The 68,495-nt window shown below is 47.1% G+C and overlaps 5 protein-coding genes across 9 annotated transcripts; 4 read left to right on the top strand and 1 right to left on the bottom strand.

Annotated features, from left to right (window-relative positions):
• The first annotated feature begins 8,900 nt into the window (after nt 1–8,900).
• LOC147238145 (uncharacterized) lies at nt 8,901–16,881 on the top strand. The gene is made up of 5 exons (XM_086159758.1): nt 8,901–8,994; nt 9,787–9,909; nt 10,951–11,161; nt 11,724–12,388; nt 13,893–16,881. Exons 2-5 carry the CDS (start codon nt 9,787–9,789, stop codon nt 14,541–14,543), a joined length of 1,650 nt encoding a protein of 549 aa, XP_086015884.1. The 5' UTR covers nt 8,901–8,994; the 3' UTR covers nt 14,544–16,881.
• A 1,364-nt stretch (nt 16,882–18,245) lies between these two features.
• On the top strand, nt 18,246–23,592 carry mavs (mitochondrial antiviral signaling protein). 3 transcript variants are annotated; one of them, XM_086159770.1, is made up of 5 exons: nt 18,246–18,267; nt 19,559–19,681; nt 20,929–21,109; nt 22,039–22,799; nt 22,950–23,592. In XM_086159770.1, the coding sequence occupies exons 2-5, from the start codon at nt 19,559–19,561 to the stop codon at nt 23,436–23,438; spliced, it is 1,554 nt and encodes a 517-aa protein (XP_086015896.1). In that variant the 5' UTR covers nt 18,246–18,267; the 3' UTR covers nt 23,439–23,592. The 3 variants fall into 3 exon arrangements, with proteins under 3 accessions (XP_086015896.1, XP_086015905.1, XP_086015914.1); XM_086159779.1 differs by lacking the exon at nt 18,246–18,267 and adding an exon at nt 19,125–19,142; XM_086159788.1 differs by lacking the exon at nt 18,246–18,267 and adding an exon at nt 19,403–19,441.
• Nucleotides 23,593–27,960: 4,368 nt separating this feature from the next.
• pank2 (pantothenate kinase 2) lies at nt 27,961–37,771 on the top strand. Its single transcript, XM_086159747.1, has 7 exons — nt 27,961–28,314; nt 28,919–29,271; nt 30,284–30,537; nt 34,161–34,337; nt 34,859–34,982; nt 36,323–36,448; nt 36,531–37,771. Exons 1-7 carry the CDS (start codon nt 28,101–28,103, stop codon nt 36,579–36,581), a joined length of 1,299 nt encoding a protein of 432 aa, XP_086015873.1. The 5' UTR covers nt 27,961–28,100; the 3' UTR covers nt 36,582–37,771.
• Nucleotides 37,772–39,179: 1,408 nt separating this feature from the next.
• Nucleotides 39,180–64,092, top strand: loxl3b (lysyl oxidase-like 3b). 3 transcript variants are annotated; one of them, XM_086159727.1, is made up of 15 exons: nt 39,180–39,363; nt 44,259–44,642; nt 45,337–45,500; nt 46,097–46,314; nt 48,082–48,147; nt 52,503–52,710; nt 53,517–53,697; nt 57,649–57,803; nt 59,354–59,509; nt 60,832–60,991; nt 61,597–61,840; nt 62,325–62,440; nt 62,753–62,889; nt 63,150–63,261; nt 63,347–64,092. In XM_086159727.1, exons 2-15 carry the CDS (start codon nt 44,264–44,266, stop codon nt 63,418–63,420), a joined length of 2,370 nt encoding a protein of 789 aa, XP_086015853.1. In that variant the 5' UTR covers nt 39,180–39,363; nt 44,259–44,263; the 3' UTR covers nt 63,421–64,092. The 3 variants fall into 3 exon arrangements, with proteins under 3 accessions (XP_086015853.1, XP_086015843.1, XP_086015861.1); XM_086159717.1 differs by lacking the exon at nt 59,354–59,509 and adding an exon at nt 58,482–58,652 and having other exon boundaries at nt 39,181–39,363; XM_086159735.1 differs by lacking the exons at nt 48,082–48,147; nt 59,354–59,509 and adding an exon at nt 58,482–58,652 and having other exon boundaries at nt 39,182–39,363.
• Nucleotides 64,093–65,236: 1,144 nt separating this feature from the next.
• mrps26 (mitochondrial ribosomal protein S26) lies at nt 65,237–67,741 on the bottom strand. The gene is made up of 4 exons (XM_086159704.1): nt 67,267–67,741; nt 66,415–66,561; nt 66,207–66,330; nt 65,237–65,794 (listed from the first exon to the last, which is right to left on the bottom strand). Exons 1-4 carry the CDS (start codon nt 67,485–67,487, stop codon nt 65,663–65,665), a joined length of 624 nt encoding a protein of 207 aa, XP_086015830.1. The 5' UTR covers nt 67,488–67,741; the 3' UTR covers nt 65,237–65,662.
• Nucleotides 67,742–68,495: the final 754 nt, after the last annotated feature.

The following is a 68,495-nucleotide window of genomic DNA, read 5'->3' as shown; positions in this document are numbered from 1 at the left end:
ACGACTTCTTTCCGCATACATTCAATCATCTGAGATTCCCGAGGAAGTCCGGTCCGCTCCTTCCATTCCCGAACACAGACTCTTACTTGGACCTTCAGTCTAGTCTGCTGTCAGTCACGACACCCAGGAATCTATAGTTCTCAACCATCTCTACCAGCTCACCCCTGATCACCATGTCAAAGCTGAGCTTGGTCACATCATTCACTCACTCATTCATTCATTTATTCATTGATTCATATTCTAATGCAGCCTCAGGGGGCCACGGGCCAGTGTCTCCCCGAGCCGGTCCCAAGCCGGGGTAAATGCAGAGGGTTGCGTCAGGAAGGGCCTGGGTTAACAACGACCGCCATTGGTACCGATGACCTAGAGGGAACCAATGGCACCTGGGCTACTGTAGGTCAAAGAAGGAGAGGAGGAAGACGTGTTCGGAAGCAGAGAGAGAAGAGGGAAGGTAAGAGTCTGGGACTGAGAGGAGGGACTTTGAATATTGGGACTATGACAGGAAAAGGTGGAGGGTTGGTGGACATGATGCAGAGAAGGAAGGTGGATATACTGTGTGTCCAGGAGACCAGGTGGAAAGGTAGTAAGGCTAGAAGCTTAGGAGCAGACTTTAAGTTGTACTATTATGGTACTGACAAGAAGAGAAATGGAGTAGGAGTTATCTTGAAGGAGGAGTTTGTCAGGAACGTTCTGGAGGTGAAAAGAATGTCAGATAGACTTATGAGTCTGAAACTGGGAATTGAAGGTGTGATGCTCAATGTTGTTGGTGGCTATGCCCCACAGGTGGGATGTGAGTTTTGTGAGAAGGAGAAGTTCTGGAAGTTAGATTACATTACATTACATTACATTTGGCAGATGCTTTTATCCAAAGCGACTTACAATAGAGGACATAGGGACTGCAAATAACACTTGCAAATACAAGATACACAGGACATATACAGAACAGTAAGCTTGGGTTAGTGAGTTGTTTTTTTTTTTTGTTTGTTAGTTTGTTTTTTTTGACAAGTTAGATGACGTGATGCAGAATATTCCCAGACAGTGGCCAGACAGTGTAGGATGGTGGTTTGTAGGATGACTCTGGTGACAAGGAAGATGAAGAGGACAAAGGCAGAGCAGAGGACAAAGTGGTGGAAGCTGAAAAGGGAAGAGTGTTGCATGGTTTTCAGGGAGGAGTTGAGAAAGGGTCTGGGTGGTCAGGGTGAGCTTCCAAATGATTGGACAACAGCAGCTAGTGTTATCAGGGAGACAGGTAGAAGAGTACTTGGTGTGTCATCTGGAAGGAAAGTAGATAAGGAGACTTGGTGGTGGAATGAGAAAGTGCAGGAGTGTATACAGAGAAAGGAGCAAAAGAAAAAGTGGGATACTGAGAGAACTAAAGAGAACAGAGGGGAGTACAGGCAGATACAATGTAAGGTAAAGCTAGAGGTAGCAAAGGCAAAACAAAGAGCGTGCGATGACTTGTATGCTTGGTTGGATCTTGGAAAGATGGAAAGGATGGAAAGGATGTACAACAGGTCCGGGTGATTAAGGACAGAGAGGGAAATGTATTGACAGATGCTAGAAGAGTGATGGGAAGATGGAAAGAGTACTTTGAAGAGCTGATGAATGTGGAAAATGAAAGCGAGGCAAGGGTAGAAGAGATGACTATTGTACACCACAAAGTTGCACAAATTAGTAAAAGTGAAGTGAGGAAGGCATTGAAGAGGATGAAGAGTGGAAAAGCAGTTGGTCCTGATGATATACCTGTGGAGGTGTGGAAGTTTCTTAGGAGAGACAGCGGTAGATTTTCTGACTAGATTTTTCAACGGGATCTTAGAGAGTGAGAAGATGCCTGAAGAATGGAGACAAAGTGTGATGGTGCCTATTTTTAAGAATAAAGGGGATGTGCAGAATCATTGCAACCATAGAGGGATGAGAAAGGGTTGTGGAAATTAGACTGAGGAGATGTCCGAATTTGTGAAGAGCAGCAAGGCTTCATGCCCAGAAAGAGTACTACTGATGCCGTATTTGCTTTTAGAATGCTAATAGAGAAGTACAGGGAAGGCCAGAGGGAGCTGCATTGTGTTTTTGTTGACCTAGAAAAAGCATATGACAGGGTGCCAAGAGAGGAGCTCTGGTATTGTATGAGGAAGTCTGGAGTGGCAGAGAAGTATGTTAGACTGGTGCAGGACATGTATGCTCGCTGTGAGACACTGGTACGGTGTGCTGTAGGGGTAACAGAGAAGTTCAAGGTGGAGGTGGGACTCCATCAGGGATCAGCCCTGAACCCCTTCTTGTTTGCAATGGTGATGGACAGGCTGACAGATGAGGTTAGACAGGAATCTCCGTGGACCATGATGTTTGCGGATGACATTGTGATCTGTAGTGAGAGCAGGGAACAGGTTGAGGAAAATCTAGAGAGGTGGAGGTATGCTCTGGAAAGGAGAGGAATGAAAGTTGATTCATTGCGGCGACACCTGAAGGGAAAAGCCCAAAGGAGAGGAAGATTCATTCATTATCTACTGCCTATCCCACCGTCAGCGTTGCAGTGATGCAGGAGCTTCTCCCAGCTGTCATGAGTCGGGGTACACCCTGGACCACTTGTCAGACCATTCCAGGTCCACATACAGAGACCTGTTCCTTCACACGTCTGGAGAACCTGAGGTGGAGAACATGTGAATCAAACCGGGGTCCTTCGCGCTGCTAGGTGGATTCTTACCACTGTTCCACCATGCTGCCTGTCTATGAATATATGGACACACACACACACACACACACACAAACACACACACACACAAAGTGATCCTACAGCTGGAAGAGTTGGCGCCTAGAGGTCGGAAGTGGTTTATCCATACTTGCCCAGGAAACTCCTGACCTGCTGGGTATCCCATCAGAAGTGCATCTGTTGCCTGGCAACTAAAACATTTTCAAAAGCTGTGGAGGACATGTGTGGAGGGGAAGCACAAGGAAGGGAATAATAAAGACGAAAATAAGTACCATCATTTCCCGCTAAGCCACTGCTTTTTTCAAATGCTTTGAACGCTGCGGCTTAAGCAACGATGTGGCTAATTTAAGGATTTTTACGTTCACATTGGACCAATGACATGACACATAGACACGGCAGAACACACACCTGACAACAAAAGACAGACTAAGGAACGGCGTGATGGAGGAGTTTTGGGGCGCAGAAGAAGATGACCTTAGTGGGTTTAGTGCGCAGGATAAAGATGCTGTTGTTACTGTAGTTTTTATTTTTTTCAACCAGATGTGTTAAACAGGCACTTTAAGGAAATTGAGCATTTATGATACATATTTACACTGCATAGTATCTCCTGTTACAAATGGACCCTTCCTTTTTTGTTCTTTTCAAATATATCCACGTGTGCTGAGCAGTCTGAAAGTGAGGGTCCAGGGGTGAAAGCACACCCGAGTCGGTCTTCTTCAGCCTGAACTCCCGCAGGTCTCAGATAGGCGGTTCTGTCCTGTTCTGGTCCGTCCCGTTTCATCCTGCCTCTACCGTTGCTTTTGAAGGTTGAAAAGACACCGGCAACCGACTCTGCCGCCCTGCAGGGTCTGATATATATAGGACGTACAATATAAGCAGCCCCCACAGCCCCCCCGCTGTGTCTCTTCAGCCCCCCCCCTCGGTGAGCCCCCCCCTCGATGAGCCCCCCCCTCGGTGAGCCCCCCCCCTCGATGAGCCCCCCCCTCGGTGAGCCACCCCCCCCCCCCCCCCCCCGCTGCCACTGAGTGAAAAGTCGACCATTCGCCGCCGCCGCCGTCTCCCTGAGATGCTTCACGTCCTTATGCAATGTTGCGCCGTGATGCTCTTCTGCTTGACCAGACCACCGGAACGCTGTTCATTGTGGCCCGGAAAGAAGAGGCCTCTGGGGCAGAGGAGGACCATAGCATCCAGAGCACAGACAGGGTTCCCTCCTCAGTCTCCTGCAGTTAAATATAGCCTTCCTCATGAGGAGGCTTTTCCACATGCTGGTCGAGGGCAACCACCCACCGTGTGAAACCATCAAGCCGATGTTAATGCACTCCTGTAATGGCCATGGAGTCCAAGTTCATAGCCGTGGTTGCAAACAGGAAGAACTCCTCTCTCAGACACATTATTCAGAGTCTCGGGAGCTTATTTGATATTCCAGTTGTTGGGTTTATTGAAAGCCGGTGGTGAAACATTCGAATAAACTTTATGTCCTCTCCTCTTCTTCTCTTCTCCCATCTCCTCATCTCTCTCCTGTCTTCCTAAATATATGAAATTAAAAGTATTTATGCAAGTAAACATTCCTAGTAGGGATGTTTCAATATCATCAATAATCCTGATGATCAGTATGAGTGGTCGTGCTGAAAGTAATCATCTGAGTTGTAGTAGATGAAATAAAAGATTTGAACTGCCAAAGCAATAAAAGGCCCAAACAACAAAATGTCTTCATGGAAAAGCTTCCTCTTCTTCTCCTTTGGTCTTTCCCCTTCAAGGTCGCCACAGCGAATAAATCATCTCCATCTAACCCTATTCTCTGTATCCTCCTCTCTCACACCAACTACCTTCATATCTTCTCTCACTACGTCCATAAATCTTCTCTTTGGTCTTCCTCCAGACCTATTGCCTGGCAGCTCCAATTCCAGCATCCGTCTACCAATATATTCTCTATCGCTCCTCTGTCCATGACCCAACCATCTCAGTCTGGCTTCTCTGACCTTCTCTCCAAAACATCTAACATGTGCTGTTCCTCTGATAGACTCCTTCCTGATCCTCTCCATCCTGGTCACTCCCAAAGAGAACCTCAACATCTTCATCTCTGCAACCTCTAGTTCTGCCTGCTGTCTTTTGGTCATTGGAACAGTTTCTAGTCCAAACATCATCTCTGGTCTCACCACTGTCTTGTACGCCTTTCCTTTTATTCTGGCTGATGTTCTTCTATCTCTTGGTACCCCTGACACTTTTCTCCACCCATTCCAGCCTGGTTGAACCCGTCTCTTCACCTCTTTTCCACACTCTCCTACGCTCTGGACTGTTGACCCCAAGTACCTGAAATCCTTCAGCTTCTTGATCTCCACTCCCTGTAGCCTCACCCATTCCACCCGAGTTCCTCTCATTCACACGCAAATATTCTGTCTTGCTGCGACTAACTTTCCTTCCTGTCCTTTCCAGAGCATACCTCCACCTCTCTAGATGTTCCTGTCATCATCCCGAGACTCAAATTCCCTCCTCTCAGTCCCAGGCTCTTTCTTTTCCCCCTCTCTCTGCTTCCAAACACGCCCTCCTCTTCTTGTTCTTCAAGAAAAAGCAACCGCGAATTAACACCAAGGAGTAAAAAGAGGAAAGAATTTCAGCCTTTTTTGAATAAATAAATGAATGGACTCACTCCATATTCTCCACAGCCCCATTCAAAAAAAAATTTTTTTACCATTACATGCGCCGCATTACATTGTTTCTTATTCCTTATTTTTAGGTCAAGGAGCTCTGAAAGAGTCCCGTCCTGTCCTATTATTTAGATGCACACACTGTTTTTTTTCTCCTCACTCAACCGTGATGCGTTGTTTGCAGAGGCCTTGGGCTCTTTTTATTCTGTGGCTTCATTTGGGGCTTGTTTGTATCTGTTTCTCCGCTATAAGGATTCAAGAGGTCTGCCGCAGGATTCAGTCAAAGAGGAGGCACAAACCGAGCTCTGCGCCGAGCCTCGGGCCGAATCGTCATCTGTAAAGACTCCATCTTTAACAATGTATGTTTTCTTTTTTTTTTTCACATCTCTGAGGGGCTTCAAACAGGTGTTAAGGTTTCAGTTGATTAGAGACGATCATTATCTCACAACGTCAATCCTTCCACACAAAAATACTGAAAATGTCAGATCTATGAGGAAAACAAACAAACAAAAAGATGTTCAAGGCATTACCTATCAATCTGTGAACCCCATCCCAAATATATCACTCGTGATTTTTTTAAGTTGAATTACCTAAGGCGTGACTTTAAAAATTCAGGTAGAGAACAAATTAGACAGCAAATGACACTATCTGTTGTTTCGTCACTGTATTTTTTGCATTTCTTGACATGCCATGTTTATAATTTATCGTATAAGAAGTCAATTCCAGTTGTACTTTTTTCTTTTTAGGTTACCTTCTGTTAAGAATAAAATAAAACACAAACAGCACCATTTTGTCTACTTTGCTTATGTTTCCTCCTAAGCTTTGACACTCTGCTTTACTGATGCTACCTCTTGTTATCTAGCTACCCATCTGTCTATAAAACAAACAAAAACAAAACAACAGCATCAAAATCATTTTATTGAACCCCGATCCCAAATGAGAAATGGGTGTCTTGTGCAATTAATATCATACATATTTGGGATGTATGAGCAGAGAAAGCACATAATCATGAAATACCTTTATCTTCCTGCAGCTTCCTCTTTAATTCCTGTTTGACAGGGCAACAGTGTAGTGATCCTGCACGCCGCCTTAATCCGACTTCTAATCCTAGTATCATTCATATCACTGGCACTCTGCTCATGATGTTCACTTACAGTGAATGACCAAATGTGTACCTTTATGCCCTCACTAAGGAAAGTTTGGGGCAAAGAAATCAGAACAATATAGATTATTTGATAGAAACGCAAGTCTTTCTCCATATATGAATGTTAGAATTTTGAAATAGATGGTGACAATAAATTTCATAACAACAACAAGAATATGAATAGAATGATGATGCTATAATATTACTACTTTGCCTTTATGAATTTATCCATTGATCGATACAATCTGCATTTTTTGTGTACCATCTTATTCAAGGGAAACCTGTGTAAAGTCCCTGGTTTGACTCCAGAAAGGGAGGCTTTACTGTGAGGACTTTTGAATCTTCTCTCAAAGATATCATCCATCCATCCATCCATCCATCCATCCATCCATCCATCCATCCATCTATCCCCTGCCACTCATCCTGCGGTGAGAGCTGCTGGAGCAGGCTGCCCCAGCTGGACACCCTGGATTGGTGGTCGCCAGTCATCAACCTCAGCAATGAATACACGTCTGAGTGGGAAACTGGTGCCCTCTTGTGGTTTGAGATGAACAGTCACAAAGACCAGCTTCTGGAACCACGACTAACCCGAACGTACCTAAAGCAGTAGCTCGTTGGCACGTTTTCATGTTTTAATTCCCCTTTAGTCCACGATTATATCATGATGTGTTCAGGGGAGGCAAAGGGGAGGAACTTGACAGCATCTCTTGGGTCACTCCAGTGGGCCATCGAAAGGTCAAGTGTTTATCTAAGTGTGTTATATGCCTGGTGCAAAAACTCCTACCGTTTCACGATCGGGGGACAGAATGTGGTGACACCGTGAATGAGAATTGTTTGTGCGTTCAATTCGACTCTTTGGTTTTCTTACCAACCAACTGACTAGTTCTCAGCTGTGACATTGGGTCCAGCACTTTCCACTGGCTCTCTGGGATCCACCAAGTTTATTACAGCTCGCCTTATGCTCGGATGAGAACTGTGCAGGCCTGCGGACCTTGTGTTTGGACCCTCATCCGAACCCAAGGTGCGAGGTGAGCCTGAGCTGGACTACTTTAACCCTCTGTGGGATCAACTGAGCGGGTGCATGAACCTGAGCAGGCAAGCCAAAAAGAAATGACCCACCCTTACGGTTGACGTAGCTGCAGCACAGGTGTGGGTCTACAGCCCGGCAAGAGAGGAAGGCCTTTGCCATGAACGGGCAAACCACTAGATCGGAGCCTGAACCTTGCAAGAAAAGCTCTCAGATGTTGTGTGCATGGCCAGTTTGGTAAAGAGCACTCGTGGTGGTCCTGCTCTGGGACAGGTTGGCACTGTACCCGTCATTGGCAACAGCAAAGGGCTCAAACCTCAGGAATTGATCTCATTAACAGGGTCTGCAGGGGATGATTCCCTATATTTTACGGTGGCTCATTGCACAGTTTATCAAGTGAATGACCTGTGACACATATGGTAGTCAGTTAAAGAGCCGTAACAGTTGCTTTATTCATTTTATTCCTGTAATTACGAGATCCTGATCTCGAAATCATGAGATAGGGTGTCTATTTTTTGAACAAGTGAATGCAATGTTCCGCCATAGTTTCACTCTGTTCTGGTAAGAGGTTTGAATTGTTTTCAGATTATCAATAAGCATCCAGAATCATGGCTCACACTCTTCCTCCCATAGACACTCTGTATCAAAGACGCATCACACAACGTTCAATCAAAATCTCTTCAGACCACACACACCCTGCACACCACCTGTTTACACTCATGCCCTCTGGGAGGCGCTACAGGTCGCTCAGAACCAAATCTGTCAGATTTAAAAACAGCTTTTTTCCAACAGCTATACGGACTCTGAACAAATCACTGTCTTGATGTGTGATGTGTCCCGTCTGCTTGGCTCGATCTTCTGTCTGTAGTGTATCGTTGACGATGGAACTGACACAGGAGAGATGTGAGCATTATGTGCTGTACCGGAAACAAATTCCACCAACACTATTGCGTGGCCTAAATAAATGATTCTGAGTCTGATAAATTCACTTTTTATGTTGTTGTAGGTAAAGTGTCGGTGCTGAAAGAGTATTTTCTAAGGCTGGGGAGCGGCTGTCTAAGAGGAGGAATCACCTTGGAGCAAAGACACTGCACAAACTTTGGTTCCTCAATAAAAATTCATAAACGAATCACTTCTCTGTCTTTTACTTCTTATGATTTAACAGTCAACACAGTGTATATATAAGATTAAGAAATAGTAACTTTGACTTATGAATCTATTATTCTACATTTTACGCACCGGCCCAGTTCTGCATGTACTTAAGAATCGCGTGTGCGGAGGCACGAGCCGGCAGCCCGATCCCAACGTGCTGATTGGCCGAGCTGTTTGATTGACGTCCACGTCGCCCAGTGGGAGTGGACTTCCGGCTGAGGAGGCGGAGCCGCGCAGGGCTGCGGGCTCGGACGAGGAAGAAGGTCTGCGTCCCGGACGAGTGAGGCTGCTGAGGAACCGACGACCTGCACACTTAGTCAAGGTGAACCCGGGGGAGAAAACACCCAAAACTCGCCTTAAAAGACGATGGAGGGGCGGCCGGTGGCGCCACTGAAGGGAGGGTCCGCGACATGCCGGACTGCGTCGTGTCGATCAGTGTGAACTATGTTGACGCTCCTTTAAAATGGCTCTTCCCACGTCGCCCGCGGATCCGCGCGATCGGCTTTTACGTATTTGTGTACATTATTTAACTCTTAAAACGTAATGGAAACCCTTTCTGAGTTCAAGGAAAAAGAAAAATCATCAGTCTCCCAGTAGGTTTTTTCATTCAATGTGACTTTTTGGCATTGTATTCAGTACTCTCGCGTGTCCTCTTAAAGTGTCACATTCGTTCTCTTACACTTCATTTCAAAATAATAATTATGAATTATCATTTGATATAAAAAAAGCAAACCAAAGCAAAGTCTCTTGCGCCGATGTCACCGAGGAGGGAAAATATTACTTTCACTTTCGTATTCAGTTTCAGTGACGACAACTAACGAAGAAAAAACTGCATCCTCGTTTTAAAAGATGTTTTCAGGAGAAAGTTCAGGTTTTATGTTTGTTTTGTTTTCCTTTATCAGTATGTGACATTTTGCTGTTGCGAGGGCATTAGAATCTAGTCACAGAATCATGTTGGTTACTTGCTACTTAAGGTGTTCATGTCAGTGCCACAAAGTAAGAACAACTTTATTTATCCCAAAGGAAATTGTTAAAAATTGTTGTAGTCATTTATGAAATTCCTCAGTGTTTTTGTTCACTCGAGACAACGTGTGTTTTCTGACTCCTTCCCCAGATGTCATTCATCAGTGACAAACTGTACAACGGGTACCTGCGAAGCAACATGCCGGCTATTGTGGACAATTTAAATGCCAGACGAATGGTGATCCACCTGCCGTGCCTGACGAGTTACGACAGGGTGAGTGATCCGGAACAAGAGCTGAAGCCTCGTGTCCCGATACAATCATTTTGGCAGAAATTCCTCATATGTGAACCAGTTCGTACGTTCCTCCTTAGTTTAGGTCGAGTTATTCTCTTACCGTAGCAGGGATGGATTTAAAATATTTTTCTTTTATTATGGGTTCATGTTCTTATCTTTGTTTCAGATTTTTCTTCTGAATATATTCTTATTATTCCACTGGTAACAAACTTTGCTATTGCAGCACTCCTTTGCAGCCAACCAAAAGTAATAAATACTCAAGTGAGTTACTTACATCCTTTTATTTTTTTAACAAAAAGGTCCAGGTGGCAGAGATGTACAAGAAAAGATAAGATATGAATATAAATATAAGTAGTGAGACAGTTCGATGACAGAAGATAGCAAAGACATCCAGGAATGAACAGACAGCAGGGAGAACAACAACAACAACAGCAACAACATCAGGGAGAAGAACGGACTGCAGGTTGGAACAGTCAGGGTGAAAAATAGCCAACCAGAAATAAACGACAATATAACGTGACAATAGCGACGAGCAAAATAGAATAAATAAACAAAAATAGGCAAGAGGTGTGCAGGCTGGGACCAGCAAGGGTAAGACAGACAGCAGTTAGGGCAGGACATGTGACGGGGAGGCGGTGAGGTGGTGGAAGCAGCACAGATGCACCTCAGGCTGCTCAGTTGTTTGCCGTCCAGACTGCTGCTGTGCAGTCTTGTTAGCGCTTCCTCCTCACAGCGCTTCTGCAAGAAAGTCCCCGGTTCAATTCCAGCTTGGGGGTCTTTCTGTGCGGAGGCGGCATGTTCTCCCCAGTCCTGCACGGCTGGCCTCCGGGTTCTCCAGTTTCCTGCGGCCCCTCAAAAGCATGCATTGGGTCCAGAGCCTCCATCAGACGCATGAATGAGAGAGTGAGGGGAGCGCGATCGACCGGCGACCGGTCCAGGATGGACCGCAGTGACGACGCTGGTCAATGAATGGAACAAAGGTCAAGGCTATGTTTGATTTTACGTATCTGTTGTCTTTAGGAAATTATAGAGGCAAGGATAGAGCAGCATGGCAACAGCAACGGCATGGTGCTTCTTCTGGAGTGCCTGAAGAGGAGAGAGAAGTGGCCTGAGCAGTTCATCGAGGCTCTCGAGGCATGTGAGCAAGGGACCATGGCAAGGGAGATCCGAGCGGAGTACGACACCCTGAGAGGGGTTCAGAGGAAGTCCGTGAGCGACGCCCCCGTGCACGGTATGTGACGGCATCTGATTATTCAGTCGAGAAAGTGATATTGGCCTAGTGTCCCTGGACATTTGCATCTGATCTATTTCGGCCAAGTGATGGCCGCCGGTGTTTGTCACGTGTCCTCTCTCCTGTCTTCGCCTGATGTTGTCCTGCTTTGGGCCGAAAGACAAAGACCTTCCCTGCACCGCCCTCGATGTAGTTCAACCCCCCTGTTGTCTGTGCCACCTTCACTTTGCCACTAAGCATTTGCCGTTTTGCTGTTTAGGAAACAAGTAGTGGCTCTCGGGGATCATGAATTTGCTCGCGCCTCGTGGGCTCTGGAACTCTGGTGGGACTTTGGGTTTCCAAACTGGTGTCTGGGATTAGGTCTTTGTTTTGGATCGACTCACTGGTTTTGGTCGTGTCACGGATTCCTGTTGGTTAATGGGCTTAGCAGGACAGCAGGTGACTTGTCCTGAATTGAAACCCTTCAGGGTCAGCTGCAGTTTTCCTTTTACATTTCACAGGTCTTTGGTCATGAGCTAAATGAAACCGACTCAAAATGCAATATTGCTTGTCTTCACCATAGATGTCAACCCCGGGTCTCCTCCAGCACGGGACATCAGACATCCAGCATCGGCTCTTCATCCCGTGTCCCTTACAGAAAGCGGTGACAAGATTCGAGTTGCAGCAGCAGCAGCAGCTCCTCCACAGCCGGCAGTCAAGACCCCATCCCTGCTAGAAACCAGAAAAGAGTCAGAAATCCCGCAGAGTTCAGCAGTCCAAGTTCCAAAGCCCCCACAATCCACGATAGCTGAAGTGAGGCCTCCAAAATCCACGCCTCCACCTTCTCCTACGACCCCACACCTACAAGTTGCTGCAGCGCCCACAGAAGAGAGAGAGATGTTTGCTCACCAAGACCCAGAGGAAAACTCTGAACCGGACATCCAGAGTTTCTCTAGAGATTTGATTCCTGACCGTGGCAGGAATTCAGTGAACTTCAGTGCAGCTCCTCTGCCTTCTGGTCCTATTAACCAGAGTGACCTAGAATCTCAGATCCAGCCAAATCTTCCACCAGCATCAACAGTCCAGAGCCTGGCGTCTACTCTGGTAGACCATGACGAGCTCTGTCAACCGTCTGCCTCCACGCTGACGCCAGAGAAGCTTCCGGTCCAGGACACGGAGCCTCCTCAGGAGAAAGTGTTTGAAGTTATGGGTCAGCCTGAAGAAATTTCCGGACCTCCTGTTGTAACGGTGAATGAAAAAGAAATCCCTTTATATTTGATCAAAGAACCAATCGATAGCAGTCTGAAATCACGCTAATGCTTTTGGGCAAACGGTCATAGATCCTTCTATAAAACACACACAGTGTCTTCATTTGCGGCCGGTGGGTCCGTTTGGCTCGTCAGGCTTTTATTCCTTGCAGTCGCTCTCATTGATCACAGCCAGATCAATCATTTTTGACAAACTACTTCATGTTGATGAGTATCTGACCAGTCAAGAAAACACCCACCAAACAAGTGAGTGTTTGCAAATCTGTTGCACCGAAATCTATTTTTTCACCTCAGGTCAGCGGGGCTCGCAGACACCCGTTTGTTTCACTCTGAATCGTAGAAATAGCAGTTCCAGGGGGCTGGGTGGGAAATAGTGTCATGGATTTTAAATCTATGGACAATTGAATTTCAGGAACATTCTTCTTTTTCTTCTTCTTCTTCTCCTCTGCTCCTCCTCCTTTTGGCTTTTCCCTTCAGGTGTCGCCACAGCGAGTCCACTTTCTCCATCTAACCCTATTCTCTGGATCCTCCGCTGTCACACCAACTACCTTCATATCTTCTCTCCCTACGTTCCATAAATCTTCTCTTTGGTCTTCCTCCAGACCTCTTGCCTGGCAGCTCCAATTCCAGCATCCGTCTACCAATATATTCTCTATCCCTCCTCTGTCCATGACCCAACCATCTCAGTCTGGCTTCTCTGACCTTCTCTCCAAAACATCTAACATGTGCTGTTCCTCTGATAGACTCATTCCTGATCCTCTCCATCCTGGTCACTCCCAAAGAGAACCTCAACATCTTCATCTCTGCAACCTCTTGTTCTGCCTGCTGTCTTTTGGTCATTGGAACAGTTTCTAGTCCATCCAGCATCGCTGGTCTCACCACTGTCTTGTACACCTTTCCTTCTGGCCGATAGTCTTCTGTCACATAGTACCCACATTTGAACACCTGAAATCCTTTCCTTCCAGAAGACACACAAGTACTCTCCTCGCTGTCTCCCTGATCACACCAGCTGTATCTGTCCAACCATCTGGAAGCTCTCCCTGACCACCCTGAGCCTTTCTCACCTCCTCCCTGAAAACCATACAACCCTTTTCAGCTTCCATCTGCTCTGCCTTTGTCCTATTGATCTTCCTCATGTTAATAATATAAATGTATAATTTATCGGCTTGAGATGCGAACGGAACTGACCCACATGACCGTTACGAGCCGACTCAGGCTTAAACCCTATTATTTCCTTTCAACTTGTGGAAACCTAAGCAAAGAATGGTTTGTCTCTTGACGCGGTTCGTCACAAAAGGCCGGTCAGACATTTAAGGGGTGCAAACCTCAAGCAAAGGCTCAAAAAGAAACCAGTTCAAAGGGGACTCGGAAGGAAAAATGCTGTTCCGTTCTGCCCCATAAGTCCAAATGTTTGTAACTCAGTCGGCAGTCAAGGCTTGGCTTTAAAACACAATTATTTCCCTTCACTTTCGTTTCAACCACAGGTGGCGAGGAGCACCTTGCATGCAGGAGATGGAGCTACATCAGCCCCCCCTCCTGCGGACCAGCTCAGCAGATCCCTCGGTGATGAAGCGTCTGTGTGCTTCTCCAAGCCCGGCCAACTCATTAGCATCCCAGCCGCAGAGCCCGAGTCTCCCACCATTGGCGTGGCCCAGATGCCTGCGGAGCCCTATTCGGGTGACAGCGGTCGTCTGGAAATCAGCGTCTTGGCGCCAGAGCGGGTTCAGTCTTGCTGTGCCAATACGGCCCGCACGCCGTCGGGCCAGGTTAACGGACTCCCCTTTTACGCCAATCAGCCAGAGGAGAACGACTACGAGTCTGTTGGGCAGAGCTTCCAGGAAGTGATGGTCAGTGTGGGCCACGTGGCCGAGGAGCCATCGGTCCTCAACATGGATGGTCAAACCTCGGAATCGGCAGCTCAACGTGACGCACGGGATGCGACCGGGGGAACCGCCGCCGAAAATTCCCTCTGCCCCGAGCGGCCGCGAGCTGCGGACCGAGCAGAGCTGGATACGCCGTGTCATTCAGTAAAGATGGCCTCCTGCATCCTGGGCGCTTATTCAAGATATATCCTGGTGGCTTCGGGAGTGGCCGCCTGCGCACTGATGGTGTGGCGCTTGAAGAACAGAGTGTAAGACTTGGGCAAGCAGGCTTCAAAAAGACCGCTCTCACTATTTTCCAGCTGAAATCGATGCTGGTTTTTCAAGTGAACCTGGTGTCTAAACTGTATGCCTGTCGCATCAAAAGAGGCCATTCGCCAATAGATTTGAGTTTTGTTCCGTCGTCCTCGTCCAATAAGCAGCCAGGTTACTGCACCGCCCTGAATGTTCCCGAGGTCCGCTCCCTCTCCGCCTTCCTCGCAGCACCTCCTCTCTGACTTAACGTATTCGTACTCGCTGACGGCGTCGCAGTTTTCAAAGGAAGCGGGGGAAAAATGGATCCACCAGATGTGCTCTTGGTTGAGTTAGAGAGTTACAAGAAAGCACAGATACACTTTGAAATGAACGCCAAAGTATTGACAAAAAAACAAAGATGAGGAGGTTGAGGGATCTTCAGACCAGCGCACAGCGTTGGATTTATCCCAGTCTCATGAGATACTATGTTCAGAGCAAACACAGAGACCCGTGATAAATGTTTACAGAGACGTTGAGATTATTTTGAAATCACTTATTTAGACCAAAAATAAGTCAGCGTTTATGTCCGAAGGCACCATTCACCCCTGTGTTTTAGTGTTTTCGACGGTAAAACAAAAGTGATGCGAGCTTCCCTCTCGTGAAGGGACGAGTCCCTTTAGTTGTGTCAGCGGGGAATAAAAAAACACACAGGAGCACAAAAGAAACACTCCGACACCAAGTGAAGCGCTGCTTTCGGTGTTCCAAGTGAAGCACGGGCACTTTAAAATAACAGCTCCAAAGTATTTAATTCCCTTTTCTGTCCGCCAGTGATTATGTCGATCAGGCCAGAACATGGGACCCGACTGGCTGCTCTTCTGCGTTTCCCCATCGGACAGCATGGAAACCCTGGTCCTTCAAGGGGACTCTTTCTCTTCCTGTATTTATCACCTTTTCACAAGATGAGATGAGACTTCATTTACCTCCAGTGGGGAAATGTATTGGGTGAGCAGCAGCAGTGTCCCACACTGAATAAATCAAAAGTTGATCGTAGTTGATCATTTGATGGCAGCGGGTGAGAATCAAGCGGGAAGCAGACAACTTGTGCGGTCGGCTTTCGGCCTCTTATCTCGTCCATGTCCCTGAGAGCCGAAGGCCTGCTGCTTCTAGACACTCGGTTAGGTTGCGGCTGTGGAATACGGCAGCCGTGGAGGAGAACGGCTTCCTGGAAGCTTCATCTTTGATTCTTCTCATATCTTTGGCGGTTCGTTTGCGTCGTTTCTCCTCGACATGTTCCTGGCGACGCCGTTGACTATTTCCAATAGAACGTTTGATGGTTCAGCGATCGTTCAAGATAGTTCAAGAGTGCTGCATCCCTCTGAAAGACTTTTTACAATTGTTGACTTTTCAGAGTCAGTTAAATCTCTTTTCTGTCATTTAATAGTTATGCGCACCTTGATGTAGGCTGCTGATCACCTGAGGCCACGCTCTCCCTCGGTGCACGAATACTCACCACCTCATATGCATTAAATCCAATAAGCATTCAAGTTTATACAGCTTGGAGTGGAAATTATGGATAAAATGAGGATATGATCAAAATAATCACTTGGCTAATAATTGCGCGCACAGTGAAATCCAGCCCGAAGACGGAGTCTATGCAGGCCTTCCTCTGTCAGGATGAAAAATGCATATGTAGCCATTGCTGAAATCACGTTGTCAGTCACCGGGAAAAGCTGGGGTGTTTCGGCCCGACGCGATCCATCTCAGTCGAATCAGGAACGGCATTCGCGTGATTCGGTTCACCGATCGTAAGGTTTGAAACCGGCAGACGCTGGAGGTGCTGGGGCTGTATTTCACGCCACGATGAATCCAGTGGGTTTACGGAAGCTGGTCTTGAGTTCAGCGCCGCCAGCTGCCCGTTGGACTCAAACTCAGTCCCTCCTTTGGGTCTGGTTGTGTTTTAACCCATTTAATGAAAAGCTTGAACTATTTGCTCTTTTCGCCTACCATTACATACATTTGGATACAATCCATAGTGGCCACTTCTTACATGTTGTATCGTGTAACATCGTCCTGTTTACCACGAGATTTGCAAGTATAGATATGTTGCTGTTTGTTTCTCCCAAACTCTGTATGGAGTCTGGTCATCTTAAATGCTCTATCATCTCAAGGCTTTGACCCCAGGCTGTAGGGAGACCCTGTGAGTCCATGACTGAGGCTCTTTTGGATGACAATGTTTTAATACCAGCAATGTTTGTTCCTCACTACTGAATTTGAAAGGTTGTTCCTTGTAAACATGAATCTGGGTCTCAGTGTGACATAAACAAAAGGAGAGGTCAATAAAGGGTAAAGGTTGATCTAAGATCCAAAGTGTTTCTTGTCACATGCACACAGTAGAAGCGTGTTTGGCCGTACAGCGAAACTCCCACTTTGCTGTCCGCAAACATTGTTCTCAATATGATTTTAGATATGAATAGGAACGGTGGCGGTACAATGAGACATTCAAGACAAAAGAGAAATGCCTCCGTTGACGAAGCTTAAATTGTGAGATTGAAACCCTCACCTGTCTTCTGTCTGCAGCCTGCATTGTTTTACCGTGAAGACGAGGTCGTGACTGCAGAACGACAGAAGGTGCATATTGATGCGTTCCATGTTTCCGTTATTTCTTTAGATGACTGTTAAATTACATATGAAATACAGAGACGGTAGACTGGATTAAGATTAAAATATGTAAAAAATAGTTCATATAAATTAGGTCTGATAAATAGCAGGTTAAATCTGCCGCTTATAAAAATACATCGGCGCTTCCTTTCGGCACCGAAAAGACTTGAAAACGTAGAGTCGGAACAGGACGGATGGAGGATGACCGCCTTCACTGGCAGTGATTTCCATTGAGACAGAGAGACTTTTAAAGTGAAGAAAGATAAGGAAGACTTCTACAAGCAAGTTAGGGATGCTTCAGAAGGACTTCATTTAGAAGTAAAGGTAAGAGATAAAAACATTTTTTTACATGTGCTTTTTCTATGCTACAGTTTGTATATGTCAAGAATGCAGATATGATATTTTAAACAAAACGTGTCAACTTCTGCCAATAAAATGGTGTTAATGATGCCAATAAAAAGCTTCTCTGTAGGTTCATGTTTGTAAATCTGACTGATGACGTCATGACCCAGCAGCCATCAACGTCATCGATCAGTTGCATACCTCCAATATATCTGGTGACCAATAGAATTGATACCTCGAAGGCAGTAAAACAAATCGATCCCCTGACCTTCCATGGATGGTTTCTGAAATTATGGCATTCTAGATTGTTAGTTTCGGTTTTTTCTTTTTCTTTCATTTTTTTTAATCCAATTATCACTCATGTCTTTGAAATGTAAAAAAATCGTTCAAATGTTGTGGAAATACGAAGGCGCCTCTCGTGGTTGGAGTGACTTCTGATGTGCATCCAGAGCCGCGCAGCCGCGGCCTCCTTGCGGCGGATTAGGAGCGGGATTAGCGGCAGATGCAGGGCAGAAAACGCAAATCTAATCCCGCAGCGGATTCATTCCCGCGCAGAGCCGGCGGGGCTCAGGGCGCAGGCCCCGCCCCCGCCGAGCCCGCACCCGTTTCCATTGGTCGGCCGTTTTCATCGACGTCCGCGTCGACCAATGGGACGGCGGGACGCTCGGCAGATGTGCGTGAAAAGGCGGAGGCGCGCGAGCCGCCCCAGGTGAGCCTCGGAGCGCGAGCCCGAACCGCACGGAAGGTGAGTTTGTCGCAACGCGTTGCGTGGCTTCAACGCACGTCCACGGAAGAACGGACACCCACGCGTTTTCTGGCCAGTGGACGCGCAGCGCGGCATTTAGTTTCATGTCCCGACGTTTCGGGCTTGTTTCGCTTGTTTGTGTCGGTGTTCGAGACGTCATCACCTCTGACGCCTCGCAACTAAGTGTAGAAAAGGGGAAAAATGCCCGAATCGATGTTTCTTCCAAACACACAGTAAATGTGACGGTCCTCTTGGACAACCTTGTGTAGAAACGTGCTGTTGTGACCTGTTGCTTTGGAGGTCATTCTTGTAGCTCTGCTTCTTTGCCCTCTTGCCCTTGTGTCAAGGAGATCCTTCTCTCTCTCTTTCTCTCTCTCTCTTTCTTACTTTCTCTCTCTCTCTCTCTCTCTCTCTTTCTCTTTCTCTCTTTCTCTCTCTCTTTCTCTCTTTCTCTCTCTCTCTCTCTTTCTCTCTCTCTCTCTTTCTTTCTTTCTCTCTCTCTCTCTCTCTCTCTCTCTCTCTCTCTCTCTCTCTTGTCTTTCCTGCACACCTTCCTTCCTTTCCTGTTAATCTGCCATCATTTGAAACATGGCACACGTTTGAGCAACATTGTTCTGCTGAGGGATCCCCAGGTCTGCAGACCCACCAGGCAGGTTGCATGCGAGCTCAGGGCCATAAATATAAATATATAGGCCAGATAGTAAGAAGATGAGGGAGACTTTGCTCTCCAGCGCCTTCCCCTTGGAGTGTTTCCGCGTTCCGTCTTTCGCCGGCGGCGAACTCTAATCCTGCCGGGTGGTGACACGACATCCTGTGAGAAAGGTCCCGGCGGATGACAACAGATTGACGACAGATTAGTCCGCCCGCCTGTTTAGGTACAAACACAGCGAGGTGCGTCGAAGGAGAGGGTGACATTAGTGCTCCGCGACCTTTAGGAATACGCTGTCAAACCGGAGGCCATTGATAAGAGACAAGTCAAATCTGAGCTTTGGACGTGTCACTCTTTGTCATTTCTTAGAGGATTTCCTTTGTTGACATTGAATATAGATCGTCTTTCATTTCACCTGACTTCCCCTTTCTTTTTGACTGTTTTAATCCGGTGATAAACATCTCTATATCTGAGCGATACCCTCAGCCTTGCTTTGCACGGTTCAGCTCAGGATCCTTGTTGGCGGTGCGTCAGCGGAGGACTTCAGCCGAGTCGTAATGGCTAATCAGTAATAATAACGGCATTGTCGCCGTGTGCTCTACAAACATCTTGCCTTGTCATCTATTTTCCGTTTTTCCACAGATGTCATTCGCCGGCGACAGACTCTATAACGGTTACTTGCGGCGGAATATGCCGACCATTGTCAGCAAGGTGAAAGTGAGAGACATCGTGATCCATCTGCCGTGCCTAAATGCTCACGACAAGGTAGGTCTGATTTGAAACAAGAGCCGGAGCCGTTTGGCCTCCTGAAATATTGTTCTGGTCATAATTCAACCCATTTCAACCGCACTTTGGTCCGCTCACACCAACCCGCGAGGCGTTGTGTCGGGTCGGAGCACAGCCTCGGCGCGCAAGGCCGCGCTTTCAAGACTCCAAGCGTTTATCGTCACGTGTTCGCCGTAGAAACGGGTTTCCCTGGACAGTGAAATGCCTACTTTGCTGTGTAAACATTATTATAAATGTGACCCTAGAGACGAGTGTGCACAGTGCCATAGAACGGTGGCAGTGCAATAAGACGTTTGAGTGCAGCTTGGAGTGTAAGACGCAAAGTGCAGCTGTGAAGACGAGCGCCGCCGAAGCGGGCGGGAGACCTTACAAGAAGAACGAGCGTCAGCTGTTTATGAGTCACGGGACGAGACCGAAGAAAGGTTTAGACAGAAAAAGCCATTGTTGATTTGGAGACACGTTCTGCGGCCGTGTGACTCTTGGCTCCCCAAACACGTCCAATCAAAAGCTGTCTGGATGGTCGGGGGGAGGATCAGAAAGTGTCATTTTCACTTGAGCTCAGATGTCAGAGCAGCCGTCCCTCCATCAGAAGATGCTGCTTCCATCCTGGCCTCCTTCTTCTGCATGTCCAGGCGTCCTCAAGCAAGACTGTGAGCCCCAAGCTGGTCACGGTGCCTTGGCGAGCGCCTTGCCATTAGTGTGTGTGTGTGTGTGTGTGTGTGTGTGTGTGTGTGTGTGTGTGTGTGTGTGTGTGTACAATGCTTTGAAACTGGAAAGTGTGAAGATGCTTTTCAAAGTGGAGACTTTGATCATAAACGTACAAATAATGGACTGGTATTTTCAGCAGCCACGATGCTGTGTTATTGTGAAGAATTTTACCCCAATAATATCATTTTATGACGTATTTCATTGTTCTATTTCTTTTTGCCAAAATGGAGGAGATAACCTTCACAGTTGAGTTACTTTACAGAGGGAGTGCCGCAATGCCAGCCGGATCAATGTTTTATGAGACTGGCATTTAAACTGTCAATCGGGAGTCAATATTTAACGCGCCGCTGATGAATAATCGCGTTAACATTTCCTGGCTCTGGGCCTGAAACGCAGTTATTGTTTGTACAGACAAAACTACTTTTTAGTCTCACTTACTTTGTAAGGTGGATTTTATCACTTGGTCAATTTATCTTAGGATTTTTTTTTTGTTTTAATTTTTTGAAATTGCATTTTAGGAAACTATAGAGGCGAAAAGAGAGCAATATGGCAATTATGACGGCATGGTGCTCCTCCTGGACTGTCTGAGGAGGGGAGAAAACTGGCCCGAGGAGTTCATCCGGGCGCTGGAGGCATGTGAGCAGACAGCGCTGGCGGCGGAGATCAGGGCCGAGTACGAGTCCCTGAGGGGTTCGACCGGTAAGTCTTGGATTCTGGCATGGCTCTTCATTATAGTGCCTTGACTCGGTGCAATGAAAAATGACAATTATGAAAATACTGTCATGGCTGCTGCAATGAAAGTCAGATTTTTCATGCAGTTTTCAGTGCAGAGAAAGGGCTTTATTGCTTTTGTTTTCATTTGTGTTGCTTTGTCAGAGCTTATCAGGTGTTTCAGCAGCCAACAGAGGGCTCTCTTGTCTCTCTTGTTAGTCTTTTGCATACGGCCTCCCGTCTCCACACCAACAGTTTTCAGATGTGACAGTTAATTGGATGTAGATCCCGGTGTCAGTGTCACCGTGTTCAACGCAAAGTCTTCGATGAACACGCCAAGGTTGGCTGAGCTCCAGGCCATGTTAGCAACACATAGAAATCCAGGGTCTTATGTTGGAACGCGACAGACACTGAAGCGTCCTCACACATGACACAGACTGTGTGACTGTGTCAAATGGCCTCTTTAAATCATTTCACCGATTATCAGTCTGTGAAGAATTCTGCGTTCTGAACTTGAAATGGGTTTTGGCAAGCGAGAATAGAATAGAATAGAATAGAATAGAATATTCCTTTGGTGGCCCCACAGTGGTGGCATGTCAACCAATCATAGCAGAAAGTGGACAATGCAAGAAAAGTTATCAAAATAACTTGAATAAACAATAAACAGTGATAACCAAATCTATTTTCGTAACCAGCTCATGGGCATCAGACCTGCTGCTCTGTTGAGAATCAGTTTCATGCTGATTGTAAAACACTTTCAAACTTTGCACTTTTTAATCAGGGTCAAAGCTCGTTAGAGGATGGGGTTTTTTTATGACTAACATTTGCTGAAAAGTTGACAATCAATAGTTCCTTCATGGTTTAGCTTACAATGTCTAAATAGTTTTGACAATACAACGTGCCTTGCTTTGTCCTAGATCCCGAATCCAGCTCCCCTCCAGCGACTGTTGTCAGGGCACACGTCCATCCGCCGCCGTCCGCCGCTCCTTTCTTGGTTCCGGAAAGCGGTGACCGACCCGAAGCTGACGTCCTTCCGTCAGCTGAAGTGTCAGCTCCAGGAAAGCCAGCCTTGGCCAGGGCTGATAAATCCCCTCCGCCATCAGAAATTTCAGAAATCCCCCAGAGTTCAGCAGTCCAAGACCCCACAGAGGAGTCCTCACCTGAGCCTGCACCTGAACCTGCAGCTGAACCTGCATCTGAGCCTCTGCCGACCGCCGGGGCCGAAACAGAGCCTCCTACAGCCACACCTCCAACCTGGCCTGAGACGCCGCACCATCGAGCGACCGAACCCCCCTCACCAGCGAGCCAGAGGAGGGACCCCGAAGCGGAAGAAAACTCCGAAGCGGACACCGGGGATGATTTGGGAGATTCGGATTTGATTCCTCGGGACAACAGTTCTCCAGTCAGCTCTGATGGAGCTGCTTGGACCTTCTCTGCTGAAGAGCAGGTTAAAATAGAAGCTCAGATCCAGCCGGATCCTTCCACACCGCCGCCGGTTGAATCCACACCACCGCAGAGCCCCCTGCCCGCCGAGACAGCCTCGGATGAACCCCGTGGACTTTCTCCCTCCACACTGATCCCAGAGAAGCCTTCGGTCCAGGACGCGGTGCCTCCCCTGGAGGAACAGCTGGCCTCCGTCCTGCAGCCCGAAGAAACATTTGAACCTCCTGAAACAGGGGTGAGTTATTTTCTGGTTTTTGTTTTTGGATTTCCTTGCACTTTACTGACGAACGCTGGAAATGTTGTCTTCTCATCTGCGTCGAAACACTTTCCGTTGCTGCATTCTGGCTGTTATTACAAAATAAAATGGATTGGGATTCCCATACAGGTTGTAGGTGGAGCGTCAGTCGACCCGCTTCCGTGCGCAGATCTTGAGGAGGACATCTCCGAGTGCCGGGGCGAGCCTGACCGGCTCCCCGGCATCCAACCACAAAATCCTGAAGGTACCGCCGACCCTGTGAGCTGCATGGCGGCAGAGCCTCACGCGGTGGAACGCGTCGAATCAGCGGCGGGCCAGATCCCTTCTGGTTCCCCTGCCGACGACACAACGTGCACGGCTACAGCGCAACCACGGCAGGAGAACGGCGAAGCTCCGAACCACGATGAACCCGAGGACGACCGCGATGGGCCTGTTTGTGAGAGCTTGCAGGAGCTGCAAGGCGACACGCACGAAGCCGAGGAGCCATCTGTCCAGACGTCCATTCCACAGATTCAAATCAACGGCGATGTAGCCAAAGATCCCGCCCCGCTGCCCGCCACTGCCGGTACCCCCGTCAGATTTGATGAGCCCCTCCGGTGCACGCCGCCTCCCGCCTGAACCTCTGCAAGATGATACTGGAATGGAGTCAGTGCGGGATCCAAAGGAGAAGTTAGCGACGGCATCTAAAACAAAATACATTCTGACGGCTGCAGGAGTAGGCGCCTGTGCTCTGATGATGGCGTGGAGGTTGAAGAAGGGGATCTGATAGCGTTCAAGGAACAGAAGGTTTGGCTCCCATCCTTTTTTAAGCGTCTTGACTGCCTTATTGTAGTCCCTTGGCCACAATACAACTGGTCTGCGGTCTCCAGAGTGCTAGCCGACCTTGCAGAGGTTCCATCGTGTCACTGAGTTTTCATGAAATGTTTAGCTTTTCTTTTATGTACAATGAAGACGACACTCATGAGCAAGGTTTTCAGGGCGACGTTGCTTAGCGACAAGTGATTACTGCTTTTATTTTTGACGTCGTCATCGTTATTTTGGTATTACTCAGGTTGAAATGCTACTTTTTGTGTGTCAGTACTTTGTGTACTTTGTGCTGACTCTGTACCAAAGAATCGTGTCCTCCTAAACCCGGAGAACATGGCTTGCATGTTGCTTGTTGCAGCAAAATTGACGTCATAATTGTAAATAAAAATTGCGGCTTCCTGGATAGCTATGTTCCACTTGACCAAAATGTGAAAAATGTTTCACGTTATCTCTGAGCCATATAACAATTCTGCTCCTTTTTTTTCATTTTTCTGTTGGGGTTCCGGTTTTGGATCTTGTCTGGCGAAGGCATCGCTGCATCAGTCAGCGTCAGTAAGTCGAACCATCTCAGTGCTCCCAGCTGCCTACCCGTGTGTGTCGCTGACTTAATGTTGATCATAATGGCAGGTGAGCAAAGTTAAACGTTAAGACAGCTGTCAGGCTGGAAGTCACCGGCCTGAGTGTGAGCTCAACAGTCCCCGTTTGCAGGTAAAAGATCCAAAGCTCGGGGAAATTCTGTTTTGAATTTCATGAGAAGAGCCAGCATTGAAAGAAGCACCTGATGTAGAGGTTTTTGCTGATTTATAGAAGCGTTTCACACACGTCACGGCGGCGCAGCGGTTAGCGCCCTCGCCTCCCACAGGGATCCTTTCTGTGTGGAGCTTGCATGTTTTCCAAAAACATGCAGAAGGTTAATTGGGAAAAAAACATTGTTCTTTTGTGTGAATGTTTGTTTGTCTCCAGGGTCCAGGGTCTCACCCAGTGACAGCTGGGATAGGCTCCGGCACCCCTGGGACCTTAAGTGTTGGATAATGAGTGAATAGATTACAGTATTTTTCAATACTGTAGCCCACATTTTTAGCAACTTGCAGAAGCTTCAAATCTTTCCTCCCGTTGAATGACACATTTTTGTGTAGATTGAAGATGCAGACATTCATTCAAGGGGTGAAGAGGAAAACTGCTTCCTCTATAATGTAAGACAAAAAAGGGTAAAGTAAGAATATATCTGAAAAAAATGTACTTTGACTTGATTGTAAAGCTAATATTCGCCTGCACAGATGTCCTTCTTGTCTGTACGATTGACATCAGCTGGTTGTATGATTTAATGATTTCCTCAGCTTAAGAATAGGCAACATGGATGAAGACAAGTCATTTAGTAATTTTTCATAGAGAAGTACTTTTACGATCCGATATTCAAAACTGACGTGTGGCCGGCAAACTGATATCGGCATCAGCTCCGTCGTCCGGTAGGTTAGGATGCACGTGCAATGACTTTATTTATAGACGACAGAAACGTTGAATGTTCACTTGTTTGATAAGCACTTGGAGGAAGAAGTTGCCAGCTGCTGTCCACTGAATATTGGTACATTAACCAGCTGAGCTTTAGTGGATGTGGACTGTGAAACGTGTTGTGTCTCTTGGTGTGAGTAGCAATTTCTGTATTTATTTGACTTAAATCTTCATATAACTAAATTAAATTGTGTATTTAATCAAGATACTTAAAACATGGTGAAAGCCCTATGGCTAGAGCCATATTTTGATGTTTTAGAGCCAGTAATCTTTTGAAGTAACACATAACTTGTAGGACATATTTACTATAAGACGTTTATTCCATCACTTCAGAAAGATCACATCCCTTCATTGTGACCACCTCATAGTTTCCATCAGAGATGTTGGAACCGATGAAGAACTTCTTTAACCATTAGAGGGTGCTGATCGGGTCGTTCATCACAAACGTGATCTAATGAGAAATACAATACCAATGTGTTTACCTCCGATTAGGTCGATGTTAAAAAAAGGAGAATTTAAAGTAGTCCGTCTAAAATTGACAGAAAAGACAGACATTACCTTTTCATGTAATCAGGCACATATAAAAAGTGAATAATAATAATAAAAGTAATGCCACTTGGTAGCGGGAGGAAAAACTAAATGTTATCAATGAACATGTTGAAATATGGCATGAAAAAACAATATATGGAGGAGCACCTTTTCGATATGGATGTGTGTCGTTCTGCTCAGGTTATGCAATGTACATATTGAAGGGGGAAAAGAATATCACTATTGAGGAGCACTTTTACTGTTTTGGAGATGCTAAGGAGAGCAAATATGGCGTGTCAGATATAATCACAAAGAAACCCCCACGTGTTTCCAGCATTGTGAGGAATTCCACCCCAAGCTAATTTGGCATTTATTTCTTTTGACTTTCAGTTTTGTGTCTTTTTGACTCTCATTTTGAATATTTTTTTGTCTTGCCAATTTTTGGAATTCTTTGACACTCATTTTGAAAACAATACTTTAAAGTTGCATGCTGAGAGGGATCAGCAAACTAGCACAAAATAAAGATAGGATATAAAAATTCTAAATGCAATATTTCAGTTGTATTTATATATTGTACTTCTGGCAGTCTATTGGCCGCCGCCCCTACGAGTGACATTAAAAAAACAATACGCATAGAAGATTTTAATGTGTTTGTGCTTGGTCCTGTGTGTGATACTGTTTGTCCGTAGGCTGCAAGAGGTCTTGATGTGATAGGGTGAGAGATTTCATGTTGGTAATATTTTCCAAACAAGACAAGACAGAAAAAAAGATTTCGTACATCCACGGACAGGTTCTCCTCACTGTCCGCTTTATTCACATCTTTGTGCTATGTTTCTAGCTATGCAAACAACGGTTTCATCAATAAACGTACTATTGTAAAACTACAGATACTAAGTGTTTCATTGTGTGCAGTGTTGCTTTTATCATATTGTTGGGACACATCGAACAAAACAAACCTATGTGGCACATAGCGCATTCCCTAAGCTATTTTTGATGCTGCTTAACCATCCTCTTTATGCAGACTATCTTACCAATATGAAAACCTAGTGCTTAACTGTTGATGTAAGATGTCAACACTGTTAACGTTACTTTCATTGTTGTCGCGTAAAATACGGTTTTAAGAAACTGACACATCACCTATTGAGACATATGAAGCATTATAAATACGAGTTCCTATGTGTTTCAACGTAGTTTTCTAGAATAATGATAATCAATTGAGAGTAAAGATAGGCTCCAGCACCGCCATGACCATAGGTGCAGGATACGCAGAACAGTTCACGAATAAATAAGTACTTTTAAAAAGACTCGAAAAACAGCATGCAGCTCACATAACGGAAACAAGGGCAAAACATATATCTGAGTAGATCTTGGTGTTCTTTGCTTTTATACAGTATCGGACTGTCAATGCCTTTTGAAATATTTGTGTGACAAAAATCCAAATATTTGCCGGGGATCATGTGTTGCAATTCACGTGATATACCATGTTTGTGATTCAAACCATCCACTGTAATTCAACAACAATCCACTGTTACTGTATACAAATAGTAATTAATGCCAATTTTAGGATTTGGCAAGTTACTCACAAATACTCCTTGTAGTAGATCTGGTGATGCAGTGGACCAAAGGGGAAGCTGTGATGTCACGTTGGGGAAGCACTGGAAAGAGGAATTACAGCAAGCGAAGGGCGCGGTTATGGTGTCATAAAGGGAAAGATCGGTGTGATGTCGGTGTGTGCGGACGCTGGGCAGGTGTCAGTGTGTGCAGATGTCTGTGTGTGCAGGTGTTTGTGTGTGCAGGTGCTTGCGTGTGCAGGTGTTTGTGTGTGCAGATGTCTGTGTGTGCGGACGCTGGGCAGCTGTCTGTGTGTGCAGATGTTTGTGCATGCAGATATTTATGTGCGTAGATGCCTGTGTGCAGATATTTGTGTGTGCAGATGTTTGTGTGTGCAGGTGTTTGTGTGTGCATATGTGTGTGTGTGCAGGTGTTTGAGTGTGCAGGTGTTTGTGCGTTTAGATGCCTGTATGCAGATGTCTGTGTCTGCAGATGTTTGTGTCTTCAGATGTCTTTGTGTGCAGATGTTTGTGTGTGCAAGTGTTTGTGTGTGCATATGTTTGTGTTTGCTTATGTGTGTGTGTGCGTGAGAAGCCACGGGCTTCGCCGTCAGCGCGCACAAAGTAAATGTTCCGTTTGTCGGCCTCGCATTCTGATTGGTTTTGAGGCCCGTCAATCAAGTGCTATTTCCGCCTTTCCCGAGCTGATATAAAGGCCGCGCCGCTCGTACAATCACAGCCATTTATCTGCTCAGCGTTTCTTCTTTGTTTTCTTCTTCTTTTCCTTTTATTTCGCCGCCGGAGCTCAACGGCCGCCTGAACTATTGACGTATGTCGCCTGTTCAGCCATCGACTAGCGCATTTATGTAGCCATTTGGTGATTTAAATGGCGTTCAACGGCCACCATCGCGACGATGGGATCGCGGACGAAGACGAAACCCCCACGAAGCAGCCGCGCTCGGCCAAGGAGCTGCCCGGCTCCGCCCGGAGCGACGCCGGCAGCGAGGCGGCCGCGGCCGCCGGGAGAAGCGCCAGCGACGGCCGGAGCTCCTACGCGACGGCGAGGCTTCGCAACGACTCGGGGAAGAAGGCGAGGCCGCGTAGGTGTTCCGACCCGCTCGCCCGGGTTCCGTGTATTTCCTGGGGAGGAACCGTTGCGCGGCCGCAGGCGCTCCCCGGGGACGGTTGAGCCTTAAAACAACGTGCATTTATTTACAACACAGAATTCTTAACGCCGTGTTTTGCACTACAACGAGTTTATTTCGAGCGGTGCAAAGCAACAGCGGCGGGATTTAGTGTCAGTAAATAGTCGGAACCTGTCAGGCAACAAGATGGCGTTCTCGGTACACACTGGGTACACACTGTTCTGCTGCTCCTCCGGGGGAAGAAGCTGCAGCCTCCCCCCAAACACCCTGACACTCGCCCGGTGCAGGAGCTCCAGAGGTCCGCCCTGGAAGCCAGCCTTCCCGGTCGGATGCTCGGCTCCTCCCGGCGTGTCCGAGTGTTGCTGAGCACCGCGCTGAAGCCCTCGCTGCTCCCCTGCAGCTCACGTTCATCCATGATGGCTTCTCTGCAGAGAACCAGTTTACCCACAGGGATTGACAAAGAAAAATATTATTATTATAATTATCATCATCATTAGACCGCACATGATCTGGTCACGGTGAAGATGTAGACGATCCTGTGTTTTCTGTGGTCATGCAGCTTTTCCATGGTTTGGGATGGACATTGGAGGCACTCTGGTGAAGCTGGTGTACTTTGAGCCCAAAGATATCACTGCAGAGGAGGAGCAGGAAGAAGTGGAGAACTTGAAGAGCATCCGCCGCTACCTGACCTCTAACACCGCCTACGGCAGGACGGGCATTCGGGACGTTCACCTGGAGCTGCAGGACCTGACGCTGTGCGGCCGGACCGGCAACCTGCACTTCATCCGCTTCCCCACGCACGACCTGCCCGCCTTCCTGCAAATGGGTCGCAACAAGCACTTCTCCAGCCTCCACACCACGCTGTGTGCCACTGGAGGGGGCGCGTACAAATTTGAGGCCGATTTCCGCACGGTGGGTATGCTGCCGATGGCCAGGAAGATCTTTGTGCCCCAAAAATGATGATATTATTTAAGATGAACCTTTTTTGGTTTTCACGTGTCGGCTGTCGATCCATTAAATCGAGTATGAAGCATCACTCAATGACTGAACGTCAACAAATTGCTTTTGAAAGAAATTGCAAGACATAAATTCAGAATTGGTGCAGAACCACCCGACGGCGATGAAATTATCAGTCTTCTCTTCTCCGCGCTGCACAACACTGTTCATATTTCTAATGTTTACACTATCATTTCTTATCAACACACATCTAAATGCACTGCGGTCAGCAAAGTGGGAATTTCACCGTGCCGGGAAACGCGTTCGTGCGCATGAGACAATAAACAGAAGCAGAACATCCTTGAGAAATGTGATCGACCCAATGACTACATGAATTAGACGGATCACGTTACTGATGAATGCTCATTCATTTTGCCCAAGATGCCTTGTTTATTTATATTTATGTGTAGTTTTTATTCAAGCATACAGTGTATATACCCTTTATACCTTTTTCTTGTAGACCCCAGCCACTGGTCTTGTACTTAAAACCTTAAAACACTTGATAGCCTAAACCTTGACAATTTACATTTTATTGTATTTCTTATTCTCCCTCCTTCCTACTATTATCTATTACTGTTATGTTTTTGCTTGAAACTCTGGCACAACAATTTCCTTCGGGATAAATAAAGTTGTTCTCGTCTCATCTTACATTCCTCATACTGGGAGGATTTGATTAAAAGATTGTTTAGTTACGGCACCTTTGCTAATTTCAGCCACAAAAAACAACTATTGTCAAATGTCCACATCTCAGTCACGGGAGGGTGTGTTGTTGGATATTGCTGTTTTGTTTTTGTTTTTTTTACAGTGAGGCCCATGGAATCGTAATGAGGCTTCCTGTCTCCACGCTCCTCCCTCGCAGTTTCCTGCCTCTGTTTTCCCAATAAGTCTTCTCATTGATATTGTCCTCTCTCTCTCTCTCAACCCAAAGATGGCCGAGTTGCAGCTTCACAAGCTGGACGAGCTGGACTGCTTGATCCGCGGTGTGTTGTACATTGACTCCGTGGTGTCTAGCGGCCCCTCGGAGTGCTACTACTTTGAGAACCCCACGGACCCGGACCACTGCGTCCAGAGGCCCTACACACTGGAGAACCCCTACCCACTGCTGCTGGTCAACATTGGGTCTGGCGTCAGCATCCTTGCTGTCTATTCTGAAAACAACTACAAACGAGTAACTGGGACCAGGTAACAACATGTGTGTGTTTGTGTGTATTATGAATGAATGTGAAATAACCATTTTTCACCCACATGTAATGTGGTTTTTATTTTTTTATTCATGTTTAGATGTATACGCTTCACATTATATCAAAGATGTTGTGATGTCAGAACAGGTGCAGGGAATTATATTTTTGTCTATTGATCATTTTATGCCTATGATTTTAGAATCATCTCAAGACAAATATGTTCTGATTTTAAAAAAATATATAAATATACACTGTTTTGCTGATTTACTGCTCATTGTTATTCCTCCATCACCTTTTTTGTAAATCGTGAGAAAATGCCATACTTACTGTTTGAAACTTCTTACACAAACTAAAAACTAGCAGGATGTTCAGGGAAATTATAAAGAATAAGGAAAGTCCATAAAACTCAGTGACAAATTATATTATTTTCAGGAAAAGGACCAGAAAGGTATGATTAAACTTGCATTGTTTTTTGTTTGTTTTTTTTTAAACAATTTAAAACGTGCACTTTATTTTAGTAATGCTGTTTGAAATTCCTTTTACCTAAAGGTTTGGGTTGTTAGGAAACCTTGTTTCTATAAGACAAATATTCAAAAAAAGTAGATCCTTCATAGGCGTAGGACATTTGAATCACGGGTAATAAATACAGTTATACCAAGGCTATATATGCCCTTGTTGTACCCTTAATGGAACGAAAACAACATACCAGAGGCTGAAAATGACATTTTACCATTTCATGGACAATCTTAGCTCATTTTGATTTTGATGGCCGCACATTAAGAAGTTGAAAACAGGATTTTTTTTTTGTTTTTTGTTTTTTTACATTTTATAGCATCCTCTCCTCTTGAACTATAAATGTGTGGGAAGGGAGGAGACCTGTTGCTGGAGTTGTCGGAGAGGACTGTTGTCCTGTTCTTGTCTGATGCAGAATTGTAGCTTCTCTGTCCCTGAGTGGTCTTTATGATGCACCGATGTTTTCTATTGGTGAGAGGTCTGGACTTCAGGCAGGAAAGTTCAGCACCTGGACTGTTGTCATGCAAAGCCATGCTGTTGTAATGGATGTCTGCAGCACGCGTGGCTCTAAAGCGTCGATGGGCTTTTCAGTGTTGGCTTGACATGTGTGAGCTGGCCGGGCCGTAGGCGTAGTATTGGAGCCCCAGACCTGTTGGAGTTGTAGGCATCTGAGCTGGGGGGTCATGACAAGCTGTATGATCCCTCTCCTTTGCTGTGGGCAGGACACGGCGTCAGTGATTTCCAAAAAGAATTCCATATCGAGTCATCGGACCACAGGACAGGCGTCCATTTTGAATGAGCTTTGGCCTGGAGTAGACGAGACGTTTTGTCTTCTTTGCATAATAAAGATTTCACCTGCATGGCAAATGGTTTTCTGAGCCCACATGTGATTTCCAGCTGAGAAGCTTGTCTGTTTTTTAAAGCAGTGCCACTAAAAGGGCCCGAAGATCACGAGCATCAAGTTCTGACCTTTGCGTTTGTCCCTTGCGAAAAGAGACGCTCCCCGATTCTCCAGTCTTGGTGATATATAAGAATAAGAACAACTTTATTTATCCCGAAGGAAATTGTAGTTGGTGAGATTTTTAGAGTCTTTGCAGTTTTACGTTGAGTAACATTTCCCTGGAATTTTGTAAAATTTCTAAATTTTGGTTTATCACAGATTGGTGAATCTTTGCTCATGTTTACAGCTGAGAGGCTTTGTCGCTGAAATCATCCTTTTATACCCTGAGAGGGCGTCACCTGCTGCCAGTTAATATAATTAGTTGGCAAATGATCCTTCAGTTGTTTTTGATTTGTGCCAATTACCTCTCCTGCCTTCTCTGGCCGCTGCCGTCCAAATGAGTCAACGTTTTTCATGTTTCAGTATCTGATATGTTGTTTATGTTCTATAGGAAATAAAGTAAAATACATCGTACCAACATTTTAGAATTTGGCCTGTATTTTGGGGGGGGGGACATTTCAGAAATAAATGTCCTTCAACCGAGATGCGGTTTCTGTGTGTACGATGATGACACAGTTGAAGAAGTGGCTAAAACCCCTCCCATCCATTTGTTTGCTCACACCAAACCTCCCAACCTTGGATTGAACTCTGGAATTCCTCTGACTACCGGAGGGATCCTTCATTCTGGGCCTTCTGCTCATGTTAATGACAATGTTCCTCGACGGCCTACAGACGTCGGAAACCTCAGGAAGCCAGTAGAAGAACTCTGCTTTTTTTTGTGCTGGGCTAGTTTCCTTTCATAGATGGTTTGTTGGTGTTTACATTCATCTGCTTCAGATATGGATCCTTTTCTTTTCAGCTGGTGCCAAAGCAAACCTGCCTCCATCTCACCCCACTCTCTGCATCCTCTTCTCTCACACTCACTGTTGCTACATCCGTAAATCTCTTAGGTCTTCCTTTAGGCCTCTAGAATCTTTCTTTCAATGTAAACTAAATGTCAACTTTTCAATTTGCACAGGCAATTAAAACTGCAAATAGTCTTTTTATTTGCAGGTATTCTTATATTCGGCGGTATTTCATGGTTGTTAGACGAGTTTGAGCGCTGTAGTGCAATGGCAAGGAGCATCATGCAATGGCAACTTAATGCTGTGCTTGAATGATTACATTTCAATTTGCATGTTTGAGTGTGCAAATTGTAAAAGGTGCAAGTTCGAATGTAAAGAGTCCAGTACAGACAATTGTCGGGAGGCTGTCCATGTTTGCAAACTCCTGACAGAGTCTAATGGCAGCAGGATGGAATGAGTTCTTCAGACTCTATATTTGATATATTTCACACTTCTGTGGATCCGGCCTGAGGGTGGAGGAGCGAACGGTCCGTGTTGCGGCGCCTGCGGACATTCGCTGTACTTTATCAGCCTTCTCAAAGCAAATCCTCTTCCTCTGCATAAAAGCGTACTGCTGCTCGTGGCGTTTATCTGCGCCGCCGGTCTGGTGCGTACTGCACTTTCCAAGAACCTCTTCATAAAGGCCTCTCATGCTTCCAGACATGGGCCAGTGAAGACTGGCTGCTCTCCCCCTCGGGGCTGCATTTGCTCAACATGATCTTGAGCTGATTGGTTTGAAATGGCACACGATCGGCAGGTTGGCACTCCTTCAGCCTCCGGTGGTGGGTTGGAGTCCTTGAAAGGGTGTGGATGGAGCTGAATAGAACTGGTATTTATCAAGGCTTTGTTGGACGTCTTAACGTGGAATCGTAACAGGAGCCTTCTGATGTCTGCTATTGGCCTTCCAGTTATTTTAGCTTTGACTGCAAGAAGGAGCTGTCAAATCAAAAACCTCCGTTTTGTCTTCCGAAGAGAGAAACGTTGCAACAGCCGCCACATCGGTCACCTTAGTACCATTACATTTAAGTAAATAGAAGGTATTAATATATAAATAGATGTCTGCGATCTTCCAACCGGTAGAAGTCGGACCGTCCTTTTCCAAGGATGTCTGTCCCGGTTGCTAGTTTACTATTAATAAATTGATACACCAGCTTAGTATGATGGCAGAGATTTAAAGGGTGTATTTACTCTGGATTTCAAACGTGTCACGTTGGTAGCAGAACTGGCAAACTGTTTTGAAGTTTATTCTAACTTTTCTGCATCTTTTGTATGGGTGGCCATCGGCAGCCTCGGAGGTGGAACCTTCCTGGGCCTGAGCTGTTTGCTGACCGGCTGCTCCACCTTCGAAGAAGCCCTAGAAATGGCGTCTCGGGGCGAAAGCACCCGCGTGGACAAGTTGGTGCGGGACATCTACGGGGGAGACTACGAGCGCTTCGGTCTGCCGGGTTGGGCCGTGGCCTCCAGGTACGGGACGTGGCCTGAATTCTGTCTGAAACGGGCAAAGAGCATGATTTGTTGTGCGTCCCAGTCACCAGGTTCACCGCAAACAGATGCAAAAATGATGGCAAACCATCGTGGCTAATTAGTTTTGATTTGAAAATCTATATCTGGACAAATACTAATAAAATCCAAGATGTTTTAAGACAAAAATCTTTTTGTTCTTTTAAGGTTACATTTTTTTCACACAAAACTAGGATAGAGATAATGTGAAGAACCATGTTAGTAATTGGCCTTAAAGTATAACAGTTAGTGTTATTTGAAAGCCGAGCAACATATAAATGACAATTACAAAAATATGAGTGTTCATGTTATGTCACCCTCAGCTTTTAAGTCGTTGCAAAGAGGGACCAAATAAGAATTTGCAGATAAAACCGTTACCACTCCAGATTATTGGTGGTTTGTAAATAATCTGTCACCCTTGTGCGTGTGTGTGTGTGTGTGTGTGTGTGTGTTCAGTGACACAACAATTCCTTTTGGTTTGCTAGTTTTGGGAACATGATGTCCAAAGAGAAGAGAGAGTCTGTCTCCAAAGAGGACCTGGCCCGAGCCACTCTGGTCACCATCACCAACAACATCGGCTCCATCACCAGGATGTGCGCTCTCAACGAGGTGGGTGAACGTACCCGGTGGCTTGAACGGACAAGATGACTTTCTCACTGGACCGTCAGGACACAAACACAGTTTTATATGTTCTACTTATTCTCTCATCATGAAGGAAGAATGTTATTGGGATTCAATTTTCTCAAATCAACCTTTACAAAATATCAAATCCTCCCTTTTACATCAAATCCTATTTTTTTACCAACAGATGGGGTTTTAGTTTTAAATATTTAATTCTCCAAGTGTTTCCATTTCAGTAAAATCCTACATCTGGATCAATGCAATCATGTTTGTAGTAAAATATACTGTATATATATTTTATTACAAACATGATCGTATGTGGAGTTTTCATGTTAAAGTAAGATAATACTTTATTGATCCCCTTTGGAAGTTTGAGTTGTCCCTCTGCCTGCGTGGGTTTCCTATGGATTCTCACTTTTCCTCCCACAATCCAAAACCATAAGTTACATTACATTACATTTTGCTTTTATCCAAAGCAACTTACAATAGAGGACATAAGCACTGCAAATAACAAGTTCAGTTGACGTTCACATATCTGCCATTTTGACCGAGAGAATGAATGTTTTTTTTGTCTATATATGTAGTCCTGCAGCCGGTTCAGGGTGTACCCTGCCTCTCGACAGCTAGATAGCCTCCAGCATCGCCGTGACGTCGAGTGCAGGATAAGCGGTAGATTTAGAATGAATATTTTTGTTTTTTACAGTTTTTCCCCCTCAAGTTTTGTTCTAAATGTCAGTTTTGGCCTCGAGGCCGAGGAGCCCCGTTCTGTGTGAGCTTGATTCATCGAGGCTGCTGCCTCTGTAACAGGAGACAGAAAATGATGCCGCAGAGCAGAAAGGCTTCTCCCAAACCCACGGCTGCTACGGAGTCCATTGCAATGATGTAACGACGATAATAATTGTGATGAATAATCGTAATGATAAAAGATAAAAGAACAGTTGTCTGGCGGAGATGAAACTCTGTTCCCTCTGTGTTCAGCCTCTTTACGGTGCTGCCTTGTGGCGTTCTTGATCAAGCAGCATTGTACAGGGCTATGAAGGCGGAGAGGACATTTGCTGCACATCTCACATCCCCAGCATGGAAAAGTTAGTTTTAAAAGAGTCATTTAATGGCCATAATGTGGAAGAACGGATAGGAAGCGAGTCCATGTGTTCTCCCGAGCCTTCCTGGGTTTTGTCCATCCTTCCTCCCACAGGTCAGAAGATGATGAGCCCGGCGACGTCTTGTCCAGGTTCAAGCCTGTCTCGAAGCGTCACCCCTCTGTGTGCTCGCTAAAAGCTTCAGCTAATGAATGACCTTTTATTTTTTACTTTTTTCCTTCTGCGCAGAACATTGAGAGGGTGGTGTTTGTGGGTAACTTCCTGAGAGTGAACACCCTCTCCATGAAGCTGCTGGCGTACGCCATGGACTACTGGTCCAAAGGTCAGCTCAAAGCCCTTTTCCTGCGCCATGAGGTGAGCAGCTCTGTCCTCCGGGGAATCGGACGAGTCCTGGATGATTGCCGTCTTCTAACAGCTCGACTTGTTTTTCCTTTAGGGTTACTTCGGAGCGGTAGGGGCGCTGCTGGAGCTTCTGCATCCATCCTAGTCCCTCCGTCTTCTACCCAGAGAAGCACTTGTCGATCTGCTGCAAAGACTAGTGGCACTTTAGACGGCCGGGGTATGAATTCCTGAACACATGCCCGCTTGCTCATGGAGGACGGTGTCTCGCCAGCGACGCGATTCTGTCTGAAACACCTCACGCTTCACCGTGGTTGCCTGAAACACTTGTTTAAAAAACAAACAAACAAACAAACAAAAACAATCACTTCTCTTCTGACCTGGACTACACTTTGCCATCTTTGGAGGTCAGGATTTCCTTTTAACAATTTTTTCTAGATTGGTTTACTTTCTTTGGTTCCAGATGGATGAAGATATTTTAGAGGTGGAAAAGAACAAGTGCACAATATCACTACAGTGTCATCGTATTGTTGTGTAGAACATTTTATACATGCATCTTGCAGAACTATTGCAATGGCTTTTACAAAACAACAACCTTCCAGTGCGTACGAGGAACAAAATATCAGGTATGCGGTTGTCGGAGAGTCTGGAACACAGGGAACGGAGCATCTCCTGACCAACGACAGTAACGTTGTACGGGTAAACGTTAGCGTGGCGTCGCGGCTCATCGCCCGTCGCAGCAGGCGGGCGGGAACGGGAGCCAATCTGGTCCCGCTGAAGTCAAAGCCGGATCATTTTACTGTTGAATGAGAACTTGAAATAACGGTATTTCATGGAAGTACAAAGTGAACCAGTATTTGTTTTGTTGTGTGTGTGACGTGAAGCGTGTCTGTCAGTGGGTCAACTCATGGAACGCCACAGTGTGTTACTGCGAGGCAGGAGCAGAGAGATCCATGCTTGGACCTGGAGGCCAAGACACAGAAAGGAGAGAACTGGCCAGATAATAAGTTAAAGACATGCGTTTGTTGTTTCATCGGCCCGGAACAGAAACCCTGGAGGAAAGAGACAGAGAGAGAGAGAGAATGAGCTCCACCTTCTCGACCTCGACCCTTGACCTTTGACCCGCTGCATGGCTTTGCTGCGTCCATCTAAATGACCAAAAGTGGTTTGTGCGTCACACAATCCTTTATCTCTCGGTTGAAAACCAAACACTGAAACTTTCTCTCGGTTGCCACTTGTTTTGTTTTGTTTTTTTTTTCAATTTCATTTTTAGGTGTTCAATTGTCTGTCGTGCAGCAAATAATACATTTGAGTGTCTTCTATTGACTTCTGAGTTTCCACACTGGACCTTCTTTTTCTGTTCATCCGAGTGACTCGGTGGAGAAAATGCAGACGTTTTTACGGAGGATCTGAGCGTTCCAACGGCAGAATGTGATTTATTTTAAAACTGTCCCTGCTCCTTTACCATCTACATGCTACTTCCCGTTCTGTTTGTGCTCTTTTTTTGTAACTTGCCTGTGTGTGAGCTTTCCACTGTCCACTCAGTACTGACGTCTGTGAGACTGCGAGGTCTTCGCTCCAGAAGTAACCGACCTTTTCCAAAGCCTCAGAGCTTTTCTCCAGCTGTCTTTTAACAGACAAATAGCAATAGAATTGCAGAAAGGCAGGTGACTGGGAGACGTCGCCCCGTCCGTCTCTCAGCTGCACGGCCGGCTCGAGTTTTCCTTTTGGTTTGTTTGTTTTTGGGATGATTTCCGAGAGCAGCGGTGAATCTTGTCTGGTGTGTCGAGTTCTTTCCCTCGATGGCGACTCGTCCGCCGTCACCTTTGGTCCCGAGGACAGTCGCTCCTCCGGTACCGCAGGAAAGAAGCGGCCGGTCGGCGGCCGGTCGAGCTCTGCGGCCTGTTTCTTCCTGACCTTTCAAACAAAGTGCCTGCAGTTTCTTTTCCTATCAAACACTTGGAGCGGGTTGACGGGAGACACCGATTTGTAAATATGGCTTCCCACTGGAGGTGCTTGTACACGGCAAAAATACATCTTTGTACTTTTTGGAAGGATATTTTATTAAACATTTCCTATCTTGCTCAATTCTTACTCCTTTTTATTTGGAACAAATGTTTCTAATCAAGACGAAGTGTCAGCGGAAGCTCTGCCAAAGGGATGTCTTTAATTCTGGTTCAATATTCGTTTTTTAAAAGTGTCAGAGCTGGAAAATTCAACCGAATGAAACCATTGAAGTCGCTTTTGGTCCAAACTGGTTTCCAACACATCAGCTGCCGCTGCAGCGCCGCCACATGTTAGAAACATGGATAATATCGACATTTCTTTCATGGTGGATTTCATGTTAAAATACTGCTTTAGCTGGTCATCCTGTGGAAATTATTCCCGTGGGATCGTTTTGCAACAGCAGTCTCAGTCTGGGGATGTTTTTCATTTAGTGGGGGTGGGGGGGGCAGGGCTGCCGGGAGACCCGTCCTGGATTTCACTTTCAAACTGAAAGAAGTTGTTCGTTTATGATATTTCGTGGGATTGAAGACCGAGGCGATCTCCCGGAAAGCACACTTTCACTGCGTGTGCGTCTTTTTCCGCTCGTAAATCCCTGCAAGCAAGTCGAGCGGGAGGCGAGAGGGAAGAAAAGTCCTCGACTGGACGCCGTGTTCGGGCTGAAGCTGTGAAAGAGAGTGTGTTTGCAGGGGCAGATCCAGCAGTCCAGCCCTCCCAGGGAAGCTCCTCCGCCTCCATCCTCCTCCTCCTCCTGGTGAAGCTGTACAGCTGGCACTGAAGCAGCAGCCGCCGCCGCCGCGCACACTGGGAAGATTCTGGAAGTGGCCGACACGAATGAAGCGGAGATTCCGGATATCTTGTCCTTTCAGGTTCAACTTCTGGCTTTTCCGAGACTCAGCGAAGAGCGTCCCGTCCTGGACCAGGAGGTAAGCGACGGTGATGGAAGCTGAAGCCCATTTCTGTCCGGACTATTTCATTCGGATCCCATCTACCGGTCGATTTGAAATTGGAAATCAAAAATAATGGAAAAAATGTGAGTTGGTTTAAAGTATAAAATCTAGAAGGATCGCTATCCACCCTCTTTAAGTCCCGGCAGAGCCTCGCAGCTGCTGGCAAGAGCCTGCATTTCAAGGGCCTCCTACTTTTTTCCATAATTTTCAAAGTCCTTGTTGAACTCCCTCAAGTGCTTTTCACGGAGGAAATAAAGTGAAAGGCATGAAATGCAAGGCCGGTGAAAGATGGATCCGTGCTCGGCCTTTGCTTGGCCACTTCTGGAGCCTCAGGCTGGAGTCCAGGTTGATTTCAAGACTTGCCTCCCCCTCGCAACTTTATGCGGTGTTTCAGCCCCAGTGAAAGTGGGTTAAATACATCCCATAAATCCACTCGGCATGTAAAAGAGTTTAATCAGCAAATACTCAACGGGATTTCCATGATTATTATTATTTCTTCTTGTTAAAGGCGTCATTATGTAACATTTGTTCAGAAAACAGTTGTCAGCAGTGGGTCGTCTGATGTTCCTGCACCATTTTCTATTTGGGCTATTTGTTAAGCAAGTTAATGAGTGACCCCTGGACCCCTGGACCCCGTGACCCCTGGACCCCGTGACCCCTGGACCCCGTGACCTCTGCTCCTGCTCCGTACATTCTGTCTTTATGTTTTCTTTTGATTTTTTGTCGTTTCATGTCGACTTTCCATGCCATCAGATACGGGTGTGTTTTTTATGGATTTGTTGAAACCAAAGTTCTCCTGGTGTACAAGTGTTTATGAGAAGTATTTATTAGAGGTATTAGAAGAGATGCTGCATCTGCTCGGCTGAAAGCTGGAACAGACATCCTGTCAAAACGGCGCCCGCCGTCTTTCTCCCGTTTGACGTGAATGGTTTTCATCACGCGACATTGACTTGTTCACATCCGGTGTTGGTGATTTGCTCCGACGGAACCCCATTTTCACCCGAGCCGGTGTGTCTTCCCGCATATGGTTGCTTGCATGGTCGCTCCAGTGGTCTCATTGCGTGACATAAGTGGCGTGGAGCTCCTTCAAACCAACTCGCTCTGAGACGAGACGGCGAAGGTTCAGTCTGGCGCTGCAAAAGGGCCACAGCAGGACCTTGTAAACTGATGACACGTTTCCAAAAATGTTAGTTTGATGAGCCATTAGCTGATCAATCCGGTAGGTGCACGTTAAGTTATTCTGGCTTTGAAATGGTTAAAAATTGGATCGCGCGCTCAGCGAATGAAAACAATGGTTTCCGTGACCCCCCCTCCCCCCCCCCGCCTTATGACATCACGTAATGATGTCTGTATTTTTGCTCTCTCATGCTGTTGTCCTCAGCCGTCCTCTAGTGGGTTTTTAGGAGATGCGTCCTTCTACTAACAGCAGGAGCTTCGCTTGTGAACAATTAAACAAGTCATTTACTATCCCATAATACCATAATAATGGATTTTGTTTGTTTCTCTCAGTCACAGGGATTTAATGCCGATCCCGATCTCTTTCCCAGAGAGCACTTAACAAATGTCAGGCAAAGTGTAAAGGTCACGTGAAGAGACCAAAAACACAAGGTCAAACCACCTCCCGAAATTGTCCTCCGTGTAAATTTGAGCATCCGGGTTGAGATGGAGGTTCTCGTCCCGGGAAAGATCTGGCCAATTGGAAGCGACCGAATCCACTCTTTCTACGATCCGTCTGTCGAGGCTTAAAGCTGGACGTTTCACCGACACCTTTCTCACCGGTGGAGTTTGAGAACGGGCCGGATTATCGTAGGAAATATTTTGTCCTTCCCCCGAGGAATGCAGTGAGAGGCCCGAGCAGGTCCTGAGCTGTGGGGTTTTGGAGGAAGTGTGTTTTTTTAAAAGCTTGGCGGAGGTTGAACGTCCCTGCACATCCGGAGGGAGAGAAAGAGCGCCAGGCGGCTGGACTGAGGCCGTGGAGTCGTGCCTTCAGTGGAGGGCGAGAGCCTCGAGAGCCTCGAGAGCCACGAGACGGAGCTCAACCCTTTGCTTTTCTCCAGGCTCCAGGCTGGCTGAAAGGACACGGGCTGCTGTGGTTTACAAAAATGGGATTAGTAGCGTCCCTCAAGATGGAAGTCCGTTTGAACCATGTCACATCAACCGAGATCAGGAACAAACCTGCTCTTCGTGTCTCCAAAACCCTGATACGTCACTGACGCGCTCGCATCAGCCACGTGAGCATCTTTATGGTTTCCCATCTCCTGGACGTCTCCGACATCTCAATATTTTCACTTTGGAGTTTTGGAAGGTGTTTTGTTTACAGCTCAACCCAATACAGTATATTAACCCTGTTTTTTAACCAAGCTAACGATCCTGTATCCAGCTGCTCGCTAAATTGAGGAAAAATTGTGGTGAAAAATAACATTCAGAGTATGTTGAACTTTATTCGTATCGTCCGGTTTTGGACACGAATAAAGGTCTGCGTTGGTTCTTCATGCAGAGATGAAGGACCTCGATTGGCCGCTGGCAAATCTGGACCGCAGACCCAAAGCACCATCAGCCTCTTGCCTCCTCGTTAAGAACTCGTTCCCTCGACGGCGACGTGACCCCCGACACTGAACTCGGAGCGACACGGAACTCACCTTCCCTCCAAATGTTGTTGTCGAGTGTGTGTCGGCTCTTTGGTTTTTCAAAGAAACCGTGAATTATTCTTTTCCCGAGCAGAGATGAGCTAGCTGTTAGCTACGAACCGGATGCCGATGTCACGTCCGCGATTATCAAAATCAGAAAAACGTTAGCAGCTCTGGAGGAAATTAAATGAACAAAGGATTTTCGTAAGTTTCCGGGCGATGAAATCGAGCCTCGTCCTTCATGGGCTTGTTGCGGAGCGGCAGGAAACACCGGAACTCCACATTTAGCTAAAAGACATCGGGGACCGTATTTCCAATTGTCAGGAAGAAATGCGTGTTTGGTGTCAAACCGCCTTTGGTCATCGGGATGAAAATAGTAACGGCATTTGTCTAAAACCTACCTGAGGATGGTGAGACGGTGGTTCTCCTCGGTGGCTTCAGGTGACGCTGCCCGGAGTCGACGTGTTTCCTGGTGCACAAAGTGATCCTGGCCGCGGACGACTGCGTCGCTCTCCTACATATTTCGGAAAAAGGGAGCGTCCAGGTTGCGGTCTCTGCACAAACAGGTCACACTACTGTATTTGTGTCTGCGGTGGAATAACTGGAACCCGCCGCCCCCCCACCCCCCTCCCTGAAAGCTTGACCCTTGAGGAAGCCTCCCAGCTCTCAATAGCAGGTCTATGCAGACCTTCCCCGGATAGAGAGCGAATGGACATTTTGTGGAGGAAAGAGGTCTCTTGTTGACTCAGACGTATGAAATATGAAAGTGAACTCAAAGAGCGGCCTGTTCGCCGGAGAACAACCGAACCCCCCCGGGTGGAATTCCGCCGCTGTGATTTTGTAAAACGTACGCATGCGGGTCTCTTTTGCCACGGCTCCGCTCGGCGGCCCACGGCTCCGAGACGCTGTTCTTTCGGGCATCGGACCGGAGCGAACGCTGGCCGGATGTTCCAGTCGGGCCAACTCTGCTTCCACACGCCGCATATTTTCAGCCCCGCTTTGTTTGCCCTCCTGGTTCCAGCGGCAGGGCGTCCCACGGTGGTGGAGGCCCTCACTCTTTGCCTCAGCACTGTCAGGAAACACCGGCGTGGAGAGAAGGGTACGGGAGGGAAAAGTTAATGTTGTGGGTCATATAAGGAATGTGAGTAATATTGTAATATTGTGAGTGAAGTTGACCCCCTTCAGGCCCCTTCAGCCAAAGAAGATCATTAATAAGCAATAACATGAAGACGATTTCTTTTAATAGATATGAATGAATACGGAGCTGGGATTTGATCATTTCTGTCAAAGCACAAGATGGAGTTCATCATTATGTTCATTTGTACAAAGAATGTTTGTTGTTTCCAAGAGTAAGGCAAAAACTGGACAAATGCAGGTAAACCAAGAATCACAAAAGCGGCTCGTATGGACGTCCCTTGCTGAAAAACGATAAAAAGGGATAAAATGGAAAATAATTCAATGTTTAGACAAAAAGGAAAACAAACAAACAAGCAAAAAGTCACCAGATCAATGAGCATATCGTTGAAAAAAAGACAGTGGCAGAAAATGCACAGCATACTATTAATGGGCAAATAAGAAATCAATTAAATTAGATTATTTTTAGGAGGATTGATTACATGGCCCTTGATGAAGTGCAATAATAACAATAATGAATAATAATTTATCCTTCATTCATCCCCGTGGGTAAATTGGTTCTGTGCAATGAAGCCATCATGGATGAACATGCGCAGTACGTTACCAGTACGTTACCAGTACGTTACCAGTACGTTGCCAGTACGTTACCAGTACATTACCAGTACGTTACCAGTACGTTACCAGTACGTTGCCAGGACGTTACCAGTACGTTACCAGTACGTTACCAGTACATTAACAGTACGTTCCCAGTACGCTGCCAGTACATTACCAGTAGGCTGCCAGGGAAGCAGCAAGGGCTTCAGCATGTAGTATAACAACACTTGGACACACTAGGAGAAGTCGTGAATCCAACCATGAAACTCGCTCGACCTCCTGCGCCCGACGCCCCGATAATGAGATCGAAAGGCCACAGCAACATTTGACTACGATTAGCGATGAAAACACTCCAGCTGGTCTTTAGACGTGGACGGAAATGAGATGGTCCCATAGTATTCATGTCTGACGGAAGCCCAGCAGAATATTCCCTTTGGCAGATAGATTTAAATCGGAGCTTCTCGGAGTTCCGCTGAAAGTAGTTTCCTAACGCTGGTTATCGTTTTATCTTTGCAGCTGAAATGATGAGTTGCGGTCAGCGGCGGCAGCTCGCCCTGGGCTTCGTGTTGGCCTTGTGGCTGCCTTCCTGTTCAACCCATACCACACCGGCCGCCGCCGCCACGGCAACGGCCCCGCCGGCGACCCGCCCGCCGGCGACCACCCCCTCGCCGGCCAGGCCTTCTCCCTCCGCTCGGGCCCAGACGGGGATTCTCAGGTTCCGGCTGGCAGGGTACCCCCGGAAACACAATGAGGGGCGGATAGAGGTTTTCCACAAGGGCGAGTGGGGAACCATCTGCGACGACGACTTCTCCATAACCAACGCCAATGTTCTGTGTCGCCAGCTGGGCTTCGTGTCTGCCACCGGATGGACTCACAGTGCCAAATATGGCAAGGGCCAAGGTACGGCGACCGCCTCCGCATCCGAGCGTCCGATCGGCTTTGGCGAGCCCGGGAGGATCAGCGGGCTCCCCTGCCCGTTGAGTCTCTCCCAGCCCCCAGGAAATAAACCGACCATATTGGATAGCGGGCCGTACAACCGCACCGTCTTCAGTTCCTCTGGTCTACCAGGATCTGTCCGTGTGGGTTCTCCATGTTCTCCTGCCAGGGGGCTCCGCGGGTTCTCCATGTTCTCCTGCCAGGGGGCTCCGCGGGTTCTCCATGTTCTCCTGCCAGGGGGCTCCGCGGGTTCTCCGTCTTCCTCCCGCAGTCCAAAAGCAGGCAGCAGCCATATTGAAGACGCCGTTGTCCTTCGGTGTGAACGAGCGTGTGAATGGTCGGATGTCTCTATATGTGGCCTGTGATTGACGAGTGATCCCTGAATGCCCGGTGTCTGCAGGGACCGGATCCAGTTACCACATCCGCCGTGAAGCTGTGCGCAAAGTGAATATTGAATTATAATTTGACAAAAATTTGAATGCCCCTCAATTAAAAGTCGGCCAATTAGAAAATAGGATCAGTAATTGCTGATGTTGAATCAAAAACGCACGTCAAGGTTCACAGTTGGAGTCGGCCTGCCGGGGCTCACCCCCCCCACGCCCCGCTTCTCCCGATCGGTCAGGTTGGCGTCACCCGAACCCTCTGCTGCTGCTTGCAGGGAAGATCTGGCTGGACAACGTGCAGTGCAACGGAGGCGAGAAGAGCATCGAGCTCTGCAAGTCTCGCGGCTGGGGCAACAGTGACTGCACTCACGACGAGGACGCCGGCGTGGTGTGCAAGGACGAGAGGATCCCCGGCTTCGTGGACTCAAATATTATTGACGTGAGTCAGTAAAGACGCGGACGAATACAGGTTTTGTTTTATTCCGTCACGCAAAGGTTTCGAGTCCGTTGAGCGACACCTGTTATGCCAAGACCTGCCGGCACTCGCCTTTCTGTGGACCGGAAGCAGGAGGCTGACCTTTGGTCAACAAAAAAGACAGAATGAAACTTTAGATTTTGAACGCTGCTGTTTTTTGTTGTCTGATGTATGTGATATTTATTAAGAAAAAAAAAAAGCGTTGAAGTTAGCGTCACCAGCTCAGAGAAGACAAGAAGGAAAACTGGTGCACGGGAGAAACATTTTTGCATCCTAACTTGGTCTTTTGATGTAAAAATAAAAACGAGAAAACGGTCGGTCGCATACGATCTTTATTTTCCTGTCGGTCGGGGCGGACGGAGGCCGACTCATTGAGTGTCATTTCCTTGAGGTCGAGCAGCCGCGCCTGAGAATTGGTTTTTACTTTCGGCCTCCTCTTTGCAGAAGCTGGGTTTCCCAGCAGGGCCAGACGCTAACCGAACCGCTCGCTAAGTTACCTGAACATCTCGCCGTTCGATTTCAAAGCGGATGAAATAACCGGGCCGACGGTCTCCCGCCAGGTTACCATCGAGGAAAACAAGGTGGAGGAGGTTCGTCTGCGGCCCGTCGTGGCTCCGGCCAGGAAGAGGCTGCCCATCGCCGAGGGCGTGGTGGAGGTGAAGCACAAAGACGGCTGGGCGCAGGTCTGCGACCTGGGATGGACCATCAAGAACACGCGTGTCATCTGCGGCATGTTGGGGTTCCCGCACGAGAGGAAGGTCAACAAGAACTTCTACAAGTAGGTGACACAGTTTGAATGGACGAGCGTCATGGCGACGCCGTCGGTCGGACGAAATGTCTTTTACTTTTGGTTTCTTGACGACTCTTGTGTCTCCATTTTAACTTTCAAGCCGTGTCAGATTCATGTCGGGTGCTGGAGCTTAAATCCCCCGTTGGAGGGTTTGTGGGAATTCTTATGATGAACTAGAAATCTTTAAGCCTCCAGGGCTGAGGCCAGGGGTTTGAGACCACTCTGGCTAAAACCGGTGATCCAGATCAGGAAAAGAGCAATCCAGCTGTCTAAAGATTATGCCCGAGATTAGGCGAATGACTTCATGCAGTCATTCCTCTTTTGTGAAAAGGCCGACCGATTTACTTTCTTCCCAAAATGCTAAACTCTGACCGATAACAGAAGACAGGAATACCGGAAGCTCTTGAAAGTGTTTTCTGTCGCTCTGAGCCAATAGGCCACCGAGGAAAGGAGTGTCATTTTTTTTTTTAGTGTATGTTTTGTGTGTGTGTGTGTGTGTGTGTGTGTTTGTGTGTGTGTTTAGACTTTGCATGGACAGTCAGTGCACAGCTGAGTCACACATTTTACATTTCATGCTCTTTTTTGAGAGGGTGTATCAGAGGCAGTGGTGAGATTGGGACGAACACACAGCTTTGGTTTCCAGTTCAAATGTGGATTTGTATGAGCGAACGCACGTCCAACTCACAATTACGGATTTGAAAATGATCTTTCACAAGTTAATCATGTTCATCCAGACATGGATGATTATCATGGTTTTATTAACTTCCTTCCTTATTCCAACACTTCTTTGCTGATTTGGCTGTTAAACTTTTTAAAATGTCATTTAAAGCCGTCAAGATATGATTGTGAAATGACTTTACAATGTGCTGCTTAAAAGCGGTCGGATCCGAACGCTCGCATCAGAATCCAGGAGCCGGAAAGCCTTGCTCGGCCTCCGGCGTCCTCTGCTCGCGCCCTGCTCAGCACACATGGCGAGGCCCCGCCGGTGTTTCACACCGGTTTGTGGGGAATCATGTGTCGTCTCTCAGGTGAGCTGAGGCTGGGACTCTGGAGGTGTGTGTGCGTGTGCGTGTGCGTGTACGTGTGTGTGTGTGTGCGCGTGCCTGGTCCCAGAAAGCAAACACTGAGCTTTTCCACAGATTAGCCAAGCTGTAGTTCCGGCTCCAAGTGTTTACAGCTAATGACATCCAACTTTGTTCTAAGCGGTATTTTGTTATTTTGCTGTAATCAGGAGGCTGCGACTGCGAGCGACTTCTCTCCGTCTTCTCTCCGGGGCTCAGTTTGTCCAAGCAGCAGTGAAGTGACGCTCCCACGACCATAGCGTCCTCGCTTTATCCTCCAGAGTAACATTAGCTTTCCATGCTAACCGCCGCTCCTCAGTAGAACTGTCGAGGAGGCAGACGGTTGGATTTGCCAGACAAGTCATTCTTTAGAAAGTCAACAAAGTGGCCGTTTTGTTGTCCATCGGGCCTCAGGCGTGGTTTGCTGGACCGGGAGCGTCCGAGTGAGAAGCTTCATGGGACCCGAAAGGGTGGAAAATCTCTCTAATTGTGCTTCTCCTCCTTATTTGGTCTCCGGGCTCTGCTACGCGTCCTGGAGACGTGTGGAATGTGAAAAATGTTATCGCCACCGCTGACCCTTCTGCACGAATACATTTTTGTGCGCGCGCATGTGTATGAGAACTCGCAGGCGCCGAGTGTTTGCATGTAGTCCCTCTGCTAGATGTGATGGAATCCAACTGTCCGATTGTTGCAGACATGTGAGAAAGCGAGCGGCGGAGAAGGTCCCCGGGTCAAAGGTTAATGTCTCGGCGGGTGAAAGGTACACCGTGGCTGCCGCAGAACCCGCCGTTCGCCCCTTTGCCTCTTTCCGACAGCGGGTTTCCTGTAGGAGTAGATGGTCTCTTTCTGTGGGATGCAGAACACCTTGAAACCCAACAAGTTGATTCTACACTGGAAATGTAGGAAACTGGTTGCCTTGAAAAAAGCAGGTGTTAGTTTATTCGGCAGGAAAAACGGGGAACTAAAGGGGTCTGAAAAAGCCGGCGTCGATGACTTTCTCAAGATTGACTTCTATTTGCTTGCCTTTTTCATGGCATCAGTGTCCCGGTCGTCCCCTCGACCTGCCGGATTTCACAGCCCGTGTGTGACATCCGGCACGTGAGCGGCGGCGTCTGGAGTTCCTTCCAGTTTAAACTCGCTTTTCAAGCATGTAGATCGACGATTGCAGACTGACACCAACTCAATGAAGGTGTAAATGTATAGAAACTTCTTCTTTAAGCTGCAGAGGAACGGTCAGTCTGTGCCTTGTGAGCGACCGCCGCCCGAGTTTCCAGCAGATCCTTTCTTTGGATCTCATGCAGGAGCTGGAACATCTACCGTGGGGGGGAACTCGCCGGCTAGATGCTCCGGGTCCTTCAACTTAAACAATCTCATGACTGCTAAAGTGGTAAACTCTGCAAATTATTCAAATAATCAGCCGTTTATAGTTGCTTCCATTCAGCTTTAGGCGGGTCCCCGGCTGAGGTCTTTGACTTCACCGTTCTTGGACGTGTTGTGACAATTGTGAATTGCACTCAATGATCCGTAGCGTTATTTGAATCGGTATTTGTGTAAATGACCTCCTGGGTTGAAAGAAAAATTCAAAAAGAAATGATAAGTATCGTTTTGGAACAGTTGATAGGATGCAATCTTGTCACTTCCTTTTCCCAAAACAAAGGTAGCTGTAGTTTTATCAGATTCAAAAACAGTAAAGACTGTGGGGGGGTGTACTAGTATATCTTTTTATTTCTATTTTTTCAATTGATAAGTTGAAATAACATGAGTGACTGACTGTGTGATCACAGAACATAAAGTTTAAACAAAAAGTCTGAGCTGCTTTTTGTGCATGCCGACAAATCCCATGAAAACAAATTATAACTGCCAAAACCACACACACACACACACACACACATTACATTGCATTTGGCAGACGCTTTTATCCAAAGCGACTCACAATAGAGGACATAGGGACTGCAAATACACTTGCAAATACACGATGCACAGGAAATATACAGAACAGAACACACACACACACTTGGCGACGCAATCCTTTACACCAATAGTGTGTGTGCTGAAGTTTAAAAAGCTGTGGACCTCAGACTGGTGATCATCTGAGCCACACAAGCACAGCATCGACTGCCGTGTTAATGAAACGGAGTGATCGGATGGACTTTGAACATGTAAAAATAAATGCAGAATGATCCTGATATAACCTGATATTTAAAGCAGCTGTTATTTTCACAAGAGAAGGGTATTTTCTCTCTATTCCCTAGTTTATTGAATCCACAAACAACTTTCTCCCCTGTATTTACAAACTGTCCGCCCAGCCCACCGTCACACAGAAGTTCTTTATGAAATTGTTCATTCTCAGATTCCAGAAACTATTTCATCCGTGGTTGTTTGAGGAAGTAACTAATAAGGCTGTTTTTCCTCGTATACAAGACTGAAATATTGTGCTATTGTTAACTCCATAGAACAGAAAAGGAGAAGGTGGGAAGGAAAGAGTGAAAAGGTGACACTTTTTGTTTTCATGGCTTTTGCTGCGCGACCAGAAGTAACTGATTAATAACGTGATGATCAATTTATTAACAGTTATATCTCCATCCTATGACGTCGCATCCCATCCTAGGATTGATGCGGCAACCAAGGGTCACACTGACTTACTAATTGCTGTAATCATGTGATCGCTAAAACATTTTCAACTAACAAACATTCAAATGCCCGTGTATTTAATAACTGGGACAAACGTATGTGGATGAAGTTACACTCGTTTTAACATTTTTTGCACTTTTATCTGAGTTTGTTAGTCAGGCGCTTCAACGGCCTCGGCTGAGAAAATGTTTTCCTCTTTTCACGGAAACGTATGACGGCCAAACCTCAAACGTGCGCAACAAGTGCTCGCTGTGTTGAAAGCATCCACATGCATTTGTCCGTTCTCCGACAGGATGCTGTGTTGATAAAGCAGTCCCGGGTTCTCTGTTTCCCCGGTTTATCATCTTATTTCTGTTAACGTGCTTTTAAAGAGGATGTGCCACCTTCAGCGTCTTAAACTCAACACATTGTAAAGTTTAATGTCCGTCGGTTTCACAGCCGATGAGGACATGAAACCTCTCGCAAAGGTGTGGCCTCGACTAGTTTTTATAAACTGTAAATACCAGACATGATTACATTTTTCAAAGGTAATATTTCTATTCAAATTCAAATGTATTTATTCATCTCAAAATGTATGCCTGCCTTTCTTTTTTGAGTTCATATTTTCCATGGTTATTTCCAGGTTTTTATATTTTCCTGATGACGGCAGGCAAATCTTGGAATATTTTAAACAGCACCAAAATAGAAACAAGGGTGCAACCATAAATAATTCAGACGGATCGGCGAAGCCGTTCTTAATAAATCATTGTTCCCATATTTAGGCATTGTTTAATAGTGCTTACAGTATATGCATTACTGCTTCTCCAAAACACAGAAATATATAAAACAGACCGCAGGAGGTCATCATATATGAATTATGGATGGGAGATTTGGCCCAACCATAACTGGCTCTGCTACAGCCGCTGTTTCAGGTATTTTATTTTAACACAAGTATTTTTTTCCCCTTTCACTCCCACGCCACCCCACTTTTCACCCTATATTTTTTAATCATTATACTTTTAGGAAACCCTTGTGAGAAATAGCGGACGGGGCGGCCGTCCCCTCCCCTGGTGGTGTCGGCCGGAGAGCCCCCCCTCTCCGGCCAGGCTAGCGGGGGTTACATGTGCCGACCGCCGCCTTGACCCGAGGCTCTGAACGTGGCACTGAACGTGGCACATCCTCCTCAACGGCCCGACGCCGTCCATCTGTGACCGCTCGTGTTCCATATGTCACTTTTCTCCTGTTTGCCTCCTGCAGTCCCTGTGCTGCCCCTCCGTGCAGTCTAACCCAATGTTTACCTTGCAGGCAGGCATCCAAAGCTAAAGCTAAGTCTAAGGCTAAACACAGCAGCCCCGGCAAAAGGTAATCCGGGGATAAACTTTGGGTACGTTGGGTCCGAGGCGGCCGGCGCGCTCGGCTTCCACTGCGATGCCCCCCCGTGCTGCTCGTAGCAAACAGGATTTCTAGCGGCCGGAGGGAAGGGGGAGACGTTTCCAGATGTTTCCATTAGGTGGAGAGGCTGCAATACAAGATGTGCCTGTGCTCTTACAAATCTGCCAATCAGTTTAACTGGACACAGACATGCAACAAAAACAGTTTTGTGATTTGGAACACATTGGAAAAAGTTGTCTATTAAAAAGCACAAATGTAATATTCCACATTCACACACACAGAATATGAATATATATATATGGGTCACAGAGTAATTTTTTATGTCTGTTGTTTTGGTTGTAAAAATGGGGTGCAGCTGGTGAAGTAGTCGACCAGCTCCGCCTTCATTTTGTCCTGTGCTAAACTTTGTCTTAACCTTTAACCTTAACCTTTCACAACTAGTTTCTTAGCGGAATAAATGGGTGGTGGGTTTTAAGATAAAATATTAGACCGACACTTGAAAATATTTTTGCTGTCGATAAAAAATGGCAAATCGACAGCGTTTGGTAAGATAATTTTGTTGCTGTGTTTCCGGCCGTCCACCTCGGCCAGCGGTGAGGTGAAAGCTTCTCTTTGGTCTGACGGCCGGATGTCGTTCTGCCACGGGAGGGAGGACCTCCGGGCGGCGAGTCTCCTTCCAGAGAAGGCCTGGCTGACAACCAAACAGCGCTGAGATTAGTTTGAGGTCTTATTTGCTAAACGACTCTAGTTTCTTTTTAAAAGCCCCGCTCCCCGTACGGCTGCGGCGCTCCGTGCGTCTGGAGACACACTTGGCTTCGGTTGCGGGCGAACGGGATGGCGTGGATTTCACGGCGCGAGGCTCAGTCGGCCGGCGCTGCGCGGGTGTGATATTCACAGTTTGCATTGACACAAATGACAGGCACATTCCAGTGTTACCGCAGGCAAGCAGAGGTGTGTCGCCGCTGGACTCGTATCTTGTACTTACACCGACCCCGTGATGAGCGCCATAATGTCTGGCTTTATTTTAAAATCCCATTTCTGGAGTTTACCTGTAATAATGATTTGGTGCGAGTCCCCTGTGTTTCACACACACTCCTTTCCGTCGCCCTGCAGGTTATATATGGAACGGCAGAAGAACCACTACCTCATCCACTCGGTGGCGTGTACAGGTACGGAGGTGCACCTGGCCGCCTGCCCCCTGGAGTTCAACAAGCCCAACAGCACGCTGTCCTGCCAGGGCGGCACGCCCGCCGTCGTTAGCTGCATGCCGGGGCCGCACTTCATTCAAAACGGTGCCCTAAAGAAGAAACTGAAAATTTCGGTAACATTGAATTGCAGCATGTCACTGCCGTTCTTTTGCAGGTGGTGAAATCTAGGATAAAGAGGACCGACGTCCTTCGGTGGGCCGGCAAACCAACACGACCGGAAAACCAAAATGTATCTCTATTGTAAAATTCAGTTTGTGATTTCCTCCAGTTTCTTTAAAGAAACCGTTTCCATTCCTTACAATACAAGACGTCCTCATGATCATTTTTTTTTAATTTTCAAATTCAATTTTTGGATCATTCCAGGCGTTTTCTCGCAGGTTTTCCGATCATTCGTTGCAAGCGTTTGTATAGTCGTGGTCAAGTCTTGTTGAAGATGTTTGACCTCCTCCCGGGTTCTAATGGACCGCGGGAAGTTTCCAGTCTATCGCCGTGGCGTTCGGGGGGGGGGGGCTCTCCCTGATCACGGGGACCCTCATAGAGGTCATAGAGGTCACAGAGGTCACAAAGTCTTCTGTGCTTTGAAGATTCAAAGTGTTTGTTGTGCGTGTTTGTCCGGACATGTATTTCCCTGTACAATGATATTGACAGTGCAGCCTGATGGTAGCCGTTCATGCTCTTGATTAAACGATCTCTCAGATCTTCTTAGTGAAATGTTGAGGGAAAAAAGGAGGATTGTTCACATTTGATATATAATATGATGTTTCTTTATGTTCTCTGCGGAGTTTCTCGACTGTGTTTAAAACCATTCTGTATTTAACTCGTAAGTTCAGGCTAAAGGCAGCGTGTTTACCTGTTCTTAGACAGAGCGGTCAGAAGGACGGGCCTCCCTGGACTCAGATGTGTGTCGCTGTTCTTCCAGACCAAGGTGAGGCTGAAGGGCGGCGCCAGGCTGGGCGAGGGCCGGGTGGAGGTGCTGAAGAACGGCGAGTGGGGGACGGTGTGCGACGACCGCTGGAACCTGCTGTCGGCCAGCGTGGTCTGCAGGGAACTGGGTTTCGGCAGCGCCAAAGAGGCTTTGACCGGAGCCCGGATGGGTCAAGGTTTGGATCGAAGATTTTTGCCCGTCTTGGGGTCACGGAGTTCTTGGGTCGTAACAAAGGGTACAAAAGGACCCGACGAGATTAACGCCGAATGAAACTAAATTCCACGTGACCGAGCCTTTTTTACTGCACAGAAGATCGTTTTCATGTTAATCCGGTTGGGTTCAAACCAATTTGGCAGGATTTCCTTCCCTTTTGTCTGTAAATCGGCGAGTGTTGAGGTTTGAACGCCCCAGCACGCCGCAGCGATAAACACACCCCCTTTGGTTCATAATTAAAGTGTTTTAAACCAGTGTCTGGGATTTAGCCGCTTTTACAATATATTACGTGGCTGTTTTTAAAAAAAGAATCTATTTTTTAAACAGTACTGCATGTTAAACCCCAAATGAGACAACCGCAGCGTGCATCGCCTCAGGATTCTAATTTCCATGTGACAATCAGGATAGAGCAGAAAACTGCCTGATATCGGCAGTCTCTCATTCCCCGTTTAAAAGCTACTAAAATGTGTCTAAAAGGTGAGGGTTCTTCTTCTTCTTGTCTGGAAAAGGCTTCTTCTTCATGACGGCTCCTCCCGGCTGCTTCCGTCTCAGTTGCCGTCGAACATGAAAACCACTAAAACCTCATTCCAGAGCAGCAAAAACTGAAGGAACTAAATTCCGAGCAGTTTTATTTGATTTTTTGTGTGTTTCCCAGTGGACTGGTTGTATTTCTCTGCAGCTGGAGAGGAGGAGGGTTTGGGGGTTTGGGGGTTCGGGGCGTCACATTCACATGCTTTTTTTCTTTGCGACAACCTGATAGGAAGTAACGTGTGTGTCTCCTCCCGTCTTCCGCGACAACATTTTGCTGACGGACGGCGCGGGAGAAACAAACTAACACTTCAGCAGAATGACAGAAACAATCCAAGGAAAAAGTGATTTCAGAAACGCGTTTGCAGGTTAGATTGTGATCTGCAAATGGTGAGAGCAGGGAGCCGGTGGAGGAACATCTAGAGAGGTGGAGGTGTGAGCTGGACAGGAGAGGAAGGAAGGTTTAGTGGCAGCAAGACACAAGATTTGTGTGTGAATGAGGAACGCTGAGGCTACAGGGAGTGGAGATCAAGAAGACGCTAGAGCGTGTGGAGAACAGGTGAAGAAACGGGTTCCAGCAGGTTGGAATGGGTGGAGAAAAGTGTCAGGGGTTCAGAGAGATAGAAGAACATCGGCTGGAGGTGGCAGAGGTGAAGATGCTGAGGTTCTCTGTGGGAGAGACCAGGATGGAGAGGATCAGGAAGGAGTCCATCAGAGGGACGGCATGTTTTGGAGATCAAGCCCTCTGAGATGGTCGGGTCTTGGACAGAGGAGGGAGATCTGATATATTGGCAGACGGATGATGGAACAGGAGGTCTAAAGGAAGAAAGAAGAGAAGATGGATGGAGGTGGTGAGAGAGGATGTGAAGGTAGCTGGTGTGAGAGGAGGATCCAGAGAACAGGGTGAGATGGAGAAGGTGGACTTGCTGTGGAGACCCTGGAAGGAAAAGACCAAAGGAGAAGAAGTGATTTCATAAACCCTGGAATTCACTCTTTTGACGTCCTTCTTCTTGCTGCACCTTCCTCTTGATATCAGGGTGGAAACTTGAAAAGTTCAATTCTCTTTAAAACTAAGCATCATTTTCTACCTGACCTCAGGTTTCCATTCACTTCTCATCCAGTTGTGACTTCAGCCACAGCAGATGGAAAACACATAAAAATACTTTCTGTCGGTCGTCCCGTCGCCATCTGTCGAGCAGATTCTTCGATCGCCAGCCTTAGTTTGCTGGGCTTGTCTTGAGATGGACTGAAACATCTGGTTTCCTGTCTGCATTCACAGATACTGCAGAAGGCGACGGACGCAATACAATGGAATTATATTGATCGTTAACTACTATTAAATTGTCAAGATTACACATTGCTGTGTTATAGACCAGTTATAAACACATTTACAGCAATACTCAAGATGACAAATACGTGTGTGTGTGTGTGTGTGTGTGTGTGTGTGTGTGTGTGTGTGTTAGTGATTGTGACCTCTGATAAAAGTCCTTAGAAATGACCCCTAGAACAGAGGGAGGGACTAAAAGTCCACTGCCATTAATTGATCAATTAAAGAACAGGGTCCATTTTTATATTTATTGATCGATCTCGCTGCACAAATGTTATGTTATCTGATTTAGTTACATCTGCTCTTTTTCATAAGTTGATCTCTCCAATAATATCACAAAATTTCGGCGCCCGGCTTGCGTTCTGCTCTGCCAGGCCGTCACGTCTCACGGCTCATCGAGAGACGCCGGTATTTGTATTTATTGATGACAACATGACTCTGAACTGGAACGCCTTCCTTCTGTTCCACTTCTGTCTTCGGGTAAATCCATCACCATCGAGGAGACGAGTTAACGGCCGCCGCCAGTCTGAGGTCGTCCGTTTTAAGTCTCGGTTCAAGGCTTTGCCCTCAAAGTCCACATTCCAGCTCTGACCTTCATCCGGGGCTCCTTTTAATCGGGTCGGGACTTTGGAGGCGTCGCCCGCCGTAACAAAGGTCTGTTCTTGATACCTGGTGGTTCCTGGAGTCCGTCAGAGCGCCGGGTCAGTCGTTCGGCAGCAGAGCCTCGCCGAGGCTCCGCCCTCGTCTGCCTTTTGCAACAGTCACTTTACGCTTCTTTTTCCAGAACAAACACACTTTCCATCCTTGTCTCACACAAGTGAATGTACGATCGAGTGGGGAAACTTTGAGAGCTCTTTCATTTAAATAGCACATTGTTTTCATATTTCTCAATTAACTGACCGCTTGCTCTCTCTCTCTCTCTCTCTCTCTTTCTCTCTCTCCCTCTCTCTCTCTCTCTCTCTCTCTCTCTCTATGTCTCTCTCTCTCTCTATGTCTCTCTCTATGTCTCTCTCTCTCTGTCCATGTCTCTCTCTCTCTCTCCATGTCTCTCTCTCTCTCTCTCTCTATGTCTCTCTCTCTCTCTCTCTATGTCTCTCTCTCTCTCTCTCTCTCTCTCTATGTCTCTCTCTCTCTCTCTCTCCGACCCCCTTGAAAGAGTTTATTATCTTAGCTGTGTGATAAAGATCAAGCTCTGGCTAAATATTAGCACTCCCCTCTCATGGTGTGTGTGTGTGTCTGTCTGTCTGTCTGTCTGTCTGTCTGTGAGTGTGTGTGAGTGTTTTTGTGTGTGTGTGTGTTCTTACATGACTCCCAGACCATGGAGGTGAAGAATGGCGTCGCGACACAGGGAACAGATGGCCTTTTGAGAAGCGCTCTGTGTAGACGTCTGATGTGTGTGTGTGCGTGTGTGTGCGTGTGTGTGTGTGCGTGTGTGTGTGTGTGTGTGTGTGTGTCTGTCCGTCCTAGAAAAGTGACATTTCTCCTAGTATTTTAACTTTTCCCACCAGTGGGGAAAGCGCTGCTGTGGATGTCAGTCTGACCTCGGCGTCACCAAGACTCTGACAAGCTGCTCAGCTCCTTCATTTTTAACTTCAATCATTTCCATTGTGATTTTTTTTTTCATCCAACAAAAAACGTAATTTTCCTTTATCCTTTTTGAAACTCTTCCATAATTTAATTGGAGGCTAAAAAAGAAAAAGTGTATTGCAAATGAAGAATTGGTCTTGCTGTAGAGTTAGGGAGTCAAATAAATAAGGGAATGAATGAATCGCATGACTATCGTGGTTTTTGACCTGTAAGGACGACCATCAGCTCATTTTTCAAAAACCAAACATAGATCTAAGAAGTTACTCCAGGTCAACTGTAGCAGGATAGAAACATTGCAGATAAAAAATGAAAAAAGTCAACGTGAAACAAAATATTGACTTCTAGGTGGTCTGAGGTGAAAAAAGGGAAAAAAAACAAAACAAAAGAGTGCAACACCTCAGGCTCGACTGTTTTGTGTTCCATTAGTTTTAATCCTCATGCGGCCTCCTGTTCTCGCTCCCATCTCTCCAGGAATCGGTCCGATCTACATGAATGAAGTGAAGTGCCTCGGACAGGAGAAATCCATCTGGAACTGCCCATTTAAAAACATCAGCTCGGAGGACTGCCAGCACGTGGAGGACGCCGCCGTGCGCTGCAACATTCCCTACATGGGACTGGAGAACTCGGTCAGAGCGAAACCTCCTCACTAAGATCTTTGATTCATGCAAAAGAAAAAACAAACAGTCGAGGGAATTAACCTGCTAGACTACCTTGTCCATGAAATGAGCGAGATTTGTAATCAGAAAGTTTCCTGCTTGAGTTTGTTACTGACCTGAAAGCTTTAGCGTAGAAACAGAATGTGATTTGTCCGTTCATTTATCTGATGTAGGACTTTCTAATATAGTTCTATCTAATCTTGCATCTCTTTTGACGATATTCTTATTAACCAGCGTTTTTCATTCGCTTTTGCCGTGTAACAAAGTCATTGATAAACATGGTTGGTCACGACCCGTTCCCGGACTCTGGTCCGGGAACGGGATTGGAGAGCAGACCTGCTGCTGGCCCGCATGTTTTCAATGCTGGCACACTGGCGTTGGCAGTTTTGCTGGTTTTCTGGACACCGGCCGTTTCTCCACGGCAGAGGGTGTTTCCGGTCGGACCGGACAAAACTCTCGTCTCTTAAAGACACTTGAGGAGGCAGAATAAAAACCGCTCCGCTTTCATGACACGAGCGACGTCATCTTTTAGCAAAGTGTGTTTGTTTTCAAGGTTGCGCTCAGACCTTAAAACAGAGCGAGAGCGATTTATCCTGCCTGGCCTCCGCGCAGCATCTCCCAGGCTCCTAACCACTGAGCTCCTCGCAGATCCGACTCACGGGGGGCCGGACCCGCTACGAGGGCCGCGTGGAGGTGCTGAGCTCGGGCCCTAACGGAACGCGGACCTGGGGCCTGATCTGCGGGGAGAGCTGGACCACCAGGGAGGCCATGGTGGTCTGCAGGCAGCTGGGCTTGGGCTACGCTAACCAGGGCCTGCAAGTAGGTTACTAACACCGATGCTAACTAGAGGCGACTTCCTGCAGCAGAAATTGAAAGGAAAGTGGCCGTTTGGAATATGACATATGAGAATGTAATATACTGTCATGTCACCTCGGGTTCAGACTCCTCCAGGGAAAATTCCTCCCGGGACCTTGTCGGCGTTCTTGTTTCATGACGAGCATTTGGCCATTCTGTTTTTCCCCTAAAACACGGCGGCGGCTTTTCAGTCCGCGTTCGCTCCCGTTTTCAGAAAAGCCAGTAAAAAACCCAACTCGGCGCCAGATGGGAGGAACATCAAGCGACCGGCACATTTTTGGTGAAGCGACAGGATTGAGATTCCCGCTGTTCCATTTGGGGTTTGTAGAGCAGGCTTGAACCTTCTCGCACAGCAGTATATTATCATTTCCATTTGTTGAGCTTTTCTGCCGCAACATAGAACCAAAGGCTATTTTGGTTTCTAAATGTGGGCGGATCAAAACAGCCGCACCCAGAGTTTCTAATCGAGCTCCCCAGCACGGCCCGGTGTTGACCTCAGCCGCAGACCACGCTGACGCCCCTCCCGCCTAGAAAATCTAACCGGGCCGACGCTTGGCTTCGTACGACATACTCTCCACACGAGCGTCTCAGGGTCTCGACCCCGACGTCTCAGACGGGACGGGAAGCGTGTCCCCTCACTGACTCCCAGCAGGGCATGTCTGCAGATCCGGATAGTGGGCGGCCGCAGCACTTACGAGGGCCGGGTGGAGGTTCAGGTCGGGTCCAAGTGGGGCACCGTGTGCAGCACGGGCTGGACCACAAAGGAAGCCATGGTGGTTTGCAGGCAGCTTGGGCTGGGCTACTCCATGCATGCCATCACTGTAAGTAGGACCCCAGGAGTAACTGAAGAGCCCTCTTTCAAAATGACATGTTGGAGAAAAGCGCTGTGTGACCGTGTGAGTGAAGGTTGTTTCACGTTGGAGGCTTATAGAACAGAATACAGGCAGATGCTTTTATCCAGAGCGACTAACAGTGGATTATTATCCCGCAGTCTCTCTTTTCTGAAGCAAATAGAAGCTCCACGTAGTGCTGGAACAAACCCACAGCCGCCTGTAGCGAGAGCAAAGGCTTTTGGATCCGTTTCAACTCCCAGCGGTTCGGTCATCAGTATCGAAATGTGAACGTACTGTCGGTTCAGCTGCCCTCCAGTTCATCAGCTGCAGTTTAGGCTGTTTTAGACAGATTGGAAAAAGGCCCGGCAGACGAACTAGCGCGAGGGGAGAACCCTTGTGAGGAAAATACACAGGGAATACATGGAATATGAAAACAGATATTTCTTTCCCCATAGTTAATCAAGAAAGGGATTGGATTTCATGGCGTGATGTCATCATGACCTCATTGAAATTCAACAAACATGTTTCTCATGCGACTTTCCGCTTGTTTACGTTTCATGTAATTCACGTCAAAGGAACGGTCGACTTTCATCAAATGATTTTCAAGTTCAACACAAATGTGTTACATTAACACGAAAGTCTTATAGACCAAATACATGTCTTATGAGCCTTCTATGTGTCACTTAACTATCCGTTTGTTCCTCGTGTTCCACGATCTGTCATGTCCACGTCGCTGAAGCGTCTCCGTCGAGCCGGTCACGCATGATTGTCGTCGCATCTTGTCGTGGCAACTGGAAGAGATTGAACCTCCTGTTTGAGGGGCTTCTTCCATTCAAATTTTCCTTGAATCAACCTGAAATATGAGTGACGCAAGCGTGTGTGTGTGTGTGTGTGTGTGTGTGTGTGTGTGTGTGTGTGTGTGTGTGTGTGTGTGTGTGTGCGCTTTAATACACTTGTCAATAGGCCGTCGTGTGTATGAAAGCACACATTTATTGTTATCTTTTCCGTATGTATGAGCTGTGAAAAGCAGCTGCGCGACGTTTGAAGCGAGAAAAGATGTCGGCCCGTGTTTTTCTTGTTAATGAATGCAGTAAGCGGTTTGGTTCTGGTATCACTCGGTTCTCCCGCTGACCGTAAACCTGACTTGTGCGCGGCGGCCGGCGGCCAAACATGAGTCACACACATCTGGTTTTCAGAGCGGCGGCGTCCCGTGAACACTGTTCCTCCATCTGCGAATCATTCATTCCTGACCGATGTTTTATTGTCTGTCTGTTCCTCTCACGTCACCGACCCGTCCCCCCAACCGTAAGGAAACCTGGTACTGGGACGGCAGCAACGTTACCGAGATGGCGATGAGCGGCGTGAAGTGCACGGGGAACGAGATGGCGCTGACTCAGTGCCAGCATCACAAAACTGTCAGCTGCCAGAAAGGGGCCGCAAAGTTCGCCGCCGGGGTCATTTGTTCCGAGAGTGAGTGGCTGAAATCATCCGAAGCGAGGAAAAGAAAAAAATGTGTTTTCTAACTTAAAGGAGAAAAAATTAGAAAAAGAATCCCATATATAGAATGAAATATGATTGAACATTTTACAAAAAGCAACAATGTGAAGAAAGGGGCGGTGCAGAGGTCAGTGCTTCCGCCTCACTGCAAGAAGGTCGACCTCAGACCGAGGGCCTTTCCTGGCCCCGCCGCCGACCGCCGACCTGCCCAGGTTGTGCCGTCGGGCTGAGCCGTGACCGCCGGCGTAGACGCCTGCGCCCCCGCGAGCCGGACCGCAGGCGTAGCGCCAGGGATAATGCATGAAATGGTATAGATAAAGTAAATAAATAATAGATAAAGTAAAAACCTTGATCAGGGGCGGCGCCGGAGGTGGAGCCATCGTCTTTGGGAGCAAACATTCCTGCTTGGATTCCCGGCTCCTCCTCGTCGCCGATCAACACACCGAAGCCCCGGCTGCTCCCCCGGCAGCGCTGCTTCGTTTCCCCAAGAGGGATTAATAAAGGATAAATTATTATTAGTTCTACTGTGCTTGGAGGATATTAGAAAGTAACTGGGAATGCTTCGGGTGTGCTTCCAGCGACCTCCGACCTGGTGTTGAACGCCCCTCTGGTCCAGCAGACGGTTTACATCGAGGACCGTCCTCTGCACATGCTCTACTGTGCTGCCGAGGAGGACTGCCTCTCCAAGTCTGCGGCCAAGGCCAACTGGCCCTACGGTCACCGCCGCCTGCTGCGCTTCTCCTCCCAGATCAACAACATTGGCCGGGCTGACTTCAAGCCCAAGGCAGGCCGGCACTCCTGGGTCTGGCACGCCTGTCACGGGTCAGGGTTCTGGCAAAACTGCGTTTTTCTTCAAGACCGGTCGCATTTGTTTGTATTAAGTCACACAGGTGAAGTCTTGCCAATGAGGGGGTTTGTGTTCGTCAAGGAACCTTAAAACCGTGTTGAAAACTACTGAATTAAAATAGAACTATTACAGTCTTTACAGGTTTGATTTGCTCAAAATTAAGGAGAAAGAAATGAAAACCAACGGGGATGATTTGGATTTTTTCACTCTTCGTTTGACTTCATGCAAGAGGTGCAAAGTATTAAAGTACATGGTATCGCTTTTCATTTACTTTGTAAATACAGACCGGTGAACCTCCTCCTTTTAAACTGTCAGATTATTTAAAACACAGCATGCAATCATAGCCGTTAAATGTTTGCTGCTTTCAGCTCTTATGTGAAACTTACCACTGAATTAGAATGGTTTGTGGATTCTAAAACTGTGTGTGTGTGTGTGTGTGTGTGTGTGTGTGTGATGCAGGCATTACCACAGCATGGACATCTTCACTCACTACGACCTGCTGAACTCCAACGGGACCAAGGTGGCAGAAGGACATAAGGCCAGCTTCTGTCTGGAGGACTCAGACTGCCAAGAAGGTGAAGTCATTACTTCGTCACCGAGGCTCATCAGATTGACTGATTTTTTTTTTTTTTTTGGCAGTTATTTTTATTGAAATTCCCAATTCTGGGGGGGATTATTGGAGCAAGGAGAGAGTTTGATTCAGTATCATTGGATTCAATTTTCAGCGATCAAAGTTTCTGTTGGTTTGCAGTATCCTACCTTTTAACGGCCTTCTTCGTTAAAACTTTATTTATTCAGGGAAACCATTCGCAGAAAAAGTGTTCAGTGGCCTCAAAACCGTAAGAATCAGTGAAACCTCGGTGGATGATTCTGTCTCTGCATTCCAGGCGTTTCAAAACGGTACGAATGCGCCAACTTTGGCGACCAGGGCATTACGGTGGGCTGCTGGGATCTTTACCGCCACGACATCGACTGCCAGTGGATCGACATCACCGACGTCAAACCGGGAAACTACATCATGCAGGTGAGCAGGAGGCCGCCGGGCCATGGGGGGAAATAAAAGGCTGAGAAGCACAGCGGCACTTTTGCTCTGACTGTGGTGCCACGTCTTCTCAAGGATTGATGGAAGGACAGGGTGCTTTGGATGAAATGATTCCTTTGTCTTTGGAGTTTGGTTTCTCCTTTTGCTCGACGCATCAAACTCCGGAGGTCTGAGGCCGGTGTTTAAATCAGGAAAGCCTGGTTCTCTCTGACCCTTCTCCGCTCTCCTTCTCGCCCTCTCAGATTGTCATCAACCCTAATTTTGAGGTAGCAGAGAGCGACTTCACCAACAACGCCATGAAATGCAACTGCAAATATGACGGCCAGCGAATCTGGCTCCATAACTGCCACACCGGTGGGTGGCCGGAGGAGACCTTCACCTTCTCTTTTCGGGCCCCTTTTCTCCCACCAGCTTCACTCGGTGTTTTCTCTGCCTGCAGGTGACGCTTTCAGCGAGGAGGCGGAGAGGAGGTTTGAGAAGTACCCCGGACAGCTGAATAACCAGATTTCTTAACCAATACATCAGAAACAGTGTGGCTGTAGCGGGACTTGAAGAACACCTGAAAAAAACCCTTCCCTGCTGAGGACGTGAGAGATGAAGCCCTCGTCTTCACACCGTTCGCAGACGGAGTCCAAAGAATCTCCTCTGCTGAATGACTCATCGATTTGATCTATTATACTTGAATATTCAAGTGCTATTTTTTTTCATCGATTTAATGTGAGTGTATGCTATTTTTTTTGAATCTAAAGTTGTATTTTATGAAGCCAGTCATTAGGCCAGTGTTTGCTAGATGTACAGACATCTGTCAACGTTTGATCCTGGGGTGAAGCGAGATTTGTTCTTATTTCGTTCATTAGAACGACTGACGCCTTCGACTCTCTGACATCACAAAATCCCAAGTGTTTTAGACTATATGTTTGTTCAAACGTGCGGATTTGAGAAAAAGCCTTGACCTGGTTAAAGCATCTGTCTAGTAAACAGGAGATCCTGGGTTAGGGTTGGAATCCTGGGGCGGTCGGAGGCATCGACCCGGTCCGATGGCCGAGCTCCTCCCAGCCGCTCTTCGTGTCGCCTGACGAGTCGCCGGACGCCGGGCTGCTACTCGGGCTGCCGACCGCTTTGGTTCATCCAAATGTAGAGAATAATTTCCCCGTAAGGGATGAATAAAGTGTTGAATATTCAAAATGAGACTATTTACAGCCATCATTGCACAAAGTGAAACTCAAACTTTCACCTGTGGGAACAAAAAGAAAAAGTCTTCACACTTCACCAATAACATCTCCGCTCTTAAAAAGCAGACGATGGACCGAACCTGACACATAATGACCGACCAAAATGATGTACAAATGCATTAAAATGCATCTAATTGTCCCTGACGCTCTTTTTTTGACTTCATACAGTGAAAAAATGTAACGGGAGTTTGTGGGCTGAAGTTACCTCGTTAAACAATGTTAAACATCAAACTTAAAAAAAAGTCCAATTGTGACTTGTTGGATAAATCTGACGCACATTTTGAAGCTCAACTTCGACGACGCGTGGGGTTTTCGGCCGAGGGTTAGTTATTTGCACGTAAACATTTTGATTCCGATTCTTTCACGACCGCAATGGTCAAGTTGTGTTTACATCCGAGGTCATGGTTTATCCCCATCCGCTCGGCCCTTTAACAGCTTATCTCTGTTTTTACTGCCAAGTCTGAATAATCCCGTTAAGAACAGATGCCAATCCCGTTAACCATGTGAAGAGCATCACGCTGGTTTACAGTCAGAACCCAGCAGTGATTGTGTCAGACATAAATATGCATTCATATCCATAGATTACTTTGATATTGGATCTTTCAGTGCTTCCGTCAGTTTCACGGGATATTCAACCTTGATTTATGACACATGTAGAGAATTCCGGAAACAAAAACTGAGGTTAAAATGCATTGGTTTGCTTTTAAAAAAGGGGAGCAGCAGGTATTTCACCCGGTCCCCAAGTTTATGGGGAATGAATCTAGATGAGTCGGCACCCATAGCGGGGCGGCGCGGATTTAATCGGCTTGGTTATTTCTGCCTTTTGGCGCCGTAAAGCCGCTGCCTGAGTTCCTCCACGGTTCTTCACCTCTCATCATCATCATCATCATCTGACCAGCACGCTCAGCCCAGCACAAGAGGATTAACACTAATCAGCAGCACGTTGCCGTGAAGGCGGACGTTAAACGCTCTCCCCTCATGCTTACAGGTGCCGCGACACGATGTGCAGAGTTTGTTGACCTACGGGAACCTTGGAAACCAAACCGCTGTTTTTCCCCCTTCGGATCAACGAGCATAGATTATTTCTCACAAAGCAGTTCCTCAATATGTCTTTATTGGAAACCGGCTTCTGGTTTAATATGGTGTTTTTTAAAGCCTGGCCCTGAAATAGTCAGACCGATCTAGCGGGACCAACATTCATTTACTGGGATTATATTACACGTAAGTAAGATTAGCTTCCAGGTGCAGAGAGGAGGGATCAATATATCTTCGAACTCCCAAACAAACAGAAACCAAGCTTTTCTGAACACATGACCGTTTCCAACGAACACCAGTAAGATCTCGATCGTGACCCGGAGGATTCTATAGAATACGGGTCCCTTTAGACCGCATCAAGACTCTTTTTAGGAAGTGATCCGTACTTGTCACTCGGTGGTTTCTCAGCGTACGAGTACGAAGGACGTTGGTCTTCCCGATCCTGGACCCGGTAGCAGCACGTGGGCCTGTTCTTGCTGGGTCTGGAGTCACTGGAGCACGGTCTGTTTGACCACCCTCCCTTCTTTGTCAATGGCAAAGTTGTAGTTCTTTGGATTGTCCAGCGCCTCCTCGATGCGCCGGTCCAGGTTCTCCAGCGTGATGAAGTTCTTTGCGTCTTCCTGGGAGTTGGCGAAAAACAATAATCACATCTGTGATTTCTGCTTGCTCTTCAGAGCGTTCGCTCATCGGCGGACAATTTTGCGATGAGGTCCAATAATATCTTTGGGGTTTTTTAAAAAACGTCTTGCAAAGTTTGGTCTGATGTCACGCTTCTTGTGATGTCATTGCTTGATTATAATTTGCAAAAAATTTGCGGCAATGCTTTGATAGACTTGCAAGAAGAACAACTAAAGAACACAGGACTCAAAGCATTCCTCCTTGATCTCATAGTTCCCACTTTTTTGCAAAAGCAATAAACAGTGTTATTCATAGAGTCCATACCAATCTTTACCGCTCAAACCGCAATAACTGGGCAAATGCTTTGAAACAGATGAATGCTGTGAAACACATTTAAGGGGAATTAAAATGTACCTGCAGCTGTAGAACCTCCTCCTCTTTCTCACGGAGGAATTCTCGCTGTGTGCGTTCGTGCTGAATGGCGTCTTCTAATTTCTTGTGCTCCGACTCTTCCGTTTCCTTCTGGATCCTCAATGTTCTGGGAAACGAAAGAGAGAACCCGGGTGACCGACGCGCTTCTGGGACGAGCCAGAGGAAATAACGGCGGGTGAGGTTTTCTCACCGGAGTCTGAGCAGACGGAGGTTCTCCTGGTGGTTCCAGGCCATGAGGGCTCCGTGTTCCTCGGCCTCCTGCCTCGCTCGCTCCTCCGCCAGGGAGCCCGTCTCCTCCTCGTACTTCTTTCCGAGCACCTCCTCCTTGAACTCTTGACTGAAATAGAATAGGGAAGACGGCAGATACTTAGAACTACAATGACGGTCGGACTCGGAGACGATGGTTCACGGAGTCGACCTCGACGCGACTCGTATTGGCACTGGACCGCCACGCGGCCAGGACCATCTTCAGCAACCAGACCAAGACGAGGGTAAAAGTACGAGTAGTTTCTATATTGTAAGTCGCTTTGGATAAAAGCGTCTGCCAAATGCAATGTAATCTATATGCTTCTCTAAATTTTCTATGCACCCTCGAGCACAATTGCAATAAAAGGGCCATTTAGTGGAACAAAACAAAAGATATTAGTGGAAAAACCACATTTATGGCCACCATGTCATGTCTTTTTCAATTTTCCTTCTTGCATACTATTTAGTAAATACATCAGCAGTAAACACCGCACGCGTATGTATGGAAACTAAACTCATCCATGGACCTTTCGGAGATCCAAGAGCACATTCAGAACTCCAGAACTCTGAGTTCCCATCTGGAGCTGCGTGAGGTCCATTTCTAGACGGTCGTAAAGACCAACATCCTCCAGGTGCTTCCGGCTCCAGCTGCAGAACGGCAGCAGTAAAGGCTCCCGGTCGTCCCGGTCGTCCCGGGCACCGGGAGGATTCGTGTTGCGGCGACCGGACTTGAGCGGCTGAAACGTTCAAGTCCGGTCGCCGTCAATGTGTCGCTCTCGGCGGCGAGCGGACCCACCGCAGAGCCCGCACGATCAGTTGGTACTCCGCGAACCGCTCCCGGAGCACCAGCATCTCCACCGGGTCGACGGCCGGGGGCTCCTTCACTCGGCCCTCTTTGGACTTGGCGACCGGGTCGGTGCGGGACTTCCGTCCGCGGACGGGCTCCACCAGCACGGAGCCCCTGGCGGAGAGAAGCCGGGCCACCGCAGCGCCCCGCCCGGCCCCGATCCGGAACATGCCGGCGGCCCTGCGGGTTCTTCCCCTGTGGATGCCGAGGTCCTTCAGCGGTTCTTCGGCGGTTCTTGAGCGGTTCTTTAGCGGTTCTTCAGCGGTTCTTTAGCGATTCTCCAGCGGTTCTCCGGTCCTTCAGCGGTCCTTTAGCGGTTCTCCGGTCCTTTAGCGGTTCTCCGGTCCTTCGGTCGCTGGGAAGCGGAGCCGCGACGCTGCGAGCGGGTCATTGGCGGCACACGGAGGCCGCCATTTTGACGTCCTTTGACCGGAGGAAGTTAAAAACAAGTGTAGAAAGACTCTCCGGGCTTTATCGCCATCTGCGGGATCATTTTAGTTCCGCGACACGTCCTGGGACGCGAAGGCAGCGACGTAAGTCTCAGAAAGTATTTTTGAAATATTTCTACGGGTCAACACCGCGTCGGAGAGGCGAAGCTAACGTTCCCTGCTAGCTAATATTGTATCACATGTATCCGTAAAATGTGTCTGATGTGCTAAGAAAGAAACCCTTGTTTCTTATTACTGTTGTTATTATAAACTACCTGCCATGATTCTTTAATTAATGGCCAAGACGGTAACATTTGGAACAAAAAATTCTTAAGTCCTGCTGAACCACACAAACTTGCATCAAGTGTGGCGTGTGCTAACTGTCTATCTCACTGCAGAAAAAAAAACTCAATTGTTCAATGTTCTATTTGATAAAACTTTGTGTTTATTTTTTAACTTTTTGTGCAATCGAATTAGAAAATACACCATAAGGCAATATGTGCCTCTGGGTGTAGTTTGTGTTGCAAGTATAGTCCAGTGGTTCAAAGTGTTTATTGTCATATGTAAAGTATGGAAACGTTTTCTCCCGTTCAATGAAGTTCTTACTTTGCTGTCCACAGTGCATTTGGAAATGTATTGAAATTAAATAGGTAGTGCAAACATTATGATAAATATGAACAGTGTTGGCAGTGCAAGTAAAACATAGTACAGTGTGGCGTTTGCACGTTCTCCTTCTGTCTGTTGGGTTTC

Source organism: Fistularia commersonii, chromosome 1 (assembly GCF_037954325.1).
Source record: "Fistularia commersonii isolate RoL2024-O1a breed Wild chromosome 1, RoL_Fcom_v1.0, whole genome shotgun sequence".
Classification (NCBI taxonomy): Eukaryota; Metazoa; Chordata; class Actinopteri; order Syngnathiformes; family Fistulariidae; genus Fistularia; species Fistularia commersonii.
Note: the sequence above shows the minus strand (reverse complement) of the source record. Positions and strands in the feature narration are given on the sequence as shown.

What these genes read in the sequence shown, in the direction of transcription:
- LOC147238145 (XM_086159758.1), top strand. Translation starts at nt 9,787, where the DNA reads ATGTCATTCATCAGTGACAAACTGTACAACGGGTACCTGCGAAGCAAC. An exon ending in GCCTGACGAGTTACGACAGG is followed by an intron (nt 9,910 to 10,950) that starts GTGAGTGATCCG and finishes TGTTGTCTTTAG; the next exon opens with GAAATTATAGAGGCAAGGAT. An exon ending in GAGCGACGCCCCCGTGCACG is followed by an intron (nt 11,162 to 11,723) that starts GTATGTGACGGC and finishes TCTTCACCATAG; the next exon opens with ATGTCAACCCCGGGTCTCCT.
- mavs (XM_086159770.1), top strand. Translation starts at nt 19,559, where the DNA reads ATGTCATTCGCCGGCGACAGACTCTATAACGGTTACTTGCGGCGGAAT. An exon ending in GCCTAAATGCTCACGACAAG is followed by an intron (nt 19,682 to 20,928) that starts GTAGGTCTGATT and finishes ATTGCATTTTAG; the next exon opens with GAAACTATAGAGGCGAAAAG. An exon ending in TTGAACCTCCTGAAACAGGG is followed by an intron (nt 22,800 to 22,949) that starts GTGAGTTATTTT and finishes ATTCCCATACAG; the next exon opens with GTTGTAGGTGGAGCGTCAGT.
- pank2 (XM_086159747.1), top strand. Translation starts at nt 28,101, where the DNA reads ATGGCGTTCAACGGCCACCATCGCGACGATGGGATCGCGGACGAAGAC. An exon ending in GGGGAAGAAGGCGAGGCCGC is followed by an intron (nt 28,315 to 28,918) that starts GTAGGTGTTCCG and finishes GTGGTCATGCAG; the next exon opens with CTTTTCCATGGTTTGGGATG. An exon ending in GGATGTGCGCTCTCAACGAG is followed by an intron (nt 34,983 to 36,322) that starts GTGGGTGAACGT and finishes CCTTCTGCGCAG; the next exon opens with AACATTGAGAGGGTGGTGTT.
- loxl3b (XM_086159717.1), top strand. Translation starts at nt 44,264, where the DNA reads ATGATGAGTTGCGGTCAGCGGCGGCAGCTCGCCCTGGGCTTCGTGTTG. An exon ending in TGGACTCAAATATTATTGAC is followed by an intron (nt 45,501 to 46,096) that starts GTGAGTCAGTAA and finishes GTCTCCCGCCAG; the next exon opens with GTTACCATCGAGGAAAACAA. An exon ending in CGGGAAACTACATCATGCAG is followed by an intron (nt 62,890 to 63,149) that starts GTGAGCAGGAGG and finishes TCGCCCTCTCAG; the next exon opens with ATTGTCATCAACCCTAATTT.
- mrps26 (XM_086159704.1), bottom strand. Translation starts at nt 67,487, where the DNA reads ATGTTCCGGATCGGGGCCGGGCGGGGCGCTGCGGTGGCCCGGCTTCTC. An exon ending in CTGATCGTGCGGGCTCTGCG is followed by an intron (nt 66,562 to 67,266) that starts GTGGGTCCGCTC and finishes ATTCTATTTCAG; the next exon opens with TCAAGAGTTCAAGGAGGAGG. An exon ending in CTCCGTCTGCTCAGACTCCG is followed by an intron (nt 66,331 to 66,414) that starts GTGAGAAAACCT and finishes TTCGTTTCCCAG; the next exon opens with AACATTGAGGATCCAGAAGG.